Source organism: Petromyzon marinus, unplaced genomic scaffold (genome assembly GCF_048934315.1).
Source record: "Petromyzon marinus isolate PM22_M1 ecotype Great Lakes invasive population unplaced genomic scaffold, UKy_Petmar_22M1.pri1.0 PM_G_Scaffold_1, whole genome shotgun sequence".
NCBI lineage: Eukaryota > Metazoa > Chordata > Hyperoartia > Petromyzontiformes > Petromyzontidae > Petromyzon > Petromyzon marinus.
Genome location: NW_027422650.1, coordinates 12,492,889 through 12,560,327, shown reverse-complemented (window position 1 = coordinate 12,560,327; position 67,439 = coordinate 12,492,889). Strand labels below are relative to the sequence as shown.

The 67,439-nt window shown below is 50.7% G+C and overlaps 1 protein-coding gene across 4 annotated transcripts; it reads right to left on the bottom strand.

The window, feature by feature from the left end:
- Positions 1-6,753: 6,753 nt before the first annotated feature.
- Positions 6,754-42,933, bottom strand: LOC142908558 (neuronal cell adhesion molecule-like). 4 transcript variants are annotated; one of them, XM_076059317.1, is made up of 12 exons: positions 42,825-42,933; positions 36,924-37,052; positions 34,538-34,643; positions 21,958-22,181; positions 21,665-21,787; positions 20,737-20,904; positions 18,102-18,210; positions 13,547-13,731; positions 13,127-13,261; positions 9,619-9,762; positions 9,021-9,132; positions 6,754-6,958 (listed from the first exon to the last, which is right to left on the bottom strand). In XM_076059317.1, exons 2-12 carry the CDS (start codon positions 37,009-37,011, stop codon positions 6,787-6,789), a joined length of 1,566 nt encoding a protein of 521 aa, XP_075915432.1. In that variant the 5' UTR covers positions 37,012-37,052; positions 42,825-42,933; the 3' UTR covers positions 6,754-6,786. The 4 variants fall into 4 exon arrangements, with proteins under 4 accessions (XP_075915432.1, XP_075915430.1, XP_075915431.1 ...); XM_076059315.1 differs by having other exon boundaries at positions 42,805-42,911; XM_076059316.1 differs by having other exon boundaries at positions 36,924-37,126; positions 42,805-42,908.
- Between the last annotated feature and the right edge of the window lie 24,506 nt (positions 42,934-67,439).

Genomic DNA, 67,439 nt, shown 5'->3' with positions numbered 1-67,439 from the left:
GGTGGTGTTGATGATGATGGTGGAGGGGGGTGGTAGTGGTGGTGGTGTTGATGATGATGGTGGAGGGGGTGGTAGTGGTGGTGGTTGAGGTGGTGTTGATGATGATGGTGGAGGGGGTGGTAGTGGTGGTGGTGGTTGAGGTGATGTTGATGATGGTGGTGGGGGTGGTAGTGGTGGTGGTGGTGTTGATGATGGTGGAGGGGGTGGTAGTGGTGCTGGTGGTGGAGGTGGTGTTGATGATGATGGAGGGGGTGGTACTGGTGGAGGTGGTGTTGATGATGATGGTGGAGGGGGTGGTAGTGGTGGTGGTGGAGGTGGTGTTGATGATTATGATGGTGGAGGGGGTGGTAGTGGTGGAGGTGGTGTTGATGATGATGGTGGAGGGGGTGGTACTGGTGGTGGTGGAGGTGGTGTTGATAATGATGGTGGAGGGGGTGGTAGTGGTGAAGGTGGTGTTGATGATGATAGTGGAGGGGGTGGTAGTGGTGGAGGTGGTGTTGATGATGGTGGAGGGGGTGTTAGTGGTGCTGGTGGTGGAGGTGGTGTTGATGATGATGGTGGAGGGGGTGGTAGTGGTAGTGGTGGAGGTGGTGTTGATGATGGTGGAGGGGGTGTTAGTGGTGCTGGTGGTGGAGGTGGTGTTGATGATGATGGTGGAGGGGGTGGTAGTGGTGGTGGAGGTGGTGTTGATAATGATGGTGGAGACGGTGGTGGTGGTGTTGATGATGATGGTGGAGGGGATGGTAGTGGTGGTGGTGGTGGAGGTGGTGTTGATGATGATGGTGGAGGGGGTGGTAGTGGTGGTAGTGGAGGTGGTGTTGATGATGATGGTGGAGGGGGTGGAGGTGGTGTTGATGATGATGGTGGAGGGGGTGGTACTGGTGGTGGTGGAGGTGGTGTTGATGATGATGGTGGAGGGGGTGGAGGTGGTGTTGATGATGATGGTGGAGGGGGTGGTACTGGTGGTGGTGGAGGTGGTGTTGATGATGATGGTGGAGACAGTGGTGGTGGTGGAGGTGGTGTTGATGATGATGGTGGAGGGGGTGGTAGTGGTGGTGGTGGAGGTGGTGTTAATGATGATGGTGGAGGGGGTGGTAGTGGTGGTGGTGGAGGTGGGGTTAATGATGATGGTGGAGGGGGTGGTAGTGGTGGTGGTGGAGGTGGTGTTGATGATGATAGTGGAACGGGTGGTAGGGGTGGTGGTGGAGGTGGTGTTGATGATTATGATGGTGGAGGGGGTGGTAGTGGTGCTTGGGTGGAGGTGGTGTGATGATGATGGTGGAGGGGGTGGTACTGGTGGAGGTGGTCTTGATGATGATGGTGGAGGGGGTGGTAGTGGTGGTGGTGGTGTTGATGATTATGATGGTGGAGGGGGTGGTAGTGGTGGTGGTGGTGTTGATGATGAAGGTGGAGGAGGTGGTAGTGGTGGTGGTGGACGTGGGGTTGATGATGATGGTGGAGGGGGTGGTAGTGGTGGTGGTGGTGGTGTTGATGATGATGATAGTGGAGGGGGTGGTAGTGGTGGTGGTGGTGGAGGTGGTGTTGATAATGATGGTGGAGGGGGTGGTAGTGGTGGTGGTGGAGGTGGTGTTGATGATGATGGTGGAGGGGGTGGTACTGGTGGAGGTGGTATTGATGATGATGGTGGAGGGGGTGGTAGTGGTGGTGGTGGAGGTGGTGTTGATGATTATGATGGTGGAGGGGGTGGTAGTGGTGGAGGTGGTGTTGATGATGATGGTGGAGGGTGGTGGGAGTGGTGGTGGTGGAGGTGGTGTTGATGATGATGGTGGAGACGGTGGTGGTGGTGGAGGTGGTGTTGATGATGATAGTGGAGGGGGTGGTAGTGGTGGAGGTGGTGTTGATGACGGTGGAGGGGGTGTTAGTGGTGCTGGTGGTGGAGGTGGTGTTGATGATGATGGTGGAGGGGTGGTAGTGGTGGTGGTGGTGGTGTTGATGATGATGGTGGAGACGGTGGTGGTGGTGTTGATGATGATGGTGGAGGGGGTGGTAGTGGTGGTGTTGATGATGGTGGTGGGGGTGGTAGTGGTGGTGGTGTTGATGATGATGGTGGAGGGGGTGATAGTGGTGGTGGTGGAGGTGGTGTTGATGATGATGGTGGAGGGGGTGGTACTGGTGGAGGTGGTGTTGATGATGGTGGAGGGGGTGGTAGGGGTGGTGGTGGAGGTGGGGTTGATGATGATGGTGGAGGGGGTGGTAGTGGTGGTGGTGGTGTTGATGATGGTGGTGGGGTGGTAGTGGTGGTGGTGTTGATGATGATGGTGGAGGGGGTGATAGTGGTGGTGGTGGAGGGGGTGTGATGATGATGGTGGAGGGGGTGGTACTGGTGGAGGTGGTGTTGATGATGATGGTGGAGGGGGTGGTAGTGGTGGTGGTGGTGGAGGTGGTGTTGATGATGATGATGGTGGAGGGGGTGGTGTTGGTGGTGGTGGTGTTGATGATGATGGTGGAGGGGGTGGTAGTGGTGGTGGTGGAGGTGGTGTTGATGATTATGATGGTGGAGGGGTGGTAGTGGTGGAGGTGGTGTTGATGATGATGGTGGAGGGGGTGGGAGTGGTGGTGGTGGAGGTGGTGTTGATGATGATGGTGGAGACGGTGGTGGTGGTGGAGGTGGTGTTGATGATGATAGTGGAGGGGGTGGTAGTGGTGGAGGTGGTGTTGATGACGGTGGAGGGGTGTTAGTGGTGCTGGTGGTGGAGGTGGTGTTGATGATGATGGTGGAGGGGGTGGTAGTGGTGGTGGTGGTGTTGATGATGATGGTGGAGACGGTGGTGGTGGTGGTGTTGATGATGATGGTGGAGGGGGTGGTAGTGGTGGTGTTGATGATGGTGGTGGGGGTGGTAGTGGTGGTGGTGTTGATGATGATGGTGGAGGGGGTGATAGTGGTGGTGGTGGAGGTGGTGTTGATGATGATGGTGGAGGGGGTGGTACTGGTGGAGGTGGTGTTGATGATGGTGGAGGGGGTGGTAGGGGTGGTGGTGGAGGTGGGGTTGATTGATGATGGTGGAGGGGGTGGTAGTGGTGGTGGTGGTGTTGATGATGGTGGTGGGGGTGGTAGTGGTGGTGGTGTTGATGATGATGGTGGAGGGGGTGATAGTGGTGGTGGTGGAGGGGGTGTTGATGATGATGGTGGAGGGGGTGGTACTGGTGGAGGTGGTGTTGATGATGATGGTGGAGGGGGTGGTAGTGGTGGTGGTGGAGGTGGTAGTTGATGATGATGATGGTGGAGGGGGTGGTATTGGTGGTGGTGGAGGTGGTGTTGATGATGATGGTGGAAAACGGTGGTGGTGGTGGAGGTGGTGTTGATGATGATTAGTGGAGGGGGTGGTAGTGGTAGTGGTGGAGGTGGTGTTGATGATGGTGGAGGGGGTGTTAGTGGTTGCTGGTGGTGGAGGTGGTGTTGATGATGATGGTGGAGGGGTGGTAGTGGTGGAGGTGGTGTTGATGATGATGGTGGAGACGGTGGTGGTGGTGTTGATTGATAATGGTGGAGGGGGTGGTAGTGGTGGTGGTGGTGGAGTTGGTGTTGATGATGATGGTGGAGGGGGTGGTGGTGGTAGTGGAGGTGGTGTTGATGATGATGGTGGAGGGGGTGGTGGTGGAGGTGTGTTGATGATGATGGTGGAGGGGTGGTACTGGTGGTGGTGGAGGTGGTGTTGATGATGATGGTGGAGGGGGTGGAGGTGGTGTGATGATGATGGTGGAGGGGGTGGTACTGGTGGTGGAGGTGGTGCTTGATGATGATGGTGGAGACGGTGGTGGTGGTGGAGGTGGTGTTGATGATGATGGTGGAGGGGGTGGTAGTGGTGGTGGTGGAGGTGGTGTTGATGATGATGGTGGAGGGGGTGGTAGTGGTGGTGGTGGGGTTGATGATGATGGTGGAGGGGGTGGTAGTGGTGGTGGTGGTGGTGTTGATGATGATGATGATAGTGGAGGCGGTGGTAGGGGTGGTGGTGGAGGTGGTGTGATGATGATGGTGGAGGGGGTGGTAGTGGTGGTGGTGGAGGTGGTGTTGATGATGATGGTGGAGGGGGTGGTACTGGTGGAGGTGGTGTTGATGATGATGGTGGAGGGGGTGGTAGTGGTGGTGGTGGAGGTGGTGTTGATGATTATGATGGTGGAGGGGGTGGTAGTGGTGGTGGTGGTGTTGATGATGATGATGGTGGAGGGGGTGGTAGTGGTGGTGGTGGTGGGGTTGATGATGATGGTGGAGGGGGTGGTAGTGGTGGTGGTGGAGGTGGTGTTGATGATGATGATAGTGGAGGGGGTGGTAGTGGTGGTGGTGGTGGTGGAGGTGGTGTTGATGATGATGGTGGAGGGGTTGGTAGTGATGGTGGTGGAGGTGGTGTTGATGATGATGGTGGAGAGGGTGGGAGTGGTGGTGGTGGTGTTGATGATGATGGTGGAGACGGTGGTGGTGGTGGAGGTGGTGTTGATGATGATAGTGGAGGAGGTGGTAGTGGTGGAGGTGGTGTTGATGATGGTGGAGGGGGTGTTCGTGGTGCTGGTGGTGGACGTAGTGTTGATGATGATGGTGGAGGTGGTGGTGTTGATGATGGTGGAGACGGTGGTGGTGGTCTTGATGATGATGGTGGAGGGGTGGTAGTGGTGGTGTTGATGATGATGGTGGAGGGGGTGGTAGTGGTGGTGGAGGTGGTGATGATGATGATGGTGGAAGGGGTGGTACTGGTGGTGGTGGAGGTGGTGTTGATGATGATGGTGGAGGGGGTGGTGGTGGTGGAGGTGGTGTTGATGCTGATGGTGGAGGGGGTGGTACTGGTGGTGGAGGTGGTGTTGATGATGATGGTGGAGGGGGTGGTGGTGGTGTTGTTGATGATGGTGGAGGGGGTGGTAGTGGTGGTGGTGGAGGTGGTTGTTGATGATGATGGTGGAGGAGGTGGTAGTGGTGCTGGTGGTGTTGATGATGATGGTGGAGGGGGTGGTAGTGGTGGAGGTGGTGTTGATGATGATGGTGGAGGGGGTGGTAGTGGTGGTGGTGTTGATGATGATGGTGGAGGGGGTGGTAGTGGTGGTGGTTGAGGTGGTGTTGATGATGATGGTGGAGGGGGTGGTAGTGGTGGTGGTGGTTGAGGTGATGTTGATGATGGTGGTGGGGGTGGTAGTGGTGGTGGTGGTGGTGTTGATGATGGTGGAGGGGGTGGTAGTGGTGCTGGTGGTGGAGGTGGTGTTGATGATGATGGAGGGGGTGGTACTGGTGGAGGTGGTGTTGATGATGATGGTGGAGGGGGTGGTAGTGGTGGTGGTGGAGGTGGTGTTGATGATTATGATGGTGGAGGGGGTGGTAGTGGTGGAGGTGGTGTTGATGATGATGGTGGAGGGGGTGGTACTGGTGGTGGTGGAGGTGGTGTTGATAATGATGGTGGAGGGGGTGGTAGTGGTGAACAAGCCAGCAGGTGGTGTTGATGATGATAGTGGAGGGGGTGGTAGTGGTGGAGGTGGTGTTGATGATGGTGGAGGGGGTGTTAGTGGTGCTGGTGGTGGAGGTGGTGTTGATGATGATGGTGGAGGGGGTGGTAGTGGTGGTGGTGTTAATGATGATGGTGGAGACGGTGGTGGTGGTGTTGATGATGGTGGAGGGGGTGGTAGTGGTGGTGGAGGTGGTGTTGATGATGATGGTGGAGGGGGTGGTACTGGTGGAGGTGGTGTTGATGATGATGATGGTGGAGGGGGTGGTGGTGGTGGAGGTGGTGTTGATGATGATGGTGGAGGAGGTGGTAGTGGTGCTGGTGGAGGTGGTGTTGATGATGATGGTGGAGGGGGTGGTAGTGGTGGAGGTGGTGTTGATGATGATGGTGGAGGGGGTGGTAGTGGTGGTGGAGGTGGTGTTGATGATGATGGTGGAGGGGGTGGTAGTGGTGGTGGTGGAGGTGGTGTTGATGATGATGGTGGAGGGGGTGGTAGTGGTGGTGGTGGAGGTGATGTTGATGATGATGGTAGAGGGGGTGGTAGTGGTGCTGGTGGTGGAGGTGGTGTTGATGATGATGGTGCAGGGGGTGGTAGTGGTGGAGGTGTTGATGATGATGATGGTGGAGGGGGTGGTATTGGTGGAGGTGGTGTTGATGATGATGGTGGAGGGGGTGGTAGTGGTGGTGGAGGTGGTGTTGATGATGATGGTGGAGGGGGTGGTAGTGGTGGTGGAGGTGGTGTTGATGATGATGGTGGAGGGGGTGGTAGTAGTGGTGGTGGTTGAGCTGGTGTTGATGATGATGGTGGAGGGGGTGGTAGTGGTGGTGGTGGTGTTGATGATGATGGTGGAGGGGGTGGTAGTGGTGCTGGTGGTGGAGGTGGTGTTGATGATGATGGTGGAGGGGGTGGTAGTGGTGGTGGTGTTGATGATGGTGGAGACGGTGGTGTTGATGATGATGGTGGAGGGGGTGGTAGTGGTGGTGTTGATGATGATGGTGGAGGGGGTGGTAGTGGTGGTGGTGGAGGTGGTGTTGATGATGATGGTGCAGGGGGTGGTAGTGGTGGTGGTGGTGTTGATGATGATGATGGTGGAGGGGGTGGTAGTGGTGGTGGAGGTGGTGTTGATGATGATGGTGGAGGGGGTGGTAGTGGTGGTGGTGGAGGTGGTGTTGATGATGATGGTGGAGGGGGTGGTAGTGGTGGTGGTTGAGGTGGTGTTGATGATGATGGTGGAGGGGGTGGTACTGGTGGTTGAGGTGGTGTTGATGATGTTGATGGAGGGGGTGGTAGTGGTGGTGGTGAGATAAAGGCGGCCGGCCGGGCGGCGGCGACGGCGCTTTGCTAATCTTCGACGAGGAGGTGCACCCTCAGCGGTCTGGAGTCCACGTCGTTGATGGCGATGCACACGTACGAGTCGGTGTCCTCACGCCGTGCGGCAATGACGCGCAGGGTGCCGTTGTTGAAGGTCCGGTGGCGCTCGTCCTGCAGGCGGAGGTTCCGTGAGTCCTTGAACCTGGCGGTGAGAGAGAGAGAGAGGGGGGGAGGGGGAGAGAGAAACCCGCCGGTGATATTCACGAAATCGACTAAACTCCCGCACCTTAAAGCTTTCGTGACTGCAAGGATTCATCTTCTTTGGTTCTTTCGGTAGAGTCACGTAGAATGAGAATAAAATAATAAATAAATTGATAAAATAAAATAACGCAATAAAATTCTCACGTTTCGTGAAGAAGGCCACTTGTGTTGTGGCCGAAACGTCGTGAGAATTTTATTGTTATTTCATTTTATTAATTTAATATTTTATTCTCATTCTACGTGGTGACTTTACCGAAAGAACCAAAGAAGAAGTTCAACGTAGGTACAGGCCTCGCGGTACAAAGAGCGCCCGAGGCATCCTTAGCCGAACAAATGAGCCACTTCGTCGGGGCTGTCGTTTGCGACATGGCTGCTTCTGATAACACATTCTCCTGCGGAGGGAGGGAGCTGGTAGTAGGAACGTTGGGTTACTCGGTCAATGGCAGCGTGGTGCATTCAGCACAATATGCCCGACTGTGAGGGCGGGCACGAGCTGGCGTGAGTAGGTTAAACGTTGAGTTTTATAAGGGCACCACGGGGTGACCAGCCCCTCCACACCCAGCCCCACCCCTCCCACCCCCCACCCAGCCCCACCCCCCACCCCAGCCCCTCCCCACCCAGCCCCACCCCTCCCACCCCCCCACCCAGCCCCACCCAGCCCCTCCCCACCCAGCCCCACCCCTCCCATGATTGGATGCACGACTGACAGACACAACAACAATCCCCTGTGTGCTGCTGGTGGTGTAACAACCAGGAGGTTCCTACACAGTATAAAGCGCTCCGTAGCTCAGTGGCCATGAGCTGGTGAAACTATCCTCATGGCGGTACCCCCGGGGTAGTGAATGATACCAACTGGCTCACGTGAAGTAGATTCCTCTAAGATGAAGGTACTTTGCAAGCTCGCTGGCCATCAACAAAATATTCATTATGAGACCTCCTTTGCCAGTAACAAGATATAGTAATAGGTTTTACCCTTTTGACTGGCACAAAAACTGACACCTTTATTCAAGGCATCATGTTTGCAATAACCACAACACAAGCAGTCAAAATGCAAACAAAAGAGACAACTCTGATAATGGTCCAACACCAGTGGAGACTAGGCTCTAAGAAAAGCCGTCTCGGGTGTGGACCAATCAAATTCAAGGACAGTGCATATTATTATCAGAGCTGTCTCTTTTGTTTGCATTTTGACTGCTTGTGTTGTGGTTATTGCAAACATGATGCCTTGAATAAAGGTGTCAGTTTTTGTGCCAGTCAAAAGGGTCAAACCTATTACTATAACAAAAGATTCGTTCGTGAAGCCATCCATATACATATAGAAACGGACACAATTTCAACCGAGGAGATGGGTGCAAAGTGAAGGATGTTATCAACCAGTTTAAGTCATGACTGGCTGTGATGTTCCCATCCTACCACCTTAGCTAGTTGCAATTTACGCCCATTTCAAACTTGCGCGTTCACAGTATTGACACCGACACAGCCATTTCGCGCGCCACTACCCCTCTTATAGACGACCGCTTGCGTTGCGATCAAAACGTCGAAGTTTTTGGTTTTCCGTTATTTTTCTGTGAACCGATCTACGTGACTTTACCGGAAAACACCCCCACAAAGAATATGGCCGAGGCGATCGGGAATCTTTTATTTCTGGGACGCTATTTTTTTTACCGGGGTGTTACTCAACTCCGCGACCGGGGTACCGGTCGATCCGAAATCAGTGCCACGCTCGGCGATCTCGAAACGCTAAACATCAGCGTGAAAAAAAACCCGGCACCGTTAACATTGAACTTTGAGCGGCGAATCGCAAGCGGCTCGTCGAGATGAGTTGACTGCCGCATCGCCGGCCATCAGCAGACTAAAAATTACTGCATCACGCACATTACGCGAGAGCCGGGGTACTATGATACCCCAGGGAACCACCATGAGGTTCAAATAAATAAACAATCGTCTATGTGAGCGGAGAGAGAGGCAGAGAGGGAAGGAGCCAGGGAAGCGTTCCGTCTCACCACAGGAACTCGGCGGGCGGCCACGAAAACACCGCGCACTCCATGTACACCGCCTCTCCCTCCCTCACCACGTACAGCCTGTCTTGCTTCGACAGCATCTGTGGGGGCACGGCTGTGGGAGGAGTGGGGGGGCACAGTCAGCCAGCCGGAAGGGGTCGTCCGTCAGAGTCGGTCCAAAGTGCCCTGCCTAGAGGGGGGCGACCTACAGCCGTCTGTCCAGTCAAGGACCTCCTCCTCATTCTCCTCCTCCTCCCCATACTCCTCCTCCCCATACTCCTCCCACCTCCTCCCCATACTCCTCCTCCTCCCCATACTCCTCCCACCTCCTCCCCATACTCCTCCTCTTCCTCATACTCCTCCTCCCCATACTCCTCCTCCTCCTCCCCATACTCCTCCTCGTCCTCCCCATACTCCTCCACCTCCTCCCCATACTCCTCATACTCCTCCTCCCCATACTCCTCCTTCTCCCCATACTCCTCCTCCTCCCCATACTCCTCCTCCCCATACTCCTCCTCCCTCTTCCAACCTCCCTCCTCGTCCTCCCTCCTCCTCCTCCCACCTCCTCCCGGTCACCCCCCCCCCCCGCCCCCCCGCTCACCCGGCACTTTGACGTAGGCGTTGGCCAGGATGGTGCCGTGCCGGTTGGAGGCCTCACACTGGTACACGCCGGTGGCTCCTCCGTCCAGCCGCCTCAGGGTCAGGGAGTCGCCGTCCACGCTCCGCCCGGGCACCGCGGGGGCCTCTGCTCCACCGCACAGCGACACGACACCCAGCACGGTTTGGTGCGTGTGGGGGCCTTGACATGATTCAGAGCATGTTTTTTGTTTCCATTTTGACCACCAGCATATGTGGTGGTTAATGCAGACATGATTCCTTGTAAAAGGTTTCAGTTTGGTGTTTTACCATTTTAACACAGCTGTTTTGAAAGAAAATTCATTGTTTTTTTAAACTGATTGGTCCACACCAGAGACAGCTGCCTCTGGTGTGGACCAATCAGTTTCTGTGAGTTTGACAGCTGCCTCTGGTGTGGACCAATCAGTTTCTGTGAGTTTGACAGCTGCCTCTGGTGTGGACCAATCAGTTTCAAAGACAATGCATATACTTTTCGATTTAAAGCTTTCGTGACTGCAATGATTCATCTTCTTTGGTTCTTTCGGTAAAGTCACGTAGAATGAGAATAAAATAATAAATTGATAAAAAAAAATAACACAATAATATTTTCATGACGTTTCGGCCACAACACAAGCGGCCTTCATCAGGTGAAGGGACGAGACTGTCTGGTAGGACAGCGCTGGAGTGAAAAAGCCACGTTCAGATCACGACCTTTAAGCTGTGTGAGAGGAAACAAAGCGCCTTGACAAAGGAATTAGCATATAATTTAGCATTGAAATGGCTGAGTGATTAGCTTGTGACTGGTCACAGAAATGGCTATGTTAAAAGTTAAAGCATACACATCCGCAGAGGCACCCCTTGACAATGGAATTAGCATAGAATTTAGCATTGAAATAGCTAAGTTAAAGCATACACATCCGCAGAGGCATGCCTTGACAAAGGAATTAGCATAGAATTTAGCATTGAAATAGCTGAGTGATTAGCTTGTAACTGGTCACAGAAATAGCTATGTTAAAGTCAGAGCATACACATTCACCGAGGCACTTAGTACAAATCAAACAGGATAATTTAGCATTGAAATAACTAGGCGAATTTAGCATTGAAATAACTGAGTGATTAGCTAGTGACTGGTCACAGAAATGGCTATGTTGAAGTCAAGGTCTACACATCTGAGCTAATCACAGTACTATATAGTGAACCAATAAAAAATAAAACCAAAATATAAATTACCTTAATGTTATCAATAAACTCTATATTCTCCAATCAGCTAAGCTACCAACAATAAGTCGTTATATATCACAATGCTATATGGCGAAAAAATGGGTGGATTCTTACCCTCAACTTTAGCAACACGGATAGCTACGGGCCCCGTTCAGACGAACGAGTTCATCCATGGTCGGAACAGAGGAGGGGGAGAGAGACAGCTGCAAGGCGCTATTATACTCCATGTTGTAAACCATACCATTAACCGTGGTGTGAGAGGTATTAAGAGTCAATGCTGGCGAAAGAGCTGCGGTCTGAAGTTCATCGTAAAATACAATTAATTAAGAACAGAAAATGTTTAAAACATCTTTCCAATGGTTACTAAGCCAGAATCCATCTTCTCGGTTGAAATTGTCTCTGTGCTTGTATATGTGAATGGCCTCATGAACGAATCTCTCATAGTAGCCGGTTGGTTTGCAAAGAACCTCCGTCTTGGAGAAGTCAATGTCATGTGAGCCCACTGAATTATAACAGTGATCTGCCACGGCAGAGGAGTTCGTTCTACCGTGTTTCAAGTCTGCTTTATGTTCGCGGATGCGGTCCGAGATATGTCGTTTGGTTTCTCCAATGTAGCTACTACCACAGAGGCACTTTAGTTTGTAAACGCCCGGGTACTGTATGTCTGGAACAGCATCTTTTACAGATGGAACTAAATCACGGATTTTATGTACTGTGTTGAATCGGACCTGGATCTTGTGTTTATTCAGGATTTTGGAGATCTTTTTAGTGACCCCTGCAATGTAGGGTAAGGTGATGGTTTTGAGTGGCTCCACAAGAGGATCCTTCTTCATGACTGGAGTGATGGTTTGCGGATTGTGTAGTCGAAGTAACCATTAGCCCTGAGAGCCTGGTGTACGTGCTTGAGTTCACTGGTAATGTGTTCCTGGTCAGAAATGCATTGGGCTCTATGGTATAGAGTCTTGATGAGGGAGTTCTTCTGGGATGGATGGTGGTGGGAATCCGGTTTCAAGTAAGCATCTGTATGGGTAGCTTTCCTGTAGACAGAGTGGCTCATTGAACCATCATGTCTCCTTTTAATTAAGACATCCAAAAAGGGTAGTTTGCCATCTTTTTCGACCTCCATGGTAAATCTGATGGCTGGGTGTATGGAATTGATGTGGTCGCGGAATTGGTCTAGAGCAGGCTGGCCATGTGGCCAGATGACAAAGGTGTCATCAACGTACCTCTTCCATAAGGTCGGGCGTAGAGTGGCAGTCTGGATGGCGTCAGTTTCAAATTTTTCCATGAATACGTTGGCTACAACCGGAGATAGGGGGGAGCCCATTGGGGTGCCCTCAGTTTGTTTGTAGAAAGTTCCATTCCAGGTGAAGTATGTGTTGGTTAAGCAATGTCTCACCAGGGGGGGTACATCAGTATGCAGTCCTTGATGAACCAGGTCTTCAATGATAGCGATGGTGTCAGGTACCGGGACTTTGGTGAACAAGGACACCACATCAAAACTGACAAGCAGGTCGTCTGGGGACAGGGAAATGCCTTTGATTGTCGATACCAGGTGAGTAGAATTTAGTACCGCAGAGGTGGTTTTTCCAGTGAAAGGTCGCAGTATATCAGCAAGAAAACGTGCCAGTTTGTAGGTGGGGGAGTTGATAGTAGAGACGATGGGACGAAGGGGTGTATCTTGTTTATGTATCTTTGGAAGGCCATATAATATTGGTGGTCTGACAGCAGAGGGTTTCAACGAGAACTGTTTGATCTCATCAATTAATGCTGTTGAATCAGAGTATGTTTTTTGTTTGCATTCTGACATTATTACTCGTAAAAGGTTTCAGTTTGGTGTGTTAACATCTTAACACAGCTGTTTTGTTGTCAGAAAAAAGTGGAAAACCTATTCTCAGGCTATGAGTGTGTGAGCGTGTAATAGACTGTGAGTGAGTGAGCGTGTAATAGACTATGAGTGAGTGTGTAATAGGCTGTGAGTGAGTGAGCGTGTGATAAGCTGTGAGTGAGTGAGTGTGTAATAGACTATGAGTGAGTGAGCGTGTAATAGACTATAAGTGTGTGAGTGTGTAATAGACTGTGAGTGTGCGAGCGTGTGATAGGCTGTCAGCGAGTGAGCGAGCGTGTGATAGGCTGTCAGCGAGTGAGCGAGCGTGTGATAGGCTGTCAGCGAGTGAGCGAGCGTACGAGAGTGGACGAGCGTGTGGACGAGCAAAGTCAGTGGGTAGTGAGCGAGCGCATAGGTTGGACGAGCGGGCGAGGAGGCGTCTCACCGTCGATGGGGACGCCGTTGAAGAACCAGCGGACGAGCGGTTTGGGGATTCCGTCGGCGAGGCAGGCGAGCTCCACGGTGTCCCACGGAGCGTAGACGCGGCTCTCTGGCTCGGGAGCGATCCAGTAAGGCTTGGCTGCAGCGGTCGGGAAAACACGAGGAGGAGGAGGGGGGAGCAGGTGGTGGAGGGGGGGAGGAGGGGGGAAGGAGAGTGGAAGGAGGGGGGAAGGAGGGGGGAAGGAGAGGGGAAGGAGGGGGGAAGGAGGGGGGAAGGAGGGGGGAAGGAGGGGGGGTATTAATTTGAGGTCGAGTCGACCTAGGAGAGGCCCGGGACCGGTCAAAACAATCGTTGCCGCGACTTGGGACCCGCAGGGTTCGCTAACCGCCGTGCCGCCGCTCCCTCCGTCGCCCCCCGAGGCACCTTCCACGGTGACGGTGAAGGTGTGCAGGGCTCTGCCCTCGCCGTTGTCGGCGTGACACCGGTAGACACCGGCGTGGGCCGCCAGCGCGTGACGGACTGCCAGCATCTGGTTGAAGGCACCGAAGGTGATGCGGCCGCTTGGGAGCTCCCCGTCCACCTTGGCCCAGCGAAGCTGCGGTGTGGGGCTGAGCGCACGCAAGCGGGGGAATGCGCGCACGTGTACTCACACGCACGTGTACTCACACGCATGTGTACTCACACGCACACACACGTGTACTCACACGCACGCGCACACACGCACGTGGGTGTGCGCGCACGTGTACTCACACGCACGTGCACACACGCACGTGGATGCGCGTGCACGTGTACTCACACGCACGCGCACACACGTTCGTGGGTGTGCGTGCGAAACTAGCGTGGGATATTACGTAGTGTAGTGTGAAGTGTAGTGCATAGCAGTGTAGTGTACAGTAGTGAAGTGAATAGTCGTGTCGCGTGTGTGTGTACGTGCGTGTGTGTGTGTACGTGCGTGTGTGTACGTGCGTGTGTGTACGTGCGTGTACGTGCGTGTGTGTGTGCGTGTGTGTGTGTACGTGCGTGTGTACGTGTGTACGTGCGTGTGTGTACGTGCGTGTACGTGTGTGTACGTGTGTGTGTGTACGTGCGCATGTGTACGTGCGTGTGTGTACGTGCGTGTGTGTACGTGCGTGTGTGTACGTGTGCCGAACGGCAATGCTGTGGTCAGCAGTGCCATGGGAGTAGGGCCAACTTAGATTCGCCATTCCCCCCATGGCGTTTGTAGCCACCATAGCAGCAAAAGGGGGCTTTGGACGGTTGCGAGGGGCTGGTAACCCCTCCAGCTTCAATTAATTACCACTAAACCACGAAATAAAACTCTTATTAAGCTTGTGTCGCAGGCCCCGGGGGGACAGGCGTTTATGACGTCTCCTGGCCAAACCCCAATTGGCGGAGTCAGGAGACTGAATCCTTACCCTCAGGGCTCCTCCAGAAACAACAAAAAACCACTACGTGTGGCCACGTGGAATGTTTGAACGCTCACTGCGGAAGAGAGGCTGCCACTCCTCTGTCGGGAGCTGGAATGGTACCGCCTGGATCTCTGTGGCTCCTGCCACCATGAGGGGTGGACAGTCCTCTACTCGGGGCAGGAGACTGTCAAACGACAGGGAGCGGCTGCTCTTCTGAAAAATGAATGAGGGGGGCGTGGGAGCGTGGCGATGAGGTGTGGGAAGCTGTAAGTCCCAGGCTACTTTGGGCTCGCCTTCCCATCAACCAGAGGCGAGGAGTGGTGGTCATGGTTACATATGCCCCACCGAAGATGAACATCCGTGGAGGGATGCAAGCAAGGTCGATGAGTCAGATGCCTTCTATAACCTCCTGTCACAAGTGCTAGCTAAAGTGGCCCCTCGGAATAGAGTCATCTTGTTGGGCGACTTCAATGCCCGAGTTGGTCATGATGCTGGCACCTGGTCTGGAGTGATTGGAGGGCATGGGCCAGATTAGCTCAATGACAACGGTAGGAGGCTGCTAGATTTTTGTGCAACCCAACAGGCCGTTCCGGCATCGGCGCATCCACACATCATGGATGCATGCCGGGTCCAAGCAAGAACAACTGCTGGACTACATAGTGACAGAACGGCGGATGAGGGCCCATGTCCTTGACACCAGGACCTACCATGGAGCTGATCTGCCCATTGACCATCGACTTGTCATCTGTAAGATGCGCCTGCCATTCTTCCACTCCGGTGGTGGATGTACACCCAGGACCCCATTCAAACCCATAGTGGCCTGGTCTCAGCTAGCTGATTAAAGTTGCAAGCGAGAATTTCATCATCGCTTGCGGCTGGGATTGGCATCGTCCCCGACTCCTCCTGATGTCGAGGGTAAATGGGCGAGGTTTAGGACTGTGACTCATGCAGCTGCAATGGCTGCTTTGGGTACACGGTCCAGACCTCCCCAGAGACCCAGGCTGACAGATGTTCAGGCTGACTGAGAAAAAGCGACAGGCCCACTCTCATCGTCTACAGCATCCCACGTCAGAGAATGAGGAGGCTTACCGCAGCCTTCGCTCGAAGGTTCGAAGAGCCGTGAGGCGCTGCAAGGATGGGTGGTGGTTGCGGGTTGCTAAGGAGATGGAGTCTGCCTTAATGGCCCGCATTCACAAATTGCTCTTTCACTCCATCAAAAAATGTACCTGCAGCACCACACCTATTACCATCATCAGGGGAAAGAACAGCGATCCAATCTCCGATCCCCAGGAACAGTTTTGCAGATTTGCTGAGCATTTCTGAGGTCCTGGGGGAGGAGAAATCCCTCAGCCTGGAAAACATTGTGGGACAAAGGGGGGATGACCCTACTGAGACCTGCGGTGCCTCAGATATTGGAAGAAGTCACCCCCTGTGAGTGGCTGGCTGAGGTGCCATCTGTTGAGGAAGTACTGAAGGCGATCCAGAGTCTGAGACCAGGAAAGGCACTGGGCAGAGATTATCTCCCAAGTGAAATGCTGAGGGAGAGTGGCGTTTGTGCACAGACTGCCCTCCACGACATCATAACAGTCTGGACTACTGGACGGCTTCTGCAGGATTGGAAGGATGCCCTGGTGGTCCCCCTCCTTAAGAAAGGGGACCGCACAGACTGTTACAACTACAGGAGCATCTCAATCCTCAGTGTGCCGGGAAAGGTCCTGGCAAGGATTATTCAACATCGCCTTACCAGGCACGCTGAGGAGAGGCTTGCGGAGCCCCAATGCGGTTTCAGGAAAGGGCGGTCCTGCACAGATGTCATATTTTCTGTCCGTCTGCTACAGCAGAGGTGTAGGCAATTCCAACAAGATCTACATCTCTGCTTTATTGACCTGGTCAAGGACTATGATACCATCAGTAGGCCTGGGCTCTGGGTTGTTCTTCGTACATTTGGAGTCCCTGACCCTCTGCTCACAATTATTAAGGACCTTCATGATGGTGAGCAGGCACCGGGTAAAACTACGTGGCCGGGAGTCGGAGTCAATCCCTGTTTACCTTGTTGTGCGACAGGGATGTCCTCTGGCTCCCACATTATTAAACATCAATTTCGACCACGTAATTCGTAAAGCCTTGGATGGCTGTACGGGAGGAATTTCCATCTGGTATAGATACAATGGGAGGCTGATCGATGCCCAGGTGCGGTCAAGGGATTGCTCCCTATTGGTCAACAGCGTTATGTATGCCGATGATCTGGTAATTGCTGCTCACTCAGGAGGAGTTGGAGGTGCTGCTGCTGAACCTGGAGCTTGCCACTGAGAGGTGGGGCCTTACCATCAGCCCCACTAAAACTAAGCACCTGCCTGGGTATGTTGTCCCATCGGACACTCCACCCCCACAACTCCCAATTGGTGATGGGGCAGTTGTGGAAAGAGTGAAGAGTTTCCCATACCTGGGCAGTGTGCTCATGACCGGCTCCGGTTTGGCAGCAGAGGTCTCACTTTGAATCAGTCGAGCGGCATTATCTTTTCATTGGTTGTGTAACGCTGTGTGGAAGCTACCTGGTCTGTCGCTCCGCACGAAGCTTCAGGTCTTCTCGGCCACAGTCATTCCCTCCCTTCTCTACGCTTGCGAAACGTGGACCCCCCTAATGGAACATCTTTGCCGGTTAGAAACATTTAGGCTGGCCTGCCTACGATCCATCCTTGGTTTAACCGGGCTGGATTGTGTGAGCTCACAAATCCTTGAAAGATCTGGACAAAGTCCCATCGGTGAGCTCCTCTGGCAGGCACGGCTGCGTTGGCCAGGTCATGTAGCCCGCATGCCCAGATACCGCATGCCTAAACAGCTTTCATGACTGCAGGAATTCATACTCTTGGGTCTGTCGGTAAAGTCACGTAGATAGAAAAATAATAATAAAAATCACGACGTTTCGATCGCAACACAAGCAATCATCTTGAGGTGAAAAAATACAGCAGGCAAACTGCTGAGGCAGGAGAAATATATATTTGCTTGTGTTGCGAATGAAACGTCGTGATTTTGATTTTTATTTTTCTATCTACGTGACTTTACCGAAAGACCCAAGAAAATGCCTAAACAGATTTTGTTCGGCCGGATCGAGGGGGCTAAATGGGCGCGGCACGGGCTAGAGAAAAGATGGAGTGATGTGGTACAGGAGGACGTGGAGCTGACTGAATTGCCGATGACCGGTACCAGCGGTGTCAAGATTGGCCTCTGTGGAAGAGGCTCGTGAAGGACGCTGCTGCTACTGGGCAGTTGGAGGCAGTCGCCCTCAACAACGGAGGGCGGAGGAGCGACGCTCACAACAACGAGCGTAGGGGCTGTGTGGCTAAAGCACAACAGGTTGGCACAGTAGGCGGCACAGGTGGTGCATCGGCCAGTCATCTCAGTCATCTCAGTCAGTCGACCCGTGGCACCTGGGTCTGCCCCGTGACCTCCTGCCAGCGGGCGTTCGACACTTCACGTGGCCTCAACGTGCACATAGCCTGGCACAAGCATCGTGGTGATGTCACCGCTACTTAGTGGTGAATGGCGGTTGTTGTTGTGTGTGTACGTACAGCCCTTGAACGATGCACCCCAGCAGTAGCGTGTCTCCCTGAAGCACCAGCTTGCTGCTTGTCTTACCGCGAGGCTCCACAAACACCGGACGTCTCTTTGACGGATGAGCTGTGTGTGTGTGTGTGCGTAGGGGAGTGGGTGGGTGGATAGGTAGTGTAGTGGTTAGCACTATGCTGCGCTCCGACCCCGCTGACCCGAGTTTGATTCTCGCTCACAGCCAACATTTTGATTATCTGAATCGATCCTGGGCCTACCCTAGGTCGAATCAGCCTCAAACGAGTGCCCGGTGCGTTTTGTAGTAAACATTGCCACCGGGGAGACAAAGACGGCCGGGCGTGGTGTTGGCCACCCCCTTGTGTGCCGTGTTGGCCTTCACAGGTGCTCGCTAACAACAGTCTGTTAAGGCCATACGGGGGGATCTTTGTCAAGTCGAGCGAAACAACCCCCTACCTCCTCGTTGGTGCCGGACGGTAACGCTGCGGTGAGCAGTGCCATGGGGGGAGGACCAATTTCAATCGAACATTTCCCTCGTGGCGTTTGTAACCACCACAGCGGCCAAATGGGGGCTCTGATCGGGTGCAAGGGGCTGGTCACCCCTCCACCTTCAATTATTAGCACAAAACCATAAAAAAATATTCTAGCGGGGGGACAGGCGTCCATGACGTCTCCTGGCCAAACCCCATTTGGCAGAGCCAGGAGACTGAATCCTTACCCTTGGGGATCCTCCAGAAATAACAAAAAGCTACTGCGGGTGGTCACGTGGAATGTTCCGACGCTGACTGTGGATGAGAGGCTGCCACTACTCTGCCGAGAGCTGGACAAATACCGCCTGGATCTCTGCGGTACTCAGGAGGTCCAGTGGACCGGCTCTGGCTCCTGCCACCATGAGGGGTAAACAGCCCTCTACTAGGTGTAGGAGACTGCCAAACAACAGGGAGTGGCTCTTCTTCTGAGCAAAAGAATGAAGGGGGCGTGGTAGCGTGGCGGTGAGGCGTGGGAAGCCGTAAGCCCCAGGCTACTTTGGGCTCGCCTTCCCATCAACCAGAGGCGAGGAGTGGTGGTCGAGGTTACTTGTGGCGACAGGCCCACTCTCATCGCCTAGAGCAGCGGTCCGCAACCTTTTTGGCACTAGGGACCGGTTTGGTGGAAGACGATTTACTCACGGACCGGGGGGCGGGGGTTCATCATTGGGTCTTTCCCCCTTTTCAAAGAAGCTCTCCGGCGACGTTTGTTTCTTAACTCCTTGTGGCTACCTAGGGGGTTAGAGCTTGTGGGCTTACTCATTGTGGCTACTAGGGGTTAGAGCTTGTGGGCTTACTCATTGTGGCTACTAGGGGTTAGAGCTTGTGGGCTTACTCATTGTGGCTACTAGGGGGTTAGAGCTTGTGGGCTTACTCATTGTGGCTACTAGGGGTTAGAGCTTGTGGGCTTACTGTGGCTACTAGGGGGTTAGAGCTTGTAGGCTTACTCATTGTGGCTACTAGGGGGTTAGAGCTTGTGGGCTTACTCAATGTGGCTACTAGGGGGTTAGAGCTTGTGGGCTTACTCCTTGTGGCTACTTGGGGTTAGAGCTTGTGGGCTTACTCATTGTGGCTACTAGGGGTTAGAGCTTGTGGGCTTACTCATTGTGGCTAATAGGGGGTTAGAGCTTGTGGGCTTACTCATTGTGGCTACTAGGGAGTTAGAGCGTGTGGGCTTACTCAGTGTGGCTACTAGGGGTTAGAGCTTGTGGGGCTTACTCATTGTGGCTACTAGGGGTTAGAGCTTTTGGGCTTACTCATTGTGGCTAATAGGGGGTTAGAGCTTGTGGGCTTACTCATTGTGGCTACTAGGGGGTTAGAGCGTGCGGGCTTACTCCTTGCGGACTCACCGCTCACCTCCTGCTGCTGTGCGGCCCGGTTTCTAACAGGCCACGGACCGGTACCGGTACCGGTCCGGGGGTTGGAGACCCCTGGTCTAGAGCATCCCACGTCAGAGAATGAGGAGGCTTACCGTAGCCTTCCCTCGGTTATTGAGGCGATGGAATCGGCCTCAGTGGCCCGCGATCACAAATCACTCTTTAACTCCATCACAAAAGTAACTTGCAGCACCACACCCATCACCATCATTAGGGGAAAGAAAAGTGATCCGATGTTCGACCCCCAGGAACAGGTTTGCAGAATTACTGAGCATTTCTGTGAGGTCTTGGGGGAGGGGAAATCCTTCAGCCTGGAAAACATCATGAGGCAAAGTGGGGATGACCAGGGAGAGATGATCTCCCAAGTGAAATGCTGAGGGAGGGTGGCTATTGTGCTAAGACTGCCCTACATGACATCATAATCAGTCTAGACCACTGGACGGGTTCCACAGGATTGGAAGGATGCCCCCGTATAGCCTGTAACAGACTGTTGGGGCAAGTGCTGTTAGCAAGTAGCACCTATGAAGGCCGGCATGGCACACGAGGGGGTTGGTGGCCAGCACCACGCCCAACCGCCTTTGTCTCTCCAAATGGTGATATTTATAAAGTCGCACCAGGTACACACACACGTGCACACACACGCACACACGTACACACAGACGCACGCACGTATACACAGACGCACGCACGTACACACACATGCCCTGCCGGCGATCGCCGCCACCGCCGCCGCTCACCGGGTTTGACGATCAGCCGAATCGGCCCCTTCTGCTGGATGGTTCCAGTGCGCGGATAGCGGGTGCAGCACACGTAGTAGTCCACGTCCCCGGGGAGCACGTTGGCAAAGTACAGGTCGCCATCCAGGCCCTGGGACACTCGAGCATCCAGCCGCACTCTCTGCATGGCTGCAGCGCCAGCAGCACGCCGGGGGTAAGGGGGGGGGGGATGAAAGGGTTCGGAACGAGAATCTTTAGACTGCAGGAGGAGGAATCCGACGAGCCATGAAACTGAATTGTCACAGAAGTCCACCCCTAAACCAGCATCAGCATCATCAGCAGCAGCATCATCATCAGAATCAACATCATCAGCATCATCATCAGCAGCAACATCAGCATCAGCATCATCATCAGCAGCATCAGCAGCAGCATCATCAGCATCATCATCAGCAGCAGCAGTATCATCAGCATCATCAGCAGCAGCATCATCAGCATCATCAGCATCATCATCAGCAGCATCATCATCAGCAGCATCATCATCAGCATCATCATCATCAGCATCATCAGCAGCATCATCCGCCGCGCAAGTCATGGCAGCAGAAGAGCCCCTGTACAACGTATAGCGACGCACTGCCTCCCCCGATTCACAAATCTGGAAGGATACATCACGGCAATGATGCACTCCACTTCTCGCTTGCCTGGCTCGACAACCTGAATGTGAAATTGTAGTCGTTGTCTCTGCATCTACATCAGCATCCGTGGGAAAGAGGAAGAAGCCCTGCATACCAGGCAAGGTAGTCAACATCTCCTAGCCACCGCGATGGCGACGAGAGACACCTCAAACTCCCAAATACGCAGCAGCAGGCGTCGTCAGGGTCGGGATCAAACCCACTACCTCCCGCGTACCAGGAGAGGTAGTCAACATCTTCCTATCCACCGTGGTACTCACAGCCGTCCAACCAGAAGATGTCGGGAGGGGGAAAGCCGTGGGGAGGGTTGCAGTGCAGCACGGCCGGGGAGCCCTCCTCGGCGAATACGGGGCTCAGGTCCTCAAGGGGCCACGCCGGGGCACCTGCAGCACAAAAACAAAGACGCCGCCCCCGCCCCCGCCCGTGTAGCCTTAACAGATTGTCGGGGCAAGCGCTGTCAGCGAGCGGCACCTTTGCAATGCCGGCACCGCGGCGCACGCCGGGCCGGCTGGTTTACCGCGCGCCGCGCCGGGGTGCTTGTCCCCCTACTCACGAGCCAGCCGCACGGCGATGTTGGCGGTGAGGGCCGTTCCATGCCGGTTCTCCGCCGAGCAGCAGTAGACCCCCTCGTAGGCCTCCATAGCGCCGTGTCGGCCGCCGGATGCGGCCAACACCGCCGCCGTGTCCACGGTGAAAGTGCCGGAGCCATTCCCGTGTTGCTTCACGTTGGGGTCCCAGCCTGGGTCAAAACGCCGGCCGTCTTTGCTCCACCGGAACCTGAAGCGCAAATGGGAGGGGAGGGAGGAGAGGGGAGGAGAGGGAGGGAGGGAGGGAGGGAGGGAGGGAGGGAGGGGAGGGAGGGAGGGAGGGGAGGGAGGAGAGGGAGGGAGGGAGGGAGGGAGGGAGGGAGAGGAGGGAGGGAGGGAGGGAGGGAGGGAGGAGAGGGAGGGAGGGAGGGAGAGGGAGGGAGAAGATGGAGGGGAGGGAGGGAGGGATGGGGAGGGAGGAGAGGGAGGAAGGGAGGGAGGAGAGGGAGGGAGGGAGGGAGGAAGGGAGGGGAGGGAGGGAGGGAGGGAGGGAGGGAGGGAGGGAGGGAGGGAGGGAGGGAGGGAGGGAGGGAGGGAGGGAGGGAGGGAGGGAGGGAGGGAGGGAGGGAGGGAGGGAGGGAGGGAGGGAGGGAGGGAGGGAGGGGATGGAGAGAGACGTGTTTCACCCGAAGCTCCTGGCCTTACCTCTAAAACTTTTATTTTTCTCACCCTTTTTTCGGGATGTATTTTCACCAACAGTGTCTTGCTTTACACACAATTTGTGATCACTTTCTTTATTTATTTGGACTTCCTTCGTCCTTCTTTCCTCGTTCCTTTATGTTGTTTTCACCGTTCAGGGCGCGGCTGCGCTCTCTGCAGTGTACAGGTGTCTTCGCTCTCCGCACAATCCTCCACTTTTACTTGATAGTCGATTTCATAATCACGCTTTTCTTTGTTGTTAATTCGATTTTGAGTTCCTTTGTTCCTCAAGCAATTTTTAGAATTTTGTGCGTTTTTCGTGTTTTCTGTTCATTCCTTTGTCTCGCGTGCCTCCACGTGTTACACGCACCCACGTGTTGGCACTGTACCCACGCCGGCCGGTGTGAGTGCAGTGCCAACATCCCCTTTAGACCCCTCTTGTGTTGTACTGCGAGCGTGTTTACAGCATTTTTTATTTTTATTGGTGTGCTTTTTTTCAACATTAAGTAATTTTACCCTCTCCATGGGAGCTTTGGGTGGACAGCAGTAATAGTAATTATGAGAAGGTGGTCATAACACAGGTTTGACCATCTTTATAAACATTCATCTTCGTTTCTTGTTTTTTTGTCAATAATTTTCTTGGCTTTAGAAAATAAGAGAGATTTGCTTTAGCAGTTGTGTGCGACATCTCACACGAGAAAGCTACCACGCCTACGCAAGGCCGGTCTCTTGAGGCCTGTAAGGCGCCCGCAGCAGCAGCAGCAGCAGCTGGAGCCTCCACGCGAAGGCTGGGATCCGCTGCCCCGGCTTCCACCGATGTCCCGCTCGAAGTTTACGCGGAAGCGCTGGGCGCCATCGTGCCTGGAGGCTCGATAAAGTACGCCTCCAAGGTGAGCGGAAGGGTGGTTTTCTTCATGCAGTCCGAAAAGATGGCAAACGCCACCATAGAGAAGGGGCTGACGGTTGACAATTGGCACCTCACCTTGGAGCCACTGTCGTCGCCATCGGTACGCGTGATCGCATCCAACGTCCCCCCCCTACATTCCCGATAAAGACATCCAAGATAACCTGGCTAAGTTGGGTACGCTGACTTCCAACCTACAGCGTGTGCCTCTGGGCCTCAAAAATCCTGCCTTGAGGCATGTCTTGTCATTTAGAAGGCAGGTCTACATGCTGGTGCCCAATGGGCAGCTTGAGGGAGGGCTCCTTTGTCGTCATGCATGGAGGAATGGCCCATAGGCTGTTTTACTGCAGGGACGTGCTAAAATGCAACCTATGCAAAGTAGAGGGGCATATTAAAAAACACTGCACCAAAGACAGCAAATGCCCAATCCAACAGCGAGGCAACGGTGGAAAAGGATGCTAAAGAAGCACACCCAACAAGTGACCCAGGAGAGGGTCACTCACCACGGAGATCACCCGAGATGGCGGTAGACCCCGCTCCGACACCAGCTACTGCCATGGAGACCGAGGCTCAGCCAGCCACCCAGCCATCATTGACAGCCGGACCTCTGAAGAGGAAATTTATAGGAGGATTCGGCTTCGTCGTCCCCAGAGTCAAGCGGGGATGAGGTCAGTCCCTTTAAAGATCTCCCAGAGTTGGAGTCGGACATCGCACCAACACCTGGGGGAGACGTGGAGAGCTGCCGGTGGCAAGGACGGCGGTCTTCACCGTCCCAGACACCCCTAGAGGCGGGACACGCAACAGGGAAGAAGCCCCGTGCGGGAACCAAGCTCAAGCGCGGGACGCCTGAAGAAAATCTGCAGCCTGAAATAGAAGCGGGGGGTGAAACGCAACCTGTGCAGTGACGGAGGAAACCAGTGAAGAGGGTCGCGCTTCAGACCGCGACGACGCGCCCTGCGAGGCGGCCGAGGGCTCCCAGGAAACGCGAGCGGCCGAGAGCACGGAGGAGCCCAAACAGGACCCGACTGACCAAACTACGCGCGGTGACCGGGACGAGGACGATGGAGGGTCATCAGTGGAGGGGCAAGCGGCATCACCCAATAAAGCATCGACGGAGGATACCACCTTGTGGCACCGCTTCTTTTCCCTCACTCCACCCGCATAGCTCTTAGCAAAACTTCAGAGACTGAAAGCTGCCTTCTTCTGGTCGCAGAGGAAGCACCGTGTGGCTGCCGGTGTCTTGGCCTTGCCACTGCGGGAGGGCGGGCACGGTCTGGTGTGTGTACGGAGCCAGCTCTCTACTTTTCGTCTATAAGCCGTACAGAGGTTTCTCTACTCGGCCCCATCACCCGTGTGGTGCTCCACAGCATCTTTTTTTTTTCTGAATAACCTCGGGGGGCCTTCAGTGCAGCAAGCAGCTCTTCTTCGTGGACATTACGGGTATTCCACTCACGCAGATTCCCCACTTCTACAGGAGTATCCTAGATACATGGGGTTTCCTTGTCACCGCCCGACTGAACACACCCCAGTCGGCATCAGAATTTGCTCACGAGCCACTGTTACGGAACCCCCACACGGCACTATCCTCTCTTGCGGGCCCTGCCATGGAGAAACGCGTGGTGGACGCACATCTCATGAGGGTGGGCGATTTTGTGAAACCGGGCACTGGGGGGGGGGCAATGGCTTCTCCCTGCCGAGATAACTGCGATGACCAAGATGCGCTCGGTGAGACTCGCCGCAAAACTCATGAATGAGGTATGAAGGTCCTTCTCAACAGCAGTGGGGAGCGCGCCTGCTGCGAGCGTTGGCGACGAGTCAGCCGGCGGTGGCCCAGTGCCACCAAAGCTGAATGTCGTCCCAGCACGGGAGCACACTCGCCTCTCTTCCTCACGGCAGCACGGGGGGCACGCCACGGGGAATGGCCAGGAGGGGTGCTTCTCAGGTGTAGACCGGAAAAAGCTGTACGCCCAAATGGTCGATTTCCACCATCAACAAATAATAACGTCACGTTAGGGCTACGCTTGGAGGGACACGATGCCCCTGCGGTGATCGCTTGAGGTCTCATTGGGAGCTGTTTTACTCAAATCCATCGTACAAGCGCCACGGTGATCTTAGCTGGAGCACTGCCCATGGAACTGTGACCACGAACACATTCCTGGCACTTTTCACAGACGCAAATCCTGAACGCGGATTCTGTGGTGAGCTCGAAACAGTGGCGCATCAATACGTACGCCGCAAAAGCCTAGACTCACTCTATAAGCTGTTACGCAATATTCTACTGAAATTCAATCTTCATTTCTCCCCCACAATTCTTATTTTTGGATATAGGGGGCACGAGGGTACCAAGGATATCGAGGGGTTGACGGACTTCATCATGAACAACGCCAAACTGGCCATCTATAGGGCCAGGAAATGCGCAATTGACGGGAGCGGCGTCCCCAGCCACTGCCGCATCTTCAAGGCCCTGGTTTCTGGCAGAATTTGGCTGGAATTTCGGTACGCTCAGTTGACGGGGGGCGTCACGTCTTTCTCGACGCGTTGGGCTACCGAGGGTGCTTTGTGTAATGTGACAAAAGCAGGGGATCTGGTGGTGATGGGTTTTTAAGGTTGAATTTTTTAATGGTGTTTACGAACACAGTAGCAGACAATGCGATTTATGTTACATGGGAAAACCGTGTTATATCTTTAATTTTTGTTTTAAAAGGGGGCACGTAAGCAAACAAAAAAGACGAAAAAAAGACGACATGATGAACGAAGCAAAGTGCCGAAAGACCGAGCATCTTTCTGTTTCTTCTGATCGTTAAATAAAAATAAAAGGAGGGAGGAGAGGGAGGGAGTGAGGGAGGAGAGGGATTGAGGGAGAGGGAGGGAGGGAGAGAGGGAGGGAGGGAGTGAGAGAGGGAGTGAGGGAGGGAGTGAGGGAGTGAGAGAGGGAGGGAGGGAGAGAAAGAGAGGACGCGCTTCGTTTGAGCTCCCCGTGGTAACTTTATAAATCTAACATACCCTCTTCTAATTCATTTCTTTTCTTCAAGTTTTTACTCATCAGGAGTAAGTATTCTGCCTTTTGCACACACAAGTAGTACTTTTTGTGTTGCTCATTTTTCTTTACTTTTTTTAAGCTTAACAGTTCAGGGTGAGGCCATAGCCTTTTGAAACACGTTGGTGTTTCTTAGGCGATGGGCTCAATCCTATAGTTAATTAAAGCATCGTTTTCATACTTTACAGGTATTTTTATACTCTACTTATTGTTCCTTTATTCTTCTGCTTATGTTTTTAATCTCGGTTTACGAATCTCAAACTATTTGAGATTTGTTATAACTTACATTTTGTGTGAGCCACGTGGAGGCATCCACACTGTAGCGCAGAAATTTAAGGCCACACAAGTAATTGTTTACTTTGAGGCTAAAGCAATCTATTAGTTAATGATTCCTTAACACTGCGTTTTTTTTGTTTGCCTCCACGAGTGTGCAAGGACTCTAAGTTGTATTTATTTAACGATGAGTGAATGCATTTAATAAACACATTTTTCTAAAAAGTAGATTTGTTTGCAAAATACATTCATTTATTTAACACGCAAATTTATTATTAGATATCACTATCAAATTATTTTTCCATTTACTGCTTCATAATTTATTCAATAAAAATAGTTTATTGAATAAATAAATATATCTCTTTCCTTTCTTTTTTCCTTTCATTATTTTCTTAAACGAGGATTCTTTATTCATCCTCAGTTTACATTCTCTCAAGGGGAGCTCTGTATAGAAGCGCAGCACCACAGTCAGGTAGAAATTGAAGGCAGCAGGAAGAAAATGGCCACCTACGCAAAGGTCGCAGCTGCCAATCTGCCTGTAGTCACGAGGCCCCCCACTAGGGCCTCTGCTCCAAGGCCAACCCCCCCAATTGGTGACCACTGCCGCTGCGCGAGAACGGCATCCGTTGCTACGCCTCGAGCTCCGTCACGATCGAGGCATACGTCGAGGCCCTGGCCGCCATCGTCCCGCCGGCCACCATCACCCACGCCTCGAAGGTCAGCGGGAAAGCCGTATTCTTCCTGACGACGAAGAAGGTGGCCGATGCGGCCGTCGAGAAGGGGATGACCGTTGGGGGACTCCACGTCCAGCTGGAACCCATCGCTTCGGTGGCGGCGCAAATAGTCATTTCGAACGTGCCGCCCTACATCCCCGACAAGGCCGTGTTGGAGCACGTGTCCAAGCTGGGCACCATCGTGGTGCCAGTACGTGCCCTGGCACTGGGGTGCAGAAAGCCTGCTCTCAATCACATTTTATCTTTCAAGAGGCAGGTGCACGTCCTGCTGACTCACGGACAGCAGGAAGAGGGCTCGTTTGTCATTGTCAATGCAGGCATTGCCCATAGACTGTTTTATGCCAAAGATTCCATCAGATGCAATCTCTGCAAAGAAGAGGGGCACTTCCGAAGGGATTGCCCTAAACCGACGACGGCGAGGGTCGGAGAAAAGAGCGGGGAGGAGGGAGGCAGAGCAAGGGGGGCAAAGCAGCAAGAGCCCCCATTGCAACAAGCCCCCCAACAGCCCACACCAGACCCACCAGCCACGCAGCCTCCTACACCTCAAGTCGTGGCCCCAACTTCGCCGCCTCAAGCGACAAATTGCAAGAGGAAGAATACAGAAGGACCCGGATCTCAAGGGTCAAATTCAGAGGAGGAACCCCTCCCAGACCTCGAACAGGAAGAAGCGGTGAAACCCCCCACACCACGGGAGGAAGCAGAACAGCTGCCAGATGCCGAAGACGCGGTTTTTGCCTTCCCAGACGCCACGCCAAGTGACGCGCGGGCGGCGAGGAAGAAACCCACCAAGAGGAAGAAGCAGCGTGCGTCTGGGGAAGGGTTTCTACAGCAGGAGACCGTCGACGATGAAGGCGACATCACCACGGAAATCGACCCGCCTACTGTTGTCATAGAGACTCACTCCCCACCAGCTATACAGAAAGCCCTTGACCAAGAGGAAGAAGTTGGCGGAGAAACACTCACCAAGGGCAAGGACGAAATGGATGGGAATGAGAAGGAAGGTCCCCGTACCACTGCTGATCTAAAACCAGCGGAAGAGACACCGGGCCATCCACCCGAAGAGCCTGAGCAGGAGCCATCCCAGGCCATCCCTAACACCGGGGGAGAGGACGCCGCTGGGTCATGCGCCAGCTCAGCCGCTGCAGCTCTTCCAGCGGAGCCGGACGCCGAGGAAATCGATTCAGATCGGGACGACTGCTTCAGCATGGGGAGCGGGAGCAGCCAGAGGTCTACACTCCTTGACCCTCAGACTCCCCTGATCTCCTCAGAAGATCTCTGGAAATTCCTCGACGAGACCAACATGAGGAAGGACAGAGCGGACATTGCCTTGGCTCGTTGGAAGGACAGCAAGGCAATAAAGGCCTCTGTGACTCAAGCAGAGAGATTCCTTGCCAAGCAGAGACTCGAGTCCCGGGGCAAGGACAGGGCAAAGCTGAGATTTTTCCGCAAACAAATTATAAGGTGGGAGGCCACGGGGGAAAGGAACAAGCAATGCCTATGTACATCGGCTCCCTGAATGTGAACGGGTGCAGGGAGGCAGTGCGGAGGTTTTACGCAATGTCTCTTGCGAGGAAACACGCTGCCTCTGTCTTCTTCATTCACGAGACGCATCTCACGGTCGAGGACGAGGATCACTGGAGGAAGGAGTGGGGAGGGGACTCCTTCTACAGTCACCTTGACAACACCTCCTGTGGAGTCGCGACCCTGTTCGCTAAAGGGTTTCATCCCGAACTCATCACCCACACCGAAGTGGTGAAGGGAAGGCTGCTCGCGGTAACGGTCAGGGTGGGCGATGTCACCACCCACCTACTGAATGTGTACGCGCCGGTGACCAACAAGAAGATCCCGTTTCTGCACCTCCTGAGGAGGCACCTGGCCGGGATCCCGGACGATGTGTGCATGATTGTGGGTGGCGACCACAACTGCACACTCGGCGCCCTGGATCGTTCGGGGGGGGCAGCCGGGGGGAGTAGGGCCTAAGAGGGAAATGCAGGGACTCCTGGAGGACGCTGCCTTGGTGGATGTGTGGCGCATACATCACCCGGGCCAACGCTAGTTCACGTACACGAGGACGAGGTGCGATGGCTCGGTGACGCAGTCCAGGCTCGACAGATTTTACATCTCTAAGAGCTTTGTGACGTGCGCCACAACGTCTGGAATCAGGGCGGCACCCTTCACGGACCACAACCTCATCGTGCTCCGTGTCAGGCTGGAGAGGGCCCGTGAGGGCACGTCCCGCTGGCATTTTAACAACTCACTGCTGGAGGATGGCACCTTCTTAGAAATGTTCGAGGACTTCTGGGAAGAGTGGCGAAAAACCAAAACGCAGTTCGACTCTCTGGCCCAATGGTGGGATATGGGCAAAGTGCACACCAGGCTGTTGTGCCAACAATACACCTGGGGGAGCACCAGACTGAAGAACGTGGACATCACTGACATGGAAGCCCGAGTCCTCAATTTGGAGGGTCGCCTCGCCGAGGACAGCGACCCTGCTCTTCTCCAAGAATACGAGGAGAATAGGGAGCGTCTCAAAGGGCTACAGGAGGAGCAGACGAGGGGAGCGTTTGTGCGATCCCGGGTGAAGCTCATCACGGACCTCGACACGGGATCCCCGCTTTTCTACTCCCTCGGGAGGCAGAATGGGAGACGCAAATCCATGGAGTGCCTCTTTGATGGTGATGGTGTCCTGGTGCACGAACTCCAGCAGAAGTCGACCATCATCAGAGACTTCTACGGCAACCTGTTCTCCCCTGAAGAAACATCGGAACCGGCCCAGGCGGAGGCATGGAGTGGTCTACCCACCCTGGGGGAAGACGGGAGAGAGCTGCTAGAGCAAAAGCTCACCAGGACTGACCTTGACGCAGCCGTAAGAGGACTGGCCCCGAATAAATCCCCAGGGTTAGACAGCCTAACAGGGGAGTTTTACGCCGCTTTTTGGTCATCCCTGCGGGAGGACTACAGAGAGGTGCTGGAGGAAGCCTCAGTCACCGGGGTGATGCCTCAGTCTTGGAGGAGGGCGGTGCTCACTCTGCTTCCCAAAAACGAAGATGTGAGGCACCTACAAAACTGGCATCCGGTGTCCCTCCTGAACACAGACTACAAAATATTGACGAAGGCTCTCTCCCTGCGACTGAAAGGGGTGATTGCACAAGTCGTAAACGGGGACCAGTCCTACACCATCCCCGGACAAACCATCCACGACGGCATCTTCCTGGTCAGGGACCTCATCGCGGTGTCCCAGAGGTTGGGCATCCCAATCGCGTTTCTGGCTCTTGACCAGGAAAAGGCTTTTGACAGAATGGACCACAAGTACCTGCTGGGAACCCTCAAGACCTTGGGTTTTGGGGATGCCTTTGTCCGAACGATCCGCCTACTTTACACCAAGGCGGAGTGCATGATTAAGATCAACGGCGCCCTCACTGCCCCGGTCAAATTTGAACGAGGAGTGAGACAGGGATGCCCATTGTCGGGCCAACTTTATGCCCTGGCATTAGAGCCTTTCCTGAGTCTCATAAGGTGGAGACTCAGCGGCCTGGTGCTGAGGGAACCAAGCGTCAAGTTGGTCCTGACGGCATACGCCGACGACGTCCTCCTCATCCTGCGCTCCCTGGCTGATGTCGCCCTGCTGCATGAGTGCCAGGAGGTCTTTTCGAAAGCCTCCTCATCAAAAATGAACTGGCAAAAGTGCAGCGGCCTGCTGGTTGGAGCGTGGGACATGACCGAGTGTCCCGAGAAGGCAAAAGTCATCAATTGGAGCACAACATCGCTGCACCACCTGGGAATGTTCCTCGGACCAGAGGAGGAACCACCGCAGAGGAACTGGGTCGAGCTGGAGGAGAAGGTGAAGGAGCGGCTGGGCACCTGGGGTCACCTGTGCAAGTTCCTCACCTTCAGGACAAAGACGTTGGTGGTGAACCAGCTCGTGACGTCCATGCTGTGGCACCAACTTTTCTCCCTGCACCCCCCCATGAGCCTCGTCAACGCACTTCAGAAGCAAGCCCTCGACTTCTTCTGGTGGGGTGGAGGACACCGGGTCGCGGCTGGGGTCCTGGCCCTGCCACTGGACGAGGGCGGTCACGGGCTGGCCACCTTCCGACTGCAGGCGGCGCAAAAGTTCCTGCATGCCGCCCCTGCACCGGCCTGGAGAGTCACGGCCTCTTTCCTCCTGAAACAGCTGGGGGTCTGCAGTGCTCCAAGCAACTATTCTACATGGACCTGCAGGGCCTCCCACTGGGACAGCTGCCACCCTTCTATAGAAGCGTCCTGCAGACATGGAGCTCCCTCGCCGTCAGGAGGCTGAACCAACCGCGATCCGCCGAGGATCTGGTCTTCGAACCGATCCTCAGGAACCCACAGACAAAGCTGCCATCCACCACCACCACCCCTGGCACGGAGAGGCGCCTCGCCAACGCGCGGCTCACCAGGATGGGGGATCTGGTGGAGCCTGAAACACGGGGCCAGTGGCTCGGACCAGCAGACATGGCCGCAAAGACAGGGCTGCAGTCGCTCCGGGTGGCTGCCCGGATCCTGGCCGAAGCCAAGGGGGCCTTCTCAGCGGCAGTGGGGAGAACGCCCCCCATCGGCGTTGGGGATGACGAGGCCCCTCTCGATCCCCCTCCACCGGAGCTCTCAGTCGTGCCACTGCATCGCCAATACCGACAAACCAAGGCGGATCACAACCTGTGCCGGCTAGAAGACCTACCGGAGGTGGCCTTCGCAAATGTAAAGAGGAAGGTGCTCTACTCCTACATGGTCCGGTTCCACCAACAGGACACCCTGAGGAGCCACAAGGACCATGCCTGGAGGAAAGCCCTGCCCTGCATCTCTCCGGAGAGGCCTCGCTGGAGGCAACTCTACTGCAGGCCGACATACAACCGCATCGGCGATCTCAACTGGAGCATCACCCATGGCACCGTCACCACCAACGTCTCCCTGGCGCGCTTCACCGACACGTCCCCGGAGTGCCGGTTCTGCGGTAAAGTGGAGACGGTGGCATACCAATACGTGGAGTGCAAGAGCCTGGACTCGCTGTTCAAGGTCCTGAGAAACATCCTTCTAAGGTTCAGCCTTCACTTCTCCCCGACGGTCCTCATCTTTGGATACCCGAAGGGCGACGGACCCCAACATCTTCAGGGGCTGGTCAACGTGCTCTTCGGCTACGCCAAGCTCGCCATATACAGGGCGAGGAAGATGGTCCTGGAGGGGCAACGTCCAGCCAGCAGCCTGGGCATCTTCCGCGCTCTGGTCGGAGCCAGGGTGTGGCTGGAGTTCCGCCATGCGCGGCTGACCCACGCCGTGCCGGCCTTCAAGGAGCAGTGGGCACTGGAGGAGGCCGTGTGCTCGGTGGCAGATGACGGAGAGCTCTGCATGCAGATCTAAGCTACCCGTCGAAGGCCGTTTGACTGTGGGAAGGGCTGCGTGCAGATGCAGCACTTGTTGTAGTTATAAAGAAAAAAGAGAGAGCGAGAGAGAGCCAAATGGAGTAGGAAGAGAGGGGGCAGAGAGAGAGAAGGGGTGGAGAGGGGGGTAGAGAGAGAGGAGAGGCAGAGAGGGGGGTAGAGAGAGGGGGGGGGGGGGGCAGAGAGGGGGGTAGAGAGAGAGGGAAGGGGAAAGGAGAGCAGAAAAAAAATTTGTTGGGTCTTTCATTTAAAAGGGAGGGGGGGGGGGGGTTTACATAAAGCAAAGCATAAAAAAACAAAAAAACAAAATGATGAACGGAGCAAAGTGCCGACTACACCGAGCATCTTCTTGTTTCCTCTGATCGTAAAAAAAAGAGAGAGGGAGTGAGGGAGTGAGGGAGGGAGGGAGTGAGAGAGGGAGGGAGGGAGTGAGGGAGTGAGGGAGGGAGTGAGGGAGTGAGGGAGGCAGGGAGGGAGTGAGGGAGGGAGGGAGGGGAGTTTAATTTTAATTTAATTTTTATTTTAAACGGCCAACCTTGTAAATTGTCTTTCGCCAGAGTTTCTTACACCGCTGTGCTGTGCAGTTGAGAGGGAAGGAGGAATTCAGTACCAAATTGTCGGTGGGGAAAGCGGTTAGTTGGTTGTTGTTTTAGGACACCGGCCTTTGTTCAGGCCTTGTTGTAACAACGTTGCAGCGAGGGCAGCAAGTGCAGAAATGTAAAAGTTTGGTTGGCAAAAATTTCACCTTTACCCTGTGAAAAATGTTAAACTTAGATGTTTTATTTTATTTCTAACCCGTAGCCTGAAAGCCTGCGTAAATAGATTTTAAAAAACGTACGTGAAGTAACGTTCGGTTAAAACAACTGGTTTGATGATGATGGTGATGTAGAAGGCTTTTTTTCAACTTGTGTACGCTTCAATGTGTTTAACAAAACTGTTTTTGAAGATGCTCATAATTAAAATAAATGGCAGAAGTGTTGCATTTGTTTCACTGATGCTGTGATGCCACACAAAAAAGAGAGAGGGAGGAGGGGGAGGGAGTGAGGGAGTGGGGGAGGGAGTGATGTTGAGCGCGTGACCTGTTGCTTGTCTTTGTCTGGTGATTCACGCACGACCCAACATTGAAATCGCCCCAGCGCATTGTTTGCGGCCGAGGTAATAAAGTTTGCTTAACAAGTCAAACAGGGAGGGCTAACGTTGCAGCACGCTCAGTTCGGGCACGCTCAGTTCGGGTCGGAGCGGGAGCGAACGTTTGATCACGTTTGTTAGTTTTCCCATTGCGTGCGTCAACGTGCTCTGTGAAATAACAGCGACAACAGCGGTGTTGTCCCACCAACTGCCACCGATACAAATAATAATAATGTACTGTTATTTTGCCGTGGATGGTTTTGTATGCCGATTCGCTGACAGTTTCATCGTCATAATGGGAATGTGCGAGATGAATTGTGTTTGATGGTCAACGCAGCTTGTCAATGTTGAAGCGTAAATAAAATGTGAAAAAAAAGAGAGAGGGAGGGAGGGAGGCAGGGAGGGAGGGAGTGAGGGAGGGAGGGAGCGTACTTGGGCGTTGGGTTGCCTTGGGCCTCACACTCCATCACAATGTTGTCCTGCGGTTCCACGATGTAATTCAATGGCGAATGCCGCCTGATGGAAGGAGGGTGAGTAACTGCAAGAGATCGACGGGTTAATAGAAGCATAGCTTGCAGCAAACAGACGTGGAGGAGACCCGGTGCACAAATGAAAAAATGTGAAACTTCGATTTAAAGCTTTCGTGACTGCAATGATTCATCTTCTTTGGTTCTTTCGGTAAACTCACGTAGAATGATAATAAAATAATAAATTGATAAAATAAAATAACACAATAATATTCTCACGACGTTTCGGCCACAACACAAGCGGCCTTCATCAGGTGAAGGGGGGCGAGACTGTCTGGTAGGACAGCGCTGGAGTGAAAGAGCCACGTTCAGATACGGCCTTTAAGCTGTGTGAGAGGAACAAAGCGCCTTGACAAAGGAATTAGCATATAATTTAGCATTGAAATGGCTGAATGATTAGCTTGTGACTGGTCACAGAAATAGCTATGTTAAAAGTTAAAGCATACACACCCGCAGAGGCACCCATTGTTAAAGGGATTAGCATAGAATTTTGCATTGAAATAGCTAAGTTAAGGCATACACATCTTGACAATAGAATTAGCATAGAATTTAGCATTGAGAAAGCTGAGTGATTAGCTTGTACCTGCTGCAGAAATAGCTACGTTAAAGTCAGAGCATACACATTCACCGAGGCCCTTAGTACAAATCAAACAGGAGAATTTAGCATTGAAATAACTAGGCGAATCCAGCATTGAAACAACTGAGTGATTAGCTAGTGACTGGTCACAGAAATGACTACACATCTGAGCTATTCACAGTACTATATAGTGAACCAATAAAAACTAAAATATAAATTACCTTCATGTTATCAATAAACTCTATATTCTCCAATCAGCTAAGCTACCAACAATAAGTCGTTATATATCACAATGCTATATGGCGAAAAAATGGGTGGATTCTTACCCTCAAATTTCAGCACCACGAACTCGTTTGTCTGAACGGGGCCCGTAGCTATCCGTGGTGCTGAAATTTGAGGGTAAGAATCCACCCATTTTTTCGCCATACAGCATTGTGATATATAACGACTTATTGTTGGTAGCTTAGCTGATTGGAGAATATAGAGTTTATTGATAACATGAAGGTAATTTATATTTTAGTTTTTATTGGTTCACTATATAGTACTGTGAATAGCTCAGATGTGTAGTCATTTCTGTGACCAGTCACTAGCTAATCACTCAGTTGTTTCAATGCTGGATTCGCCTAGTTATTTCAATGCTAAATTCTCCTGTTTGATTTGTACTAAGGGCCTCGGTGAATGTGTATGCTCTGACTTTAACGTAGCTATTTCTGCAGCAGGTACAAGCTAATCACTCAGCTTTCTCAATGCTAAATTCTATGCTAATTCCATTGTCAAGATGTGTATGCCTTAACTTAGCTATTTCAATGCTAAATTCTATGCTAATCCCTTTAACAATGGGTGCCTCTGCAGGTGTGTATGCTTTAACTTTTAACATAGCTATTTCTGTGACCAGTCACAAGCTAATCATTCAGCCTTTTCAATGCTAAATTTTATGCTAATTCCTTTGTCAAGGCGCTTTGTTCCTCTCACACAGCTTAAAGGCCGTATCTGAACGTGGCTCTTTCACTCCAGCGCTGTCCTACCAGACAGTCTCGCCCCCCTTCACCTGATGAAGGCCGCTTGTGTTGTGGCCGAAACGTCGTGAGAATATTATTGTGTTATTTTATTTTATCAATTTATTATTTTATTATCATTCTACGTGACTTTACCGAAAGAACCAAAGAAAATGTGAAACTCTCCGGTAGAAGTTTGCCCCAATCGAGAAGCACGGAGGAGACGTCACGGCCACCACGCCTCTAATTCCTGATACGGCGGTCTGGCCTTGACCACCTGCACGTGAAATTGCAGTTGTCGCTCTGCATCCGCATCGGCTGCGCGGAAGAAGAAGATTTTGTACGGCACCCCTCAACGCCAGCAGCATCCGGCGACGCTGTACGTTGAGCGGCACACGAGGACCCAAAATCCCGTAAGACGCAGTTGGCTTCGGACATTTCTGGGCACCAGTTTTTCCCTCCGCGTGAAGAGTCGGCATCAGGCGTTCAGAGTGTTCGGGCCGCCGCTATGAACGTTGTGCCGCTTTGTTGCGGCTATCATTTGCGACCGCCGGGGTCGCTTCTGAAAGAAAGGAGCCACGTAGCTCGGTGGGCATTGCCCGGTGAAGTCTAACGAGTCGAGTTTAGCCGATGGTCTTTAGTGGACGATTGGTGGGTGTAGAGTTGAGAGAGGGGGGCATCGTCTCAAATGGGGTGGCGGGGCAGAGTTTGCTACTCACGGTCAAGGGGCAGGGCAAGTGGGTGGTGACGGTCGCCCAGCACAGCCAATAGCAGCGCCACAAAGCGTGCGGTGGTGAAGGCGTCCATCGGGGGAGCAGATGGTCGGACCGGGGGCTTCCTTCACTTGGCTAGGAGGAGGGGGTAGAAGGGAGGGAGCAGGAGGGGGAGGGAGGTAGCAGGAGGGGGGAAGGGAGGGAGGGAGCTGGAGGAGGTGGAGCAGGAGGAATGATATTTATTAAGACTGCAGGAGTAGGAATCCAAAGAGCTATGAAGCTATTTTTCATATATGTCCAGCTGGGGCACTGGGTCAGAACATCACAACAACAAACACGATGTGAGGGGCAGAGTACAGGAAGAGTAAACAAACCACTTTACAAATATATACTAATAAAACTAACCCATACATGATCTTGCCACGCGAAGCCCAGAGATCTGGCCACAACTGGTGGCTGATATCATCAAGTGGACATTTATAGCAGTATAGACAAATACTGTAAACGCGTGGTGTTTCTGAATGTGGACGGAAACACAGGAGGACCCGGAGTAAATTCCACGTGACCACATGGAGTGAGACACGTAAACTCCAAATATACAGCAGGTAGTGTCAGTCGGTATCAAACCCACGACCTCCAGTACACCAGGTGACAACCATGTCAGGTTAAAGATCTCCTTTGCAAGGGACACTTGGATGCACGCTCCTAATTGATGGACACGTGCTCCTAATTGATGGACACGTGCTCCTAATTGATGGACACGTGCTCCTAATTGATGGACACGTGCTCCTAATTGATGGACACGTGCTCCTAATTGATGGGCACGTGCTCCTAATTGATGGACACGTGCTCCTAATTGATGGACACGTGCTCCTAATTGATGGACACGTGCTCCTAATTGATGGACACGTGCTCCTGCGTTCATCATGTTTACGTGCTCATTTCACTGAGGCTGCATTTCGCCACTGCAGAATACTAAAGTTGAGGAAACACAGTCTTATTTTGGCACCAATGCTCGTGCCGATTTTTTTAAACCAGATAAATAAAAATCAACATTGATACCCCAGGAAACAGGGCAACGCTGTAACAGCCACAGCTCAGGTTTCTCCCATCACTTAAACAGCTCCCCCCCCCCCCCCCCCCCCCGGAGTGAGAACACCCTCCAGGATAGAAACCAACACGGCTGCACGTCTGTGCAAGTGCTGTGTGAAACAATTGTTGATGGAAACAAATATAAAGTTATATTCTTAGTTTTTTCGGTAAAGTCACGTTGAAGAGAAACAACAAAATAACAAAATATATATAAAACAATAAAAATTCTCACGACGTTTCGACCATAACTCAAACGGTCATCATCAGGTGTGTCGGTTTGCATAAATTTATTTTGAAAACGGCATATTTATTTATTTATTTATATAAAAAAATAACGTTTGCGTCACGCGCAACGATTGGCTGTTTGCCAGGACTAGTCCATCTATTTTTTGAAAAGAGGAGGGGGGAGACGAAATTTGTTTTTATGTATGCTGTCTGAAAGCCACTGTAAGCGTGAACAATCAATCAAGAACTGAAATGATTTATCAAATCTTTCCAATGATTGCTAAGATAGAATCCATCTTCTCGGTTGAAATTGTCTCTGTGTTTGTATATGTGGATAGCCTCATGAACGAATCTCTCATGGAAGCCAGATGGCTTACAAAGAACCTCCGTCTTGGAAAAGTCAATGGCATGTGAGCCTACTGAATTAGAACAATGATCTGCTACGGCCGAGGTGTTGGTCCTACCGTGTTTAAGGTCTGCTTTATGTTCACGAATGCGGTCCGAGATATGGCGTTTGGTTTCTCCAATGTAACTACTACCACAGAGGCAACTTAGTTTGTAGACACCAGGGTATTGTATGTCCGGAACCACATCTTTTACAGACGGAACCAGATCACGGATTTTATGTAATGTGTTGAAACGGACCTGGATCTTGTGTTTATTCAAGATTTTGGAGATCTTTTTTGTGATCCCAGCAATGTAGGGTAAAGTGATGGTTTTGAAAGGCTCCTCAAGAGGGTTCTTCTTCATGGTTTGAGTGATAGCTTTGCGGATTGTATAGTCGGAGTAACCATTAGCCCTAAGAGCTTGGTGTACGTGCTTGAGTTCACTGGTAATGTGTTCCTGGTCGGATATGCATTGGGCTCTATGGTATAGAGTCTTGATGAGGGAGTTCTTCTGGGATGGATGGTGGTGGGAATCCGGTTTCAAGTAAGCATCTGTATGGGTAGCTTTCCTGTAGACAGAGTGGCTCATTGAACCATCAGGTCTCTTTTTAATTAGGACATCCAAAAAAGGTATCTTGCCATCTATTTCGACTTCCATGGTAAATCTGATGGCTGGGTGTATGGAATTGATGTGGTCGAAGAATTGGTCTAGAGCAGGCCGGCCATGTGGCCAGATGACAAAAGTGTCATCCACGTACCTCTTCCATAAGGTTGGGCGCAGAGTGGCAGTCTGGATGGCGTCAGTCTCAAATTTCTCCATGAAAATGTTAGCTATAACTGGAGAAAGGGGGGAGCCCATTGGGGTGCCCTCAGTTTGTTTGTAGAAAGTTCCATTCCAAGTGAAGTATGTATTGGTTAAACAGTGTCTCACCAGGGGGGGTACCTCAGTGTTTAGTCCTTGATGAACCAAGTCTTCAATGATTGCAATGGTGTCAGGTACAGGAACCTTGGTGAATAAGGAAACTACATCAAAACTGACAAGCAGGTCGTCTGGGGACAGGGAAATACCCTTGATTGTTGATACCAGGTGAGTAGAATTTTGTACCGCAGAGGTGGTCTTTCCAGTGAAAGGACGCAGGATTTCAGACAAAAAACGAGCTAGTTTGTAGGTGGGGGAGCTGATAGTAGAGACTATGGGACGAAGAGGTGTATCAACTTTATGTATTTTTGGTAAGCCGTATAATCTTGGTGGCCTGGCAGCAGAAGGTTTCAATGAAAACTGTTTAGATTGATCAATTAATGCGGTTGAATCAGAAATTATTTTGTTGGTTTGTGTGACGAGGCTGTTGGTGGGATCTCTTTTTATTTTTGTATAACTACCATCGTCGAGTAATTCTTTAATTTTGTTGTTGTATTCTATTTTATCCATGATAACAGTAGCATTGCCTTTGTCAGCTGAGAGAACTACAATATCATTCCTCTTTTTTAATTTATATAATTCAAAACGCTCATTTTTGCTGAAAAAAAAATGAGCGTTTTGAATTATATGAATTAAAAAAGAGGAATGATATTGTAGTTCTCTCAGCTGACAAAGGCAATGCTACTGTTATCATGGATAAAATAGAATACAACAACAAAATTAAAGAATTACTCGACGATGGTAGTTATACAAAAATAAAAAGAGATCCCACCAACAGCCTCGTCACACAAACCAACAAAATAATTTCTGATTCAACCGCATTAATTGATCAATCTAAACAGTTTTCATTGAAACCTTCTGCTGCCAGGCCACCAAGATTATACGGCTTACCAAAAATACATAAAGTTGATACACCTCTTCGTCCCATAGTCTCTACTATCAGCTCCCCCACCTACAAACTAGCTCGTTTTTTGTCTGAAATCCTGCGTCCTTTCACTGGAAAGACCACCTCTGCGGTACAAAATTCTACTCACCTGGTATCAACAATCAAGGGTATTTCCCTGTCCCCAGACGACCTGCTTGTCAGTTTTGATGTAGTTTCCTTATTCACCAAGGTTCCTGTACCTGACACCATTGCAATCATTGAAGACTTGGTTCATCAAGGACTAAACACTGAGGTACCCCCCCTGGTGAGACACTGTTTAACCAATACATACTTCACTTGGAATGGAACTTTCTACAAACAAACTGAGGGCACCCCAATGGGCTCCCCCCTTTCTCCAGTTATAGCTAACATTTTCATGGAGAAATTTGAGACTGACGCCATCCAGACTGCCACTCTGCGCCCAACCTTATGGAAGAGGTACGTGAATGACACTTTTGTCATCTGGCCACATGGCCGGCCTGCTCTAGACCAATTCTTCGACCACATCAATTCCATACACCCAGCCATCAGATTTACCATGGAAGTCGAAATAGATGGCAAGATACCTTTTTTGGATGTCCTAATTAAAAAGAGACCTGATGGTTCAATGAGCCACTCTGTCTACAGGAAAGCTACCCATACGGATGCTTATCTGAAACCGGATTCCCACCACCATCCATCACAGAAGAATTCTCTCATCAAGACTCTGTATCATAGAGCCCAATGCATATCCGACCAGGAACACATAAGCAGTGAACTCAAGCACGTACACCAAGCTCTTAGGGCTAATGGTTACTCCGACTATACAATCCGCAAAGCTATCACTCAAACCATGAAGAAGAACCCTCTTGAGGAGCCTTTCAAAACCATCACTTTACCCTACATTGCTGGGATCACAAAAAAGATCTCCAAAATCTTGAATAAACACAAGATCCAGGTCCGTTTCAACACATTACATAAAATCCGTGATCTGGTTCCGTCTGTAAAAGATGTGATTCCGGACATACAATACCCTGGTGTCTACAAACTAAGTTGCCTCTGTGGTAGTAGTTACATTGGAGAAACCAAACGCCATCTCTCGGACCGCATTCGTGAACATAAAGCAGACCTTAAACACGGTAGGACCAACACCTCGGCCGTAGCAGATCATTGTTCTAATTCAGTAGGCTCACATGCCATTGACTTTTCCAAGACGGAGGTTCTTTGTAAGCCATCTGGCTTCCATGAGAGATTCGTTCATGAGGCTATCCACATATACAAACACAGAGACAATTTCAACCGAGAAGATAGATTCTATCTTAGCAATCATTGGAAAGATTTGATAAATCATTTCAGTTCTTGATTGATTGTTCACGCTTACAGTGGCTTTCAGACAGCATACATAAAAACAAATTTCATCTCCCCCCTCCTCTTTTCAAAAAATAGATGGACTAGTCCTGGCAAACAGCCAATCGTTGCGCGTGACGCAAACGTTATTTTTTTATATAAATAAATAAATAAATATGCCGTTTTCAAAATAAATTTATGCAAACCGACACACCTGATGATGACCGTTTGAGTTATGGTCGAAACGTCGTGAGAATTTTTATTGTTTTATATATATTTTGTTATTTTGTTGTTTCTCTTCAACGTGACTTTACCGAAAAAACTAAGAATATGAATTACTGCAGTCACGAAAGCTTTAAATCAAAAAATATAAAGTTGATATGAAAGGGCTCCTGGCAAAGCGTCACCGCAAGGTCGACGTACTGATAATTACGTGCATTTTTGTCGTCCTTGTAAACACGGACTGTGAATAAAACGAGATACAGTACTGGCAGAGTTTATGGATGTGTTACTTGTTCAAGCAGGTTACTCGGTCTAAGAAAAAAAGGCACAGCAAAAATAACTGTGCTTTTTTTACGCCTGATGAAGGAAGCTTGTGTTGCCTCCGAAACGTCGTGATTTAATTTAGTCGTTTTCATTTATTTTTATTTTATTTTTTACCTACGTGACTTTATAGGCGGCAGTTTGTAAGCTCCTAAATAGGAAAAAGTGAGTTTGAACACGTGCTCAAGTGAAGTATTTGAGCAATGCACACGCATTTTTGCGTGTGCATTCATTGCAAACAATGCAAGTTTAAAAAATGCAGCTACGATTCGTTACAAAGCCTATAAGCAGCCTTAATACATATTTAGAAGCTTGCTCCCTGCTACATACCTAGACCATCTGACAGGTCTCCAATAGGGTTCATCGAGTGACAGCGGCTCCGTAGCCGGCCAGGGTGCCACCTCGGCCGGCTGGGCAATCTAGCCGAGAGCGGCATCACTCCCCGGGACTAGGCCTCGACGCGGCACTCACCAGCGCAACGCGGCCCTCACCAGCGCAACGCTGCGTAGATGTCTGGGGGGGGTCTTGAGCTCTTTTCTGTGTCCTCGTGTGGTGGTGGTAGAGGAAATCCGACGTTTCGTGCCTCTAACACGGGCAGGCGACTGCGCGCAGCTGCGATCACGTGAGGCCTTAGCAGGGCGCTTTTAGAAAACGTAGCGCGGATAGGAGAACACGTGAGGGCGAGCATGATTCACAATCCGTAGAACTGATAAGCACCGCCCATTGACAACACTGCCCCATAGAGTCACGTAGGTAGAAAAATAACAGATGACGACGTTTCGATCGTAACACAAGCAACCGTCATCAGGTGGGACAACCACAGCAAGAAGAAAAAACTGTTTAAGTAGGCGAGGATTCACGTGAACCTATAATCTATGTATATAAAAGGCAAAGTTGTGAATGTGTGTCTGTTCGAAATGTTTAGAATACTTCCCGACATGCAACAAACTTGAAATTTGGCACGTGGGTAGCTTCCAGACTGTACACAATGCAAAAAGTATAAAAATAGACTTTTGTGTTTTGAGGTGGGAGCGCAACAATGGATATATTTTGCACGGCAAGTGAGCGGTGACGTCACCCGCTCCCCCCCCCCCCTCCGCGTAGGCCCTGTATTAATCCAAGACAATAATCCAAGTCTCGGGCGAAGCCGTGTAGTAGTAAAGCTCGTGTCTTATATATAGAGATATGCATATTTTGGGGGCTTCTCCGTTTTGTGGGTTGTTTACCGCATGCTGTATAGGAACTGCATCCAGTTCCTGAAGATGCCAGCGCGTGGAGCGAAACGTCGGTCACCGCGCCCCACAACACGTGGCACAACCGGAAAATATAATTGAGAGCTCTACAGCAGAACCCTTAAAGCAAAAACAAAACCTACGCAGGAGTATCATTTTAAATTTTTTGACATTTATATTGCAATTGTAATATCGACGTTATGTCTTGAGACTAACACATTTCCATTTGGAGCTCAAAGATGCGTTGGTTTTTAGTCGCGATATCAATCTCGATTCTGTTATATTGTATAGCGAGCAATGAATCATCACCCCGTTTCAGACAAGGACCGTGAGAGATGACGTCAGAACTACTGCTGAAATCACTGGAATTGGCCTCTTAATCCATCCGCACTGGACTGTATCCACACGAGGACTTCATTTCATCTGGGTGTGTCCGGATCGGCGGCAGAGACATTGTTCCTGCACCCAGCACACCACATCCAGTATACCTCTCTATTTAGCTCCGTCTCTTGTCGTTGTGCACCCACTCCAGTCTACCAGCAGCTTGGAAAGTATTTTGGTGAGAGATGAAGCCCCGGGCACACTAGTTACGTGCCCTGCTGTGTCCGCCACATGTCAATAAAACGTGCACATATACGTTCGTTTCAGAGCAGGAATAAGGCACAATTGGTGAAACAAACATACATTAAATCTTGACTTAAAGCTTTCGTGACTGCAGGAATTCACATTCTTTGGGTCTTTCAGTAAAGTCACGTCGATAGCTTCAAAGAAAATGACAAAAAAGTCTACGTGACTTTACCGAAAGACCCAAGAATACAAACGTACATGATTATGATGACGTATTATTGTGTGTGTGTTTGAGTCATTGGTGACCAGGCAGAGACCATTCACTCACAACCCTTGCGCGAGCAAAATTTGATCACGGGCAGCTTGCTCAGATTCAAAAGCAGAAACTGAGCAGTGCAGCCTCAGAGCATTGCCCCTGAGCCCCCCCCCCCCCCCCCCCCCCGGTTCGTCAAAGCGCTGTCGGCAAGCGGGTAGCGTGCACAACATCTATCGTGCCACGTGGCTCTTCACAGTCAAACCGCAGCTGCGACACAGCAGGCATCTCGGCCCACGGAGAGAAGGGATGCAAAATAAAAGGGCATCGAAACCCCCGCCTAGGAATTCTCGTGTGTGGGTGTGTGCAGTGGAGAGGGGGCAGTGTGGGGTTGCAGCTGACCCCGACACAAACAGCTGGAACTGAACTTTGAGCAGTGGCGTAGCTATCGAATTTGACAGGCGATGCAACTGCTCCGTGCGTGGACGTTGGAACGTCTTTCGCATCGCGCGTAGCCAACCGTGCCGGTCAGAACCGCATGGGGCTCTGGGGCAACATTGACCGGAGACATCCGGTTTGTTGTTGCTGTTTGTTTGTTGTTATTGTTGTCAGCCAGTACATTCCCATTGCTGGGCAAAGGCCTCCCTCATCCACAACAGAGGTTTCTGTTTGTTTGGTTAGATCGCGGAAATAGATAAATTTTGCGTCGTAAAAACCCGCCACCACCCGACACAGCCAACGAGTAAGGGTTGTCACGTAAACAGAACGTGCCAATTCGTCACTAGCACAGCACGAGTGTGTAGTGTATAGTGTAGTGTATAGTGTAGTGTACTAGTACAGCACTAGTGTGTAGTGTATAGTGGTGTATAGTGTAGTGTACTAGTACAGCACTAGTGTGTAGTGTAGTATATAGTGTAGTGTACTAGTACAGCACGAGTGTGTAGTGTATAGTGTAGTGTATAGTGTAGTGTACTAGTACAGCACTAGTGTGTAGTGTAGCGTATAGTGTAGTGTACTAGTACAGCACGAGTGTGTAGTGTATAGTGTAGTGTACTAGTACAGCACTAGTGTGTAGTGTATAGTGGTGTATAGTGTAGTGTACTAGTACAGCACTAGTGTGTAGTGTAGTATATAGTGTAGTGTACTAGTACAGCACTAGTGTGTAGTGTATAGTGGTGTATAGTGTAGTGTACTAGTACAGCACTAGTGTGTAGTGTATAGTGGTGTATAGTGTAGTGTACTAGTACAGCACTAGTGTGTAGTGTAGTATATAGTGTAGTGTACTAGTACAGCACTAGTGTGTAGTGTATAGTGGTGTATAGTGTAGTGTACTAGTACAGCACTAGTGTGTAGTGTATAGTGGTGTATAGTGTAGTGTACTAGTACAGCACTAGTGTGTAGTGTAGTATATAGTGTAGTGTACTAGTACAGCACGAGTGTGTAGTGTATAGTGTAGTGTATAGTGTAGTGTACTAGTACAGCACTAGTGTGTAGTGTAGTGTATAGTGTAGTGTACTAGTACAGCACGAGTGTGTAGTGTATAGTGTAGTGTATAGTGTAGTGTACTAGTACAGCACTAGTGTGTAGTGTATAGTGGTGTATAGTGTAGTGTACTAGTACAGCACTAGTGTGTAGTGTATAGTGGTGTATAGTGTAGTGTACTAGCACAGCACTAGTGTGTAGTGTATAGTGGTGTATAGTGTAGTGTACTAGTACAGCACTAGTGTGTAGTGTAGTATATAGTGTAGTGTACTAGTACAGCACGAGTGTGTAGTGTATAGTGTAGTGTATAGTGTAGTGTACTAGTACAGCACTAGTGTGTAGTGTAGTGTATAGTGTAGTGTACTAGTACAGCACGAGTGTGTAGTGTACAGTGTAGTGTATAGTGTAGTGTACTAGTACAGCACTAGTGTGTAGTGTATAGTGGTGTATAGTGTAGTGTACTAGTACAGCACTAGTGTGTAGTGTAGTATATAGTGTAGTGTACTAGTACAGCACGAGTGTGTAGTGTATAGTGGTGTATAGTGTAGTGTACTAGTACAGCACTAGTGTGTAGTGTAGTGTATAGTGTAGTGTACTAGTACAGCACTATTGTGTAGTGTATAGTGTAGTGTATAGTGTAGTGTACTAGTACAGCACTAGTGTGTAGTGTATAGTGGTGTATAGTGTAGTGTACTAGTACAGCACTAGTGTGTAGTGTATAGTGGTGTATAGTGTAGTGTACTAGTACAGCACTAGTGTGTAGTGTTGTGTATAGTAGTGTATAGTCATTCATGGATTTGGCTGAACGTCGCAGTGTAGAAGCGCAGAGCTTGGACATTTATTTCACCAGATATGGCTCCCTTCTAGCTTGCCTCTCGCTTTTCACGCAAGTGGCCTCGGTGCGAAAACCGTGCACGTTACAAATTCAGCAGCATTTCGAGGCGCGATTGCACGAATTTCGACGCTGTTTTTCAAGACACGTTTAAAGCATAGAGCGCGGCCACCTGCACGCGGTCACCCCGGTGACTCGCCGAGTTCGGGCGCGGGCGCAGTGCCCCCCGCGACGCCACGGAGGGGGGCCGAGCGGAGCGCGCGGAGTGTTCATCACGCCAGCAGCAGCACCGACAATTCGCGCTGTCGTGGCTTCTAACGGCGGCGAGAGCCGAGAACCTCGTCCGGGGCGGGGGGGGGCGCTCGCCGGCAGTGAATCCACACGGCGACGGTGCCCGCCCTCGACTCGTCAGGGAGGGGGCGAACACGTGGTCGAGAGGGCCCGACCCTTCGCAGCAGTATAACGAGAACATGATGGGAGACTATATTTTGGGGGCTGATTCGTGAAAGTGATTGACAGTAAAATCATAAATCTTGAAAAACTACTTGCTTATAAATCTTTTGTAGCAATTTTTGTTATTACTTTAGTATAAATACATGTTAATTTTTATTCGCCCATTTTCTCATTGAAAATAGGTACATTTCAAAATATCACTGTCTTGGTCGCAAAAGCAAAGTCTGTGGGGAATAATAATAGCGGCCACTTTCTGTACTTTTGAGGCAGAGGTTCGCACATTGAGCGTTAAAATATTCCTCCATTTGCACATCGATACAAGTGCATGTATGCCCACACAGTTGTGTTAGTTGTTGTTGTTGTAAAATATGGGCCGTGGAAGCCGCTTTGACGAAACGAAAAAAGAAAGGACTTGGTGTCTGATGATTCAAGCCCTGCTAATATCACAGTCGATGACACGAGGCTATCGATTTAATTATTAACTGGCAAAAAAATGGCAGTTCACTACACCCGCACAACAGCGTCAAACGAATACCGGCGAAACGAGAATCGCGAGCTGAACAAACCTTTAAACGAGACACGATGACGAAAAACCCCTAAAAAAAGGAAGTAACTAAAATCCTAAAAAAGGTAGCAAGTCATGGGAATAACCGCTAACACCGCGTTACTACCGCTAACACCGCGTTACTACCGCTAATACAGCATTACTACCGCTAACACAGCGTTACTACCGCTAACACCGCATTGCTACCGCTAACACCGCGTTGCTACCGCTAACACCGCGTTGCTACCGCTAACACCGCGCTGCTACCGCTAACACCGCGTAGCTACCGCTAACACCGCATTACTATCGCTAACACCGCGTTACTACCGCTACGGGTAGCTCAGGATGCCATGCTTCGAGCCCTATCTCTAACGCCGAGCGAAACGGTCCCAACGGTGCGGGATGGGGGGGGTCACGCCCCCAAACACTCGCGTAGAAATCGCTCCCAGAGTGTGGTGGTGGTGGTGGTGGCGGTGTTGCCGCGTGACTTCTGGAGGACCTTGAGTCTCTGGTGGAGATTGTAGAGGTCAATGGATCCCACGGACTTCTACATCGCTTTTTAGACGGTCAACGCGAGAGAGTTTGGCAAACTCTCTCACTTTCTCCTGCAACATCATCAACATCATCATTGTCAACGTCAACATCGTCAACATCATCAACATCAACATCATCACCAACGTCAACATCGTCATCGACACCATCGTCATTAACATCATCACCACCACCCTCACCACCACCACCCTCACCACCACGCTAACCACCACCACCACCACCCTCACCACCACTGCTCACCTGAGGCAGGAACTGACACAGGTTGGACACCTGGATGTTGAAGACAAAGGGAGGTGGCCCAAATAATGTCTGCTTAAGCCCCCCCATAGACTGGCACCAGCACTGTGAGAGATGAACTACCGCGCGTGGAGGTGTTCGGGGAGGTCACAGATCTGAGCGCTGAGTGGCCCAGGCTCAAATTCCTGGGGTCAAACGTGGGGTTTGAGCGGCCCATTTTCAAATGTTGTTAAGTGTAGGGAATCGATGGTCTCGGGCCGGTCACCAATGACATCACAAGATCATTCCACGCTATCAAATTAGTTTTTCTTAAATTGGCGAAAAAAAAATATCCGGCTCAGAGATTTAAAAGAAAAAGATTTTACTGCAATGCGATGAACCTCTTCTTGAGGGCATGTGGGAATGTGAAGGGATCTAAGCAGTAGTTCTGTGATATCTCCTTCTACAGGCCGTTCTCGAAAAACACGTTGTTAGCGCTGCCCTGCTAGTGCTCTGAACGGACACTCCTTCCCCGTGTCACGAACTGGCCCGTACAATCGGAATACAATTTTTGTAAAATATAGAAACATAACCAGTCGCACTCACTGCAGCTGAGCGCTGCAGTGAGTGCGCGAGTGCACGTGACATTTACCAGCTGGGGATTTTTTTGCACACAGCGTTGTTGGTGCACGGTGCTTTTTTCAGGAATATTTTGATGGGGTTTTTTTTTCATAGATTTTATGTTTTTACACAGTCACACGTAGTAGTCACTTTAAGATGTTTTCTTGTTCGTATTTTTTTGTTTGTTGTGGCTGCACCCGATTCAAGAGCCGAATGGCTCAAAGGGCTATACCAAAATAAAAAAAACTGAAACTGTACGTGCTGCTGTGGATGTGTGGGGGCTACCGTCTCCCGCCATCACCGAATTGTCGGGGCCGCTGTCTCCCGATTCCCCCGTGACGCTCGTACCGCTACCCCCTGGCTCAACTCCCTCGCCTCCCTGTACCCCTGCCTTTGCTGCTGCCCGCGTTGGCATATTTCTATTAGCGGGGCGGTACGCTCTACGCTTACAGCGCGCTACGCTGGTTGAAGGGGATCCCTGCGTTCTGATTTAAAGGGGCCGTTCAAACCGCCGCGCGAATACGCGTACGCCTGGCGCGTCGCTCGCTACCTCGCTATAGACACTCGTACAGGCGAGCGATCGTAACCCAGTCACACCGGAGCGCGAGCGCTAAGCACTATTCTAAGTGATTGTACAGATGCGGGGACACCAAGCACGCTCCACGCTCTCAAAGACCGCACGACGCAGTTTTATCCTCCAGCTAGCGATTTTATTTGCCGCGAGTAACCAATTTAATCAAAGTGTGATGGTGTGGGTCAGTGGACGCTAGTCTATCCCTCGGAGGTCTTCGATTCAATTTCTCCTACCGATCGCCCCGCTCTCTACCCTGGATTTAAAACACTTAAACTTACGCCTCTCTCCCTCGCACTTACTTCCACCCTGCTGTGCTGACCGCTGTAAGGGGACGAGGCGGCGAGTTGTCTCTGTAGAGGGGCGAGCCTGGCGGTGCTGGAGTACGTCTCACGGACGTCTCGGACGGCTGACTCTGCTGCTCCTGGAACCGCGATGAACTTGAAGAAGAACTGACTTGCTACCTGAATCCCCCTCCCTTTATCCTACCTACAACAAAGGAATTTCGCCGTTTCGGTCTCTTGGCCTCCCGTCCAATCAGGGGCTCGGATTTTCCCGCCCTTTCGATACCCGGATCCCAGCTCGGGTGACGTCGCCGCAGTGATCTCACCGACGTCCGCTCTCTGTTCTCCCGCTACCAGTCCACTGACCCGTGCTTGTGCGTGTGTGGTTCCACTCGCGGTGGCTCGATGGCCCTTGCCGTGACTATGCCACTTTAATATTAGGTCGCGGCGCCGCAGTGCATGTCAGCTACAGGGGGAAGATCGCCCAATTTCCCGGCCGCAGGAAACCATGAAGTTCGATCCCACTAGGGCCTTCTGGACAAAAACCTGTCGGCCGGGTGACCTCCCCTCCCGGCTCTACGTGGGGCGTGTGTGCGTTCGGGGGGGGGGGGGGGTGGCGAGGGTGCTCCGCGTCGGCGTCGGCATCCCCCGGTGGCGGCTTCACGGTGGTGGGCACGACCTTGGCAGAGTGGCTCTGCTGCGGCGGCCTCACGACTGTGCAGTGGGCAAAACGCGGACGTCTGAGAAGGCACCGGCCCCGGGAGAGTGGCGGGAAATCCGAGGCCTCGGTGACGGCGTCGCGGCAGTGGGCACGGCTCCGCTGGAGCGGCTCTGCTGCGGCGGCACCACACAGCCCCCCAAGGTGCCAGTCCCCGTCCCGGGTTGACTGGAGCACCTCGCCTGGGTTGACCCTACAAGGTAGCACCGCGGGGTCCGTGGGACTCGCCCGGCTCTCATGGCTGTGTCTCGGGGGTGGTGGCTCCGTCTCTCAGGGTTCCGGCGGCAGTCTCCTTCTCCACTTCAATGGTTCCCTCTGGCCCTGGCTACCTGCGGGCTGGGAGACAAACTCGGGGGTGGTAGGGTTCAGGGGGCGCCGTCCCCGTCTCTCCTGGCTTGGGCCCGGACCCCCTGGGGCCCGGGACCCCGTGGGGCTCATATACCGTGCGAGGCCCCTGGGTATCGGGGGTGTGGGGACCCCGGGGTTTCGAGGTCCTCGAACGGTGGGGTTCTCCCTCGCTGGGGCTGCCCTCCATGGTTTTAGTCGCCGAACATTAACTACCATCTCCCGCCCCTCTCTCCCCCCTGAATCAGTACTGTCCAGGGGGAGATCTGTCGCCCAACCGTCCAGGGTCCCCGCCAGTAGGTGGTTAACTTCCCCACCTGCCCGGCCCCGACGCGAGGGGTGTGCAGCCACACCTTAGAGCCCGCCGAGTAGAAGGGGGGCTCCATCCAGGGTCGGGCGCCCTGCTCCTGCCGCCAGTGTGCGGTCTCGCCTTGCGGGTAGGCACGGACCCTAGCTTCTCGCAGGGACCCCATCAAGTGCTCCACGGGGCGGCTCCCTTCCTCCCGTTGCGGCGGAGGGACACCGAACAGCAGATCTGTAGGCAGGCGAGACTCGCGACCAAACATCATTAGGAGCGGGGTCTGTCCTGTGGATGTGTGTACTGTGGTGGCGTAGGCGAACAGAGCATAGGGGAGGTGTTCGTCCCAGTCCCGTTGATTCGTGGCCGCCATGCGTTTAAGCTTCCCTGCTAGAGTCTGGTTCATTCTCTCTACCATCCCATTTGCCTGGGGGTGATACGCCGTAGTTCGGTCCTTCTGGATCCCGAACTCCCGGCACAGTGCCTGGAATAGCTCTGCCTCAAACTCACTACCCTGGTCAGTAATGACTCGTTCGGGGATCCCGTGCTTAAGTACGTAGTGTTCCACGATCGCTCGGGCTACTATGAGGGCTGTCTTATCGGGGATGGCTACCGCTACGGGATAGCGTGTGAAGTACTCCACCGCTACGAGAATATATTGGTTGCCCCGGTGGGATCGCGGGAATGGCCCCTGCAGGTCGATCCCGACCAACTGGTTCATCTGGCTGACGCGGAACGGCCTCAGGGGTACCTGGTATCGCGCCGGTTTCGGCCCGCATTGCTGACACGCGCGGCAGCCCTGCACCCAGGCGGCCACGTCTTGTGCCAACTTGGGCGAGAGATACTGGCAGCGCAGGGTTTCACGAGTGCGCCGTTCTCCATCATGGCCCCCGAGCGGGTGGTCGTGCACTAGTCTCAGCAGCTGGGGTCACACCTGGGCGGGCACGCAGATGCATTCCGGCTGGCCGGCTTCGGTTAGCTCCCATACCACCCCGTTCTGCACGCACAATCGGGCATACAAACCACTCCAGGGCCCCGGTAGGGTGTCCTCTTTCTCCCGTAGGGCCGCCTCCACCGCCGCCAGATCTGGATCCCGAAGCTGGATCCGCCTCAGCTGCTTGTCGTCCAGGCTCGGGAAGGCGCAGCCGACGTCCTCCTGGATCCGATCGGGTGGGGTTGACCGACCCGTCGGGCCCCGGGGTGTGGGCTCCGTGTCCGCCGAGTGGTCTCTTTGGCACATACTGCACTGCCTCTCACCAGGGAAGGGTTAGTCTCGGTGCGCTCCTGGGGGTCCACCACCTGCCGACAACGGCCCCCCCTGAAGCACGGGCAAGCTTCCTCCACCCTTGTCTCGGCGCACACCGTGGGTCGCCTCGACAAGGCGTCCGTGTTGGTGCGCGTACGCCCAGCACGGTACTCGATTTGCAGGTTGTACTCCTGCAGCTGCGCCAGCCATCGGGCCATCTGCTGCGACCGAGAAGCCATCCGACTCCCATCACAGCACTTCCCCCGCCACCCCCCCCCCCCCCCCCACCTAAACACACACACACTCAAGTAGGGCCTCATGGGGAGGGAGGGGAGGGGGGCACCTGCCCTGAGTTTTTACCCGAGAGGCCCCCTCGTGGGGGTGCTCCACGGTTTCTCAGGGTCAGGGAATTGGCAGACACCCCCCCCCCCCCCCCCAGGCCAAATGGCACTGCGGCGCCGTGGCTTAACTTAGAATTAAATGACCACGGCGAACCCACTGAGAACCGCAGTGAGGAGATGCCCAAGACACACACGGATCAGCAGACAGGTGGGGAGCGGGGCAGCATGGGTTAAGCGTCTCTACCCATGGTGCACTGCGGGCTAGCGTCTCTACCCATGATGCACCGCGGATTAACGGCCCTACCCATGATGCACCGCGGATTAACGGCCCTACCCATGATGTACCGCGGATTAACGGCCTGACCCGTGATGCACCGCGGATGGGCGGTGCGAGGGCTTTGAAAGGAGCATAAAAAGGGACGCTTTGGGGAAGCACGGGGCCATTTTTATTATTTGACTGGAGATCAACAGGAGGGAGGGATCGGGGAGTTGTCACCTGACTGTTACTCGCACGTCCGTGAGACGGGGCAGAGAACAGCCAGATTCTGTTTACAGCATCATCTATCCGCGACCTCCATCGCTGCGAGGTCGGACTGTAAGTACGAGAGAGAGAGGTAAGACAAAGGGACAAAATTCGGAGAGAAAATCGAGGGCAGACAGGTCCATTAAGTATCAGGCAGTAGCGAGATAGGTTAGACCTGTCCTGCTGGTCCGTACTGACACGCACAGTCTAGTTCGATACTCGCGGGGAATAAAACCACTAATAGGATAAAGCTGTGTCGTGGTCACTTTGAGTGCGAGGAGGGAGACGGAGTGTTTGGTGTTCGCATACCGGTACGAGTGTGTACAGAGTGTTTTGTGTTCGCGCGCATACAACGGCTGTTTGCAGTGAATAAGGGAGTAGAACGTGCTTAGTGTCCGTACCTGTACGATCGTTTACAGTATTGTTCAGCGCGCGCGTACCTACACGAATATCTTCGGTGGTGCCCAGCGCTCGTGTACCTGCGCAATAGCCTACAGTAGCGCTTTGCGCTCGCGCGCCTGTGTGACGGGGTGGCGGGCGCGCACTCGCGCGATTGTCTAATAGCGAATTAAGCGCCTGGCGTGCGTGAATACGCAGCTGTGTAAACAACCCGTTAAATCGGATCAAAGTAATCGCGGCGTGTTTGTTTTTGCTTAAACGCGTGGAGCGTGGGCGGGAGGAAATCCCACGGGAGCGCGCCGCGCCTGTTTATTCCCGTGCAGGACGGGGTTTTACTTTGCGAGCGCGCTCACCGCGACACGCCGCCGTTGAACAGGGTAGCGCATCGAGCCGCTAATTAAGCTACGCAAACGCGGTCGACATCTCAGGCAGAGGTACAGGGGGGGCGAGGCATTAGGGGTCGGTAGTCTGGACCTGACAGAGCAGCCGGGGGGTAGCGGTATGAATGGAACGGGGGAGTCGGTGGGCAACGGCCCCGACAATTCAGTGATGTTTCATCTTCTTTGGTTCTTTCGGTAAAGTCACGTAGAATGAGAATAAAATAATAAATTGATAAAATAAAATAACACAATAATATTCTCACGACGTTTCGGCCACAATACAAGCGGCCTTCATCAGGTGAAGGGACGAGACTGTCTGGTAGGACAGCACTGGAGTGAAAAAGCCACGTTCAGATCACGACCTTTAAGCTGTGTGAGAGGAAACAAAGCGCCTTGACAAAGGAATTAGCATATAATTTAGCATTGAAATGGCTGAGTGATTAGCTTGTGACTGGTCACAGAAATAGCTATGTTAAAAGTTAAAGCATACACATCCGCAGAGGCACCCCTTGACAAAGGAATTAGCATAGAATTTAGCATTGAAATAGCTGAGTGATTAGCTTGTAACTGGTCACAGAAATAGCTATGTTAAAGTCAGAGCATACACATTCACCGAGGCACCTAGTACAAATCAAACAGCAGAATTTAGTATTGAAATAACTAGGCGAATTTAGCATTGAAATAACTGAGTGATTAGCTAGTGACTGGTCACAGAAATGGCTATGTTGAAGTCAAGGCCTACACATCTGAGCTATTCACAGTAACTGGGTATACAATACAATATATAATGAATACTATATAGTGAACCAATACAAAACTAAAATATAAATTACCTTAATGTTATCAATAAACTCTATATTCTCCAATCAGCTAAGCTACCAACAATAAGTCGTTATATATCACAATGCTATATGGCGAAAAAATGGGTGGATTCTTACCCTCAACTTTAGCAACACGGATAGCTACGGGCCCCGTTCAGATGGACGAGTTCATCCATGGTCGGAACAGAGGAGGGGGAGAGAGACAGCTGCGAGGCGCTATTATACTCCATGTTGTAAACCAGACCATTAACCGTGGTGTGAGAGGTATTAAGATTCAATGCTGGCGAAAGAGCTGCGGTCTTAAGGTCATCGTAAAATACAATTAATTAAGAACGGAAATGGTTTAAAACATCTTTCCAATGGTTACTAAGCCAGAATCCATCTTCTTGGTTGAAATTGTCTCTGTGCTTGTATATGTGAATGGCCTCATGAACGAATCTCTCATGGTAGCCGGTTGGTTTGCAAAGAACCTCCGTCTTGGAGAAATCAATGTCATGTGAGCCCACTGAATTATAACAGTGATCTGCCACGGCAGAGGAGTTCGTTCTACCGTGTTTCAAGTCTGCTATATGTTCGCGGATGCGGTCCGAGATATGTCGTTTGGTTTCTCCAATGTAGCTACTACCACAGAGGCACTTTAGTTTGTAAACGCCCGGGTACTGTATGTCTGGAACAGCATCTTTTACAGATGGAACTAAATCACGGATTTTATGTACTGTGTTGAATCGGACCTGGATCTTGTGTTTATTCAGGATTTTGGAGATCTTTTTAGTGACCCCTGCAATGTAGGGTAAGGTGATGGTTTTGAGTGGCTCCACAAGAGGATCCTTCTTCATGACTGGAGTGATGGCTTTGCGGATTGTGTAGTCGGAGTAACCATTAGCCCTGAGAGCCTGGTGTACGTGCTTGAGTTCACTGGTAATGTGTTCCTGGTCGGAAATGCATTGGGCTCTATGGTATAGAGTCTTGATGAGGGAGTTCTTCTGGGATGGATGGTGGTGGGAATCCGGTTTCAAGTAAGCATCTGTATGGGTAGCTTTCCTGTAGACAGAGTGGCTCATTGAACCATCATGTCTCCTTTTAATTAAGACATCCAAAAAGGGTAGTTTGCCATTTTTTTCGACCTCCATGGTAAATCTGATGGCTGGGTGTATGGAATTGATGTGATCGCGGAATTGGTCTAGAGCAGGCTGGCCATGTGGCCAGATGACAAAGGTGTCATCCACGTACCTCTTCCATAAGGTCGGGCGTAGAGTGGCAGTCTGGATGGCGTCAGTTTCAATTTTTTCCATGAATACGTTGGCTACAACCGGAGATAGGGGGGGGGGGGGCATTGGGGTGCCCTCAGTTTGTTTGTAGAAAGTTCCATTCCAGGTGAAGTATGTGTTGGTTAAGCAATGTCTCACCAGGGGGGGTACATCAGTATGCAGTCCTTGATGAACCAGGTCTTCAATGATAGCGATGGTGTCAGGTACCGGGACTTTGGTGAACAAGGACACCACATCAAAACTGACAAGCAGGTCGTCTGGGGACAGGGAAATGCCTTTGATTGTCGATACCAGGTGAGTAGAATTTAGTACCGCAGAGGTGGTTTTTCCAGTGAAAGGTCGCAGTATATCAGCAAGAAAACGTGCCAGTTTATAGGTGGGGGAGTTGATAGTAGAGACGATGGGAGGAAGGGGTGTATCTTCTTTGTGTATCTTTGGAAGGCCATATAATCTTGGTGGTTTGGCAGCAGAGGGTTTCAACGAGAACTGTTTGATCTCATCAATTAATGCTGTTGAATCAGAGATGATTTTTTTCCTTTTGGTAACCAGGCTGTTGGTGGGATCTCTTTTTATTTTTGTATAGCTGCCATCGTTGAGTAGTTCTTGAATTTTGTTGTTATATTCTGTTTTGTCCATGATGACAGTGGCATTGCCCTTGTCGGCTGAGAGGACGACAATATCATCTTTAAGCTGTGTGAGCTTGGCTGTGTTCGCTCCAGCGCTGTCCTCAAGACAGTCTCGTCCCTTCACCTGATGAAGGCCGCTTGTGTTGTGGCCGAAACGTCGTGAGAATATTATTATTTTATTTTATCAATTTATTATTTTATTCTCATTCTACGTGACTTTACCAAAAGAACCAAAGGAGACGGTAGCCCCCACAGTGTATATTGTAGTGTATATTGTAGTGTATAAGTGTATAGTGTAGTGTATAATAGTGTATTGTACAGTAGTGTATAGTGTAGTGTATGGTCGTGTATAGTGTAGTGTATAGTAGTGTAGTGTATAGTATAGTGTAGTGTATATTCTATTGTATAAGCGTATAGTGTAGTGTATAATAGTGTATAGTAGTGTATATTGTCATGTAAAAGTGTATAGTGTGTGTATAATAGTCTAGTGTATAATAGTGTATTGTATAGTAGTGTATAGTGTAGTGTATAGTAGTGTATATTGTAGTGTATAAGTGTATAGTGTAGTGTATAATAGTGTATATTGTAGTGTATAGTAGTGTACATTGTAGTGTATAAGTGTATAGTGTAGTGTATAATAGTGTAGTGCAGTGGTTCTTAACCTGGGTTCGATCGAACCCCAGGGGTTCGGTGAGTCGATCTCAGGGGTTCGGCAGAGCCCCCGCCACGGAGGTCCGGACACACTTGAATTATTGTGTAAATTTGTGATGACACACACGGCCCGCTTGGCCATCACTGGCTGCAGATGATCATGCTACACTGCTTGGCCAATCAGCGCTGCGGGGAATTTAGTGCGTACTCAGTAGTCAACGTGTGACTGTTGTTGTCGTACGTCGTGTGATTTCTTTAATATTTTATCCATACTAACTATGTCGGGCAAAAGAAGAAAGTGGTCGGACGAATATGTACAACATGGATTCTCATGTATCACGGAACGTGATGGGAGTGAGCGTCCTATCTGCATGATTTGCAACGCCAAGTTGAGCAACTCTAGTCTTGCACCGGCAAAACTAAAGGAAAACTTCTTGAAGCTGCATGGAGACGGGGAATACAAGAACACAACACTTGCTGAATTCAGGGTGAAGAGAGCCAGATTCGATGAAAGGGCCACTCTGCCTGCTCTTGGATTTGTACCTGTTAACAAACCGATCCTGACAGCATCGTACGAAGTTGCTTACCTGATCGCAAAGCAGGGCAAGCCACACACCATTGGTGAAACACTTGTGAAACCAGCTGCATTAAAGATGGCGAATCTGATACTCGGAACAGCGGCCGAAGGTAAATTATCCCAAATTCCCCTTTCAAATGACACCGTCAGTGACAGAATAGAAGACATGAGTAAAGACATCTTGGCTCAAGTAGTCGCGGATCTGATTTCAAGCCCGGCAAAATTCAGCCTTCAACTCGACGAAACCACAGACGTTTCTGATCTAAGCCAGCTTGCTGTTTTTGTACGCTATGTGAAAGACGACATGATAAAAGAAGAGTTTTTATTTTGTAAGCCTCTTACAACAACAACGAAGGCAGCCGATGTGAAGAAGCTTGTGGATGACTTCTTCAGAGACAACAATCTTTCATGGGATATGGTTTCTGCAGTTTGTACGGACGGAGCTCCAGTCATGCTGGGAAGAAAGTCTGGTTTTGGTGCGCTAGTAAAGGCCGATGCACCACACATCATTGTGACGCATTGTATTCTGCACAGGCATGCGTTGGCAACAAAAACCTTACCTCCAAAAATGGCAGAAGTATTAAAAACTGTGGTGGAATGTGTGAACTATGTGCGAAAAAGTGCTCTGAGGCACCGCATCTTCAGTGAGCTGTGTAAAGAAATGGGCTCTGAATTTGAGGTACTTCTGCTCCATTCTAATATTCGGTGGTTATCCCGGGGACAGGTGCTGAATCGTGTTTTTGCCATGCGTGTGGAATTAGCCCTGTTTTTGCAAGAGCACCAACACTGCCCTGCAGATTGCTTCAAAAATCCTGAGTTCATTCTCATTTTAGCGTACATGGCTGATATATTCGCAGCTCTCAATCATCTCAATCAGCAGATGCAGGGTGGTGGAGTCAATATCATGGAAGCGGAAGAACACCTGAAGGCTTTTCAAAAAAAGCTACCGTTATGGAAACGACGAACAGAGAACAATAACTTCGCAAACTTCCCGCTTCTGGACGACTGTGCAAGTAAGATCGAATATGTGTCTGGAATCGGAGATATTTCTGTATCCACGGAACTGAAGCAAACAATTGCCACGCACTTAGATGAGCTTGCAAAGTCTCTCGACGGATATTTCCCTACAAGAGAGTCATATCCAGCATGGGTGAGACAGCCGTTCACGTTTGCTGTTGAAACAGCAGATGTCAATGATGAATTCCTCGCGAAATCATTGAAATTCAGCAGAGCCAGGTTCAACAGCAACTCTTCAGAACAACAACGCTCTCAACGTTTTGGTGTCGACAAATGAACAAGTATCCAGTTATTGCTAAGAAAGCCCTGGATTTTTTTATACCATTTGTTACAACATATCTTTGTGAGCAATCCTTTTCGAGGATGCTGGACATAAAGACGAAGAAAAGGAACAGACTTTGCTGTGAAAATGACATGAGAGTGGCACTTGCCAAGGTGAAGCCACGCATATCTGAACTGATCTCTCAAAGGCAACAGCAGAAGTCACATTGATTTCCAGGTATGTAATTTGTTGTGAGTTTATGCATTGTGTTGGTTTTATTCTTTGAACAAGGTAATGTTCATGCACGGCTCATTTTGTGTACCAGTAAAAAACATATCTATGTCTTGAATTTGAAAAAAATCACATTTTATTTTTCACTAAAGAGGGGTTCGGTGAATGCGCATATGAAACTGGTGGGGTTCGGTACCTCCAACAAGGTTAAGAACCACTGGTGTAGTGTATAATAGTGTATTGTATAGTAGTGTATAGTGTAGTGTATAGTAGTGTATATTGTAGTGTATAAGTGTATAGTGTAGTGTATAGTGTATAAGTGTTTAGTGTAGTGTTTAGTGTATAGTGTAGTGTCTAGTAGCGTAGTGTATAGTGTAGTGTAAAGTGCAGTGTATAGAGTAGTGTATAGTAGTGTAGTGTATAGTTTAGTATACTAGTCATCACGTGACTAGTGTAGCTAGCCAGGTGGTGACAACACTCGTGCGTGCATCTCCACTCGTCTGTGTTTGCAAGTAAGCGCTCGTGTGTGTATGTGCACCCACGTGTTTGTTCGTGTCTGTATGTATGCACACTGTTGCACATGGTTCGCTCGTGTGGGTGTGTAGTGGAACGCACTGCTCATGAAAACATTGCCTCGTTACGCGGTAAATGCTGCGGCACAACAGGAGGGCACTACAGGGATGAGGCTCTCCGCTCTTGGTGCTGTGAATTAAAACAGCGCCAGGGTGGAGCGTCCTGATCCCTACATCTCGTAGCTGTGACGAAGTGAGAGTGATCAACGGACAGCCATCATGGTTGCCAGGTAAAAGGAGACTTCACCCGGAACTCTCCTCCACACGTGTTCCCTGTGAACATTGTCGCAATAAACGTACGATCAGGAATCTTTAAAATATCCGAACTTTGTTGTTCCGCAAAAATATTAACGCTCAAACTAGTATCCAACTCTTCATTAATTCACTTGGTCAAACAGTTCAGGTACTCGGCAAAGCATTTCACCACCCGGTATGCAACAGTTAAACAATCTACTCCAAATCAACACCGAAATGTCAAATTATCATCCACCATTGACTTCCACATCGATGGAAGCCGTTTGCCACGACGTCCAAGCCATTAAACACAGGAACAACGAACGTGCCATTCAAGTACATCTTGAAACCCATTTCCTGAAGTAGTTTGTATTAAACAATAACTAAATAACAGAAACACGTTTACAATATTGAGCGAAGTTATAGTCACGGACTTTTCCAACTTTAGCTCAACAGGACCACAAAAGCTCAGATATGTGGTGCATAATAAATGAATCAATCTGATTGAAATCATGAACTGGCTAAAAACTTTTCGATTATCAACATCACTTTATAAAAGAATAACATTTTAAATATAAGCGCCCAACTTTATCTATCTGTGATGAGCGCTGCACTTTCCGTTGTTTTCATGCAGGGGGCGCTGCAAACCTACGCACCCCCTGCATGGACGATGGAGGCGCAGGGACAAACGTTCGATTACGTTGGAATCGATCTGCAGACGGCGGTCTTCTCGCACGGCCAGCTCCGTGTCGCCTTATCTCGATCCCGCAATCCCAAACAGGTGAAAGTCCGCATTGAACCGAACCCCCGGCAAGGCCATCTACTTAACGACGAGAGAAAATTCACATGAAATGTCCAATTCAATGAAGTCTTCCAGATGTAAATTGATACAAGCTTTTAATGAAGAAATACAAATTATCTAATTCAAAACACAACACAATTCAAATGTTTCATTTTAAAACTTCAAACCGGAGCATGGGGTACTTGCGTGAATGCGTCCTTCGTGTGCAAATGTTGTGACTTTCCTGGCCTGAAGGCCGTCAATGGTGCACAGCGTCTCAACAACAGCAGTGGGGTATGCTTCAACCGATAGGTAACGAACATCCAGACGTGAATCAGCAAGGAGCATTTCTAGTCCCAGTTAGACAAAATCTACGTCAACACATAAGACAAAACTACAATTCGTGTTGTAGAGAATGTACCTCCTCCTAAACGTGTAACTTTCAAGTGGTATGCCTTGTAACTGATGAATGATCCGAGCGTGCTCCCTATTTCAAAGACAATGAGTTGCTCCAGAGGCAGACGCTTCGTGAAACACAAAAGTACCCTTTGACCTGTATCACAATAACAACGGGTCTCACCCGAGTTCTCTATACAGGTTACTTCCAAACACACACACACACTTTGTCCTAACATCACTTATTCAATGTTTGACCCTCAGACAAAATGTTACATGCACGCGCACAATCAGACAAGCATTCATTCTAAATCATTGACGGGCATATTAACAACATAGAATCACTTCCAGCGAAATTGACTGCATCACGTTACATCGTATTAACAAGAAGTTATTTTACAAATACGCACCGTCTGCTTAACAGTGTATGTACAACGTACTTTTGTTGCGTCATTCAAAACGAGTAGGCCGTTGCATGCTGGCGTCTGGGTCAAAATGTAGCAAATTTAAAACATTACGCTACAAATAATAGATCACGGCACTTCGATGGCAACACAAGCAATCGTCATCAGGTGGGATAAGCACAGCAGCAAGAAGAAGAAACTGCTGGAGTAGGCGCCTACTACTTCAGCAGTTTCTCTTGCCGTGGTTGTCCCACCTGATGACGATTGCTTGTGTTGTGATCTAAATGCCGTGATCTGTTATGTTTCTACCCACGTGGTGACTTTACCGAAATAACTCAAGAGTGTGGATTCCTGCAGTCACGAAAGCTTCGAATCAAGATTTCCTACAAACTACACAACTGAGATGACGCATCAATCATCGCCCCCTACTGACAGGCTCTTGTCCACATGCAGGCTGGTGCAGGGCCACCACCTTGTGTCACACAGGGGCAGCTGCTACTTGGGGATGCTCTTCAAGTGTTTCAGACGAGGTACGACACAAAACTCCGAGTTGCTGAGGCGATTAAGCAAGCACGGTGTAAATGCAATTATTATAACATAGTGAATGATTGGGGGCTTATTGTCTCTCGCTCCTGGTTAAAGATCTACCCAACCCACAGGTCCACAAAGACTGGCCACTCTTACTCTGCAGGATGAACCTAGAAACTGAGTGTCCAACTTCACATTCTTGTCATTAAAGGCCTGTGACAAAGGTGCATCTATTGGAACAACATCGTCTCTGGCTTACACATCTACCGGCTCTCCACTTGACTTTGGATTGTCTCGGAGGAAGTCCACCCACACCTCAACTTCCACAAACTGCTGGGAGTTGCCTCGCTCTGCCTCACAGTCAGAATTCTCCTCCTGCTTCACGTTGCCTCCATCGATGTGAAGGTCCCATTTTGGAGTTGAATCTTCATCTTCACATTTCACCTTCACTTCTTCCCTCTTCACAATCACCTCTTCCCTCTTCACCATCACTTCTTCCCTCTTCACCATCACCTCTTCATATTTCACCTCGATAACTTTAAAAGTGTCCAAGCTGGGATTTTCTTCCGGTTCTTGTTTCATGAGGGATGGGCTTATTGTGGCACTTTGACTTTCACAAGCTGATTTCAGACTCCACTCCTTGTGGATCTTCTGATGCTTCTGTGTTCTCTGGTGTACTTGAAGATGTGGTTGCTGTGCAAACGCCTTCCCGCACACACTGCACTTGAAGGGTTTCTATCCCGTGTGTGTTCTCTGGTGTATTACAAGAGTAGGTGACCGTGAAAATGCTTTCCCACACACACTGCACCTGAAGGGTTTCTCTCCCGTGTGTGTTTTCTGGTGTTCTACAAGAGTAGATGATTGTGCAAACGCCTTCCCACACACACTGCACCTGAAGGGTTTCTCTCCTGTGTGTGTTCTCTGGTGTTCTACAAGATTAGATGACTGTGCAAACGCCTTCCCACACACAATGCACTTGAAGGGTTTCTCTCCCGTGTGTGTTCTCTGGTCTGCTACAAGAGCAGATGAATGTGCAAACGCCTTCCCACACACACTGCACTTGAAGGGTTTCTCTCCTGTGTGTGTTCTCTGGTGTTCTACAAGATTAGATGAATGTGCAAACGCCTTCCCACACACACTGCACTTGAAGGGTTTCTCTCCTGTGTGAGTTCTCTGGTGCCGTGTCAAATCTCTAGTACGATCCGTGCTGTATGCACACTGGTCGCATTGTTGACTTGTCATACCGAGCTGCGCTGAGTGCCTTTGCTCCATCAGACCAATTCTGCAGAGGAAGCGTCAGAGAAAGCGTCAGCGGCAGACAGAAAAAAATAATATCCACACCATCTACACGTCAGTATCGAGGCACAGAGGAAAGCATATATGCACAGTAACACGTGACTTACACGTCTATACTTATTCATATATTCATGATATAGTGGAAAAGTGTCCCAAATTCATCACACGGGCTGTTATGGCACACAATGAGAGGGCAAATGGTTATAAACATGCCTGGAAGCCCTCGTATCTTCAAAATGAATGTTCACCAAAAACTCCGAGCACACAATTTCAGCTGGCTGGCAACAAAAGGAATATTTATGAAAGATAAATTCAGCTGACATAGCAAAGGGTGTTTAAAATAATACTACTTGTGTTCGGCAGAAATGCATAAATTAATGTTCAATCGCAACTTAGAGGTGTGAAGCCAGGCACAGATGTCCTTGAATGCTGGGATGAACAGATCCGACTTCAGCTGCACGTGTGTGCTGTGTTAACTTCCTGACTCCATTCTTACAAAGAGTTGCAGAGGAAAACAAAAATAAACTACTGTTTTGATATAACCTCCGTGCTCAATAGAATTAATAGACTTTACTGCAAACACAAACTTGACACTGTCACACACTCAGAGGCGGAGCCAGGATTTTCAGGTAGGGGGGGCAACCCCTCCAGCAATGACATGATAGGAGTTGTTAGTAAGTAAGGAGTTGTTACTAAGGAGTTGTTTGTAAGGAGTTGTTAGTAAGGAGTTGTTAGTAAGGAGTTGTTAGTAAGTAATGACTTGTCCCTTGCTTTTTATTTGACGCGTGTGATCGGCATTGCGCTCGCTGAAGGTGTTTGCCTTCAGGGAAGTCGTGTACTGTATACGCAAATGCGCAAAATTCTGTGAGTCACTTACAACTGCTTTGCCGTTACTTATTGCCAATTATGGACTCGGACTGTTGTCCTCTCATAGAGTCCCTGGCACGTAATAATATGCCACACGGTGGCAGTGGGGGACGCAAAATGCTGCTTTATCTATATCAGTGGTTCTTAACCTTGTTGGAGGTACCGAACCCCACCAGTTTCATATGCGCATTCACCGAACCCCTCTTTAGTGAAAAATAAAATGTGATTTTTTTCAAATTCAAGACATAGATATGTTTTTTACTGGTACACAAAATGAGCCGTGCATGAACATTACCTTGTTCAAAGAATAAAACCAACACAATGCATAAACTCACAACAAATTACATACCTGGAAATCAATGTGACTTCTGCTGTTGCCTTTGAGAGATCAGTTCAGATATGCGTGGCTTCACCTTGGCAAGTGCCACTCTCATGTCATTTTCACAGCAAAGTCTGTTCCTTTTCTTCGTCTTTATGTCCAGCATCCTCGAAAAGGATTGCTCACAAAGATATGTCAAAGATAGCTCATCTAAGTGCGTGGCAATTGTTTGCTTCAGTTCCGTGGATACAGAAATATCTCCGATTCCAGACACATATTCGATCTTACTTGCACAGTCGTCCAGAAGCGGGAAGTTTGCGAAGTTATTGTTCTCTGTTCGTCGTTTCCATAACGGTAGCTTTTTTTGAAAAGCCTTCAGGTGTTCTTCCGCTTCCATGATATTGACTCCACCACCCTGCATCTGCTGATTGAGATGATTGAGAGCTGCGAATATATCAGCCATGTACGCTAAAATGAGAATGAACTCAGGATTTTTGAAGCAATCTGCAGGGCAGTGTTGGTGCTCTTGCAAAAAAACAGGGCTAATTCCACACGCATGGCAAAAACACGATTCAGCACCTGTCCCCGGGATAACCACCGAATATTAGAATGGAGCAGAAGTACCTCAAATTCAGAGCCCATTTCTTTACACAGCTCACTGAAGATGCGGTGCCTCAGAGCACTTTTTCGCACATAGTTCACACATTCCACCACAGTTTTTAATACTTCTGCCATTTTTGGAGGTAAGGTTTTTGTTGCCAACGCATGCCTGTGCAGAATACAATGCGTCACAATGATGTGTGGTGCATCGGCCTTTACTAGCGCACCAAAACCAGACTTTCTTCCCAGCATGACTGGAGCTCCGTCCGTACAAACTGCAGAAACCATATCCCATGAAAGATTGTTGTCTCTGAAGAAGTCATCCACAAGCTTCTTCACATCGGCTGCCTTCGTTGTTGTTGTAAGAGGCTTACAAAATAAAAAACTCTTCTTTTATCATGTCGTCTTTCACATAGCATACAAAAACAGCAAGCTGGCTTAGATCAGAAACGTCTGTGGTTTCGTCGAGTTGAAGGCTGAATTTTGCCGGGCTTGAAATCAGATCCGCGACTACTTGAGCCAAGATGTCTTTACTCATGTCTTCTATTCTGTCACTGACGGTGTCATTTGAAAGGGGAATTTGGGATAATTTACCTTCGGCCGCTGTTCCGAGTATCAGATTCGCCATCTTTAATGCAGCTGGTTTCACAAGTGTTTCACCAATGGTGTGTGGCTTGCCCTGCTTTGCGATCAGGTAAGCAACTTCGTACGATGCTGTCAGGATCGGTTTGTTAACAGGTACAAATCCAAGAGCAGGCAGAGTGGCCCTTTCATCGAATCTGGCTCTCTTCACCCTGAATTCAGCAAGTGTTGTGTTCTTGTATTCCCCGTCTCCATGCAGCTTCAAGAAGTTTTCCTTTAGTTTTGCCGGTGCAAGACTAGAGTTGCTCAACTTGGCGTTGCAAATCATGCAGATAGGACGCTCACTCCCATCACGTTCCGTGATACATGAGAATCCATGTTGTACATATTCGTCCGACCACTTTCTTCTTTTGCCCGACATAGTTAGTATGGATAAAATATTAAAGAAATCACACGACGTACGACAACAACAGTCACACGTTGACTACTGAGTACGCACTAAATTCCCCGCAGCGCTGATTGGCCAAGCAGTGTAGCATGATCATCTGCAGCCAGTGATGGCCAAGCGGGCCGTGTGTGTCATCACAAATTTACACAATAATTCAAGTGTGTCCGGACCTCCGTGGCGGGGCTCTGCCGAACCCCTGAGATCGACTCACCGAACCCCTGGGGTTCGATCGAACCCAGGTTAAGAACCACTGATCTATATATATGAAAGGGAAATGTGTGGATACGTGTGTCTGTTCGAAATGTTTAGCATACTTCCCAACGTGCCACACACTTGAAATATGGCATGTGGGTATGTTCCATACTGTACACAATGTAAAAAATATAGAAAGTCTTTTAATCAAAGAAACTGAGTAAAATTGTGAAATGTAATGCAATGCAACACAGAGAGTCGGTCAACACACAATAAACGCATAGCCTGGTAGATTACTTTCTTGCAAAGATTGCTCAACTAAGTGAGATAATTGAAGCAAACGTGATCAGGCGAGGGCAGGAGGCAAGGCCCCTCGTGGCTAGGCCCCGCGCTGTAAAGTTCCAACCTGGACATCGATTCCCATGCTCGCTGCTACTCAATTGACATCCCTACGAGAGAGAGCGAGGCTCTACCTCGGTAAACAACAACAACCACCACAACCACAACAACCACCACCACCACAACCGCGATGAGAATTTCTCACCTCGGATTTTAGTTCACGCGCGGAGCGGCAGAT

Excerpts from the sequence above, each read along its gene's own strand:
- LOC142908558 (XM_076059317.1), bottom strand. The coding sequence starts at position 37,011 with ATGGACGCCTTCACCACCGCACGCTTTGTGGCGCTGCTATTGGCTGTG. Across the intron at positions 21,788-21,957 it reads CATCGCCGTGCGGCTGGCTC|GTGCCCCGGCGTGGCCCCTT; the intron begins GTGAGTAGGGGG and ends TTTGTGCTGCAG. Across the intron at positions 13,262-13,546 it reads CTTCACCGTCACCGTGGAAG|CCAAGCCTTACTGGATCGCT; the intron begins GTGCCTCGGGGG and ends CGACCGCTGCAG.